The sequence below is a fragment of the Lithobates pipiens genome, unplaced genomic scaffold (genome assembly GCF_037356315.1).
Source record: "Lithobates pipiens isolate NorthernLeopardFrog02 unplaced genomic scaffold, aLitPip1_a1.2 Scaffold_27, whole genome shotgun sequence".
In the NCBI taxonomy this organism is placed as follows: domain Eukaryota; kingdom Metazoa; phylum Chordata; class Amphibia; order Anura; family Ranidae; genus Lithobates; species Lithobates pipiens.
The window spans coordinates 35,410,444-35,482,532 of record NW_027507788.1 but is presented as its reverse complement, the minus strand read 5'-3'; positions in this window follow the sequence as shown (position 1 = coordinate 35,482,532).

Here is a 72,089-nt window from a genome sequence, read left to right as displayed (position 1 = left end):
TGGTATCCCAAAAAAACGCGCATTGCTCACAAGGTCCTAGTAAAGGAGAAGGAAAAGGGAGGAGTGGGTCTACCAGATTTTAAAAAATACTATGAAGCCATAATATTATCCAGGATAGTAGATTGGATACACAACTCAGAGGGGAAGAACTGGGCAGAGTTGGAAATAAGTTTAAGCGGGACAGACTTAACAAAAATGATTTGGATACCATCCCAAGTAAGGAACCTAGGAATAGGCACTAGTATGATCACAAGGCACACACTGAGAACATGGGACAAAATAAACAAGTCACACAACTGGACATGTAATTCCCCTTTAATGTCACTATTAGACACAAAATATTTTATACCAGGAATGGAAGAGCGAATGTTTTATAGCAGATGGGCACAGAAAGTAGAAGTAACACTGGGTGAGGTGATGATTGGAGATAGGATCTTAACATATAGGGAAATCACTCAACAATGGGGAAATAGACCCTTAGACAAATGGAGATACAATCAACTAGCACATTTCACACAAGGGCTCCCACAACCCCTACGAGGAATGAATGATTTAAGGCCACTAGAAAAATTATTTAAGGACCCACAAAGCATAGTGAAAAGGATATCTAAAGTATACAAAGTATTAAGAGGTGAGGGAGAAGGGGAATTACCCACATACTTAGGGAAATGGGAAAGGGAACTGGGGACTCTGAGTAATGACGAACAAAGGAATAAAATATTAAAAATGACATACATACTAGCGAAAGATTCACGAACATATGAAATGGCATATAAGCTAATAGCGAGGTGGTATATGACTCCCAATAGAATGCAGAAATTAAGAAAAGGAGAGGACTTGATGTGTTGGAGGGAATGTAAAGAACAAGGCACGTTTAAACATATTTGGTGGGACTGCCCAAAAATAAGACCCTTTTGGGATAAGATAATTGAAAATATCTACTTGATAACTGGAATGAGGATTAGGAAATGTCCATGGTCTTGCCTGTTCCACGACACAGACATGGGTGTAAGACAGTATAAAGCAACACTCATTCCCTATCTCTTGAATGCAGCCAAAGCCGTAATCCCAATGCATTGGGGAGACCCCCAGGGGCCGACAATTTTAGAGTGGGTGAAAAGGGTGGAGCAGAGTAGACTGATTGAAGATTCGATCAATAAAACCCTGGAGCCAGAGAGTGCAATCCAAGTGAAATGGCAACAATGGCTGACATTTATAGAGAGCGGGATCTGTCTTGTCTGAGTAAATAGGAGTAGGGAGAAGAGGAGGAGAACGAAGGACACGGGCGGAGAATAGGGGGCACAACTCTGTCCGGTTTTTTTTTTTTGCCCGTGGGGGAGGGAGGGAGGGAGGAGATGTATTCTTTTAAATGTATTTTTTTAAGAAGAGAATGTTAAGGAGTCGGTAGTTCTATAATATACTATACGACTCCTCCTTTAAGATTTGTAAAATAATGAGTGATTAACTTGTGAAAAAATATGTTTGTGAAAAATAAAAATAAAGAATATATAAAAAAAACAAAAAAAACAAAGCAAACAGAATATTGGCATGCAGTAAAAAGGGGAAAAAGGAGAAATAAAATGATAATTCTCCCACTCTACAAGACTCTGGTCCGGCCGCACCTGGAGTACGCTGTCCAGTTCTGGGCACCAGTCCTCAGGAAGGATATGCATACAAAGAATGGCAACAAAGCTAATAAAGGGTCTGGGGAATATTAGTTATGAGGAAAGGTTACGAGCACTGAACTTATTCTCTCTGGAGAAGAGATGCTTGAGAGGGGATATGATTTCAATGTACAAATACCATACTGGTGACCCCACAATAGGGATAGAACCTTTCTGCGAAAGGGAATTTAAAAAGACACGTAGCCATTCACTAAAATTAGAAGAGAAGTGGTTTAACCTTAAACTGCGTATAGGGTTCTTTACTGTAAGAGGGCAAGGATGTGGAATTCTCTTCCACAAGCAGTGGTTTCAGCAGGGGAAAAAAACTGTTAGATAAGCTATTTAAAAAAACTATTAGATAAGCACCTCGACCACAACATACAGAGAAATACAATGTAATACTGACATATAATCACACACATAGGTTGGACTTGATGGACGATCTTTTTTCAACCTCACCTACTATGTAACTGTAGCAAGGTCCCAGGCCTCCTTCAGTCTAATGAGAACCTCCAGAGCCAGAGATAGCTGAACTCCTTCTGTATATAGTGGGTTGTGAGGCATAGTGGGTGCAATGTAGTTTCATTGGGAGCCAGACACTTCTTGAATGCAAAAAGAGATTTTATTTCTCTTAACAGAACTTTGGGAGAGAGGGTTGGGGCCAGGACACCGTAAGGTAGTTGCAAGATTAATTGGGAGACTCAGAGACTTCAACAGGAGGACAATCATGTAGGAAAGGGAATACAGGAAGTTGCCACATCTGCATGTGTAGGTAGGCTGTCTCCTATGGTAACAGTCTTTAACAGTTCCTAACACAAAGTTTAACAGTTCCTTTAGTTCTACTACAATCACTTCGATCTTCAAACTACAATCACTTCTTCAGCCCACTGAGCTCCCTGTCTCTTGATAGAATAGCTGATTCACTGCCACTGAATTCCATGAGCACTTCCAATCTTCACGGTAGTATCTTCCTCAAGTGTTACCCCTGCTTCTCTGCTGGGCCCCTAGCATGGTGCACAAGATACTTCTCAAGCTTCACCCCACTGGCCCTCTCGGCCCCTGGCTTGACATGCAAGGCTGCTCTGCAAGCACCACCTCCGCTGGCTGGGTCCCTGGCTTGATACCCACTGAGGTTTCCCGATTCTTCACCATCCCCGGTTGGTGAGAATGCTGCTCTGGTACTTGCTTTAGCTACTCACTGTGGTCCCTTATAATAGGGATGGTTGGTCCCTTAGTGGCGACAGCTTCCCCTCTACTTCCGACCATAACAGTTTCCCTGGCTTGTAGAACCATCAATTTTGGTTGGACTGCAATCCCAACCCTGTGCTGCTCTCTTACTTCTGGATAGGCCCTCAGGCAGCCTAGAAGCCAGGATAGGCCCAATCTCTGGCCTAGCAACCCGGGCAATACAACACACGTCCACCCAGACAGCCATCCAGGTGGCACAGAACCCTGATCCCCTTACTCCATCAAATATGTAGGTTCTCCCAGCAGAACAAGGGATTTAAGAAAACCTGTCCATTGTCTGAGATACCGCATTTACCCATAATCTGACCTTGCATTGCCCTTCTCCTATCTAATGCCACCAAGTGCCCAGCCACCTAGTGGCAAAAGAGAGAAGTGCAGCAATTACAGACTTATGCCCTGTACACAGTCGGACATTCCGACGACAAAATCTGTCCGATTTATTCAGACGGATTTTGGCCCAGGCTTGCCTTGCCTTCACGCGGTTGCACAAAGTTGCCAGAAAATCCAATCATTCAGAATGAGGTGACGTACAACACGTATGAAGGGACTATAAAGAGGGCAGTAGAGGGCTCTGCCCCCGCACCCCAAAGCACCTTGTGCCCATGTAGATGGGGGACAAGGGCCTCTTCCCCACAACCCTAGCCAGTGGTTGTCGGGGTCTATGGGTGGGGGGCTTATGAGAATCTGGAAGCCCCCTTTAACAGAGGCCCCCAGATACCGCCCCCTCCCCCCATGTGAATAAGTATTAGACATGTGCAGTGTGAAATAGTTCGTTTCGGAATTTCGTTTTTCGTCCGAAAAATAAATAGATTTAGTTACTCCGGAAATTCGTTTTTATTTATTTAGTTTTTCGTTCAAAAATTGCATTCGTCCGAAAATCCACACGAATTACAGTCGAATCTGTCTTTGAAGGCTTATGGTGTCTGTCGAATGTATAAAGAAGATTTGACGGCGCTGCTAAACTCTATATAGCCTATTTGACTCCGAACATGTACGATTGCAGTGTCGTACAGTTTCGATGCTCTGTCGAATATTATTATAAACGTGTGTGTTTTTCGTTGCTTTGTCGAATCTCCGTCATTCATGTTGAATGAATGGTCTTAGTCTCACAGTGTCAGGTGTCCGATAGTAAGTGACTGATAATAACGAATATGGCGGCAACCCATTGTAAGAGCAACATGGAGGCATTGGAGGACGTTCCTGGGCCATCTACAAGTGTTTCTGTATATATATTATATACTCGTTCAAACAGAAACTGGTGGACTGGTGATAGCGATCACTGATCAGACAGGTAACAAGATTCTATAATAATAAATCCCCCCACAACACGGGCAGCCTCTGAGGCTATCACAACAACACTAGCAGCAACATTAGTATCACTATAAGGTTCTCACACTAACACAATAGCAGCAGATTATTATGAAAAAGCTAAGTTGAACTGTAGCTTGCTTCACTATTGTTCTGCTGCTGTGCTTATGCTTAATAATAATTCGGGTTCTCTTGACAAGTGACAATTCAAACGAACCAGCTAAGATTGACTGTCTTCTAAAATGGTTCAGTGTGTGTGTCTCTCTCTGCTAGCAATCGTAAGTGAAAGTAAGTTGGCTGTACATGTGTACTTAGTTCTAGCTATTTTACTGCTCCTCCTCTTTGGTTACAATCAGCCAATAACATTCATCATCATCATTATTTTTATTTTACTTCCCCCACCCAATTCCAGAATCTTTTCTCTCTGTCAAATCTTTTCTCTCTATGTCGAATACTTTTTCTCTGTTGAATATTTTCTCTATATAATCTTGGACTAATAGAGGTAAGGTTAGGCACATTCGACCACAGGTTCTATAGACACAGATTGTTATTGTCAGAGTCACGTCAAATCTCCTATTCTATATCGAACTGTTGTCACAACGAAAACGAAAATAAAGCATTTATTTATGTCGGATCTTTTATTTTTCGGATTCTGCACTTTCGTTATTGTTTGTCAAAGCGAAAACGAAAATATCTGAAATTCGGACGAAAATGCATTTGGACGAAAACGAATGCACATGTCTAATAAGTATTTGATACATAGTACCCCTACCCATTCACCAAAAAAGTGTAAAAAGTGAGTAAACACACAACATGAGTTTTTGACAAGTCCTTTATTAAAAAATAAAAAAAATCTCCCGCAATGTAGATCCCATATCAATCACGATGCCCGCCGCACCGCTGGACCTGAAAAAAGGAAAAATAAATCCTCCGGTCTCTTCGAAGGCTCCCACCATCTGCGTGCTCCGCCGTCTGCTGTGCTCATTATGAGGGGCTCCCACCATCCCTGTGCTGTGCTGACTTCCTGTTTTTTTTTTAACTTCATCATAACGAATAATCCTAATTAACGAACATTCTTATTTTGTCCGATTCTGAATCTCCCATCGACTACCAGTACCAGTCTTCCACTCCCATATTAAAACAGGTAGTTTTCCCAACCCTCACTCAGCAGCAGAAGAAAACCTCTGATTGGTCAACAAAACACCAGTCACGTTTCCGGTGTAACGGAATTTGGATCTGAAATTCAGAAACCAAATTTTTCGTATTTCGTACAAAATTCAGAAAAAGCATAGCAATTAGTATTTCGGATCCTCCCGAATATGCAAATTTACAGAAACTAATCGCACATGTCTAGCATGGGGTTCCCCTTAAAATCCATACCAGACCCAAAAGGCCTGGTATGGATTGGGGGGACCCCACGCTGTTTTTTTAAAATGAATTTTTCATTGCGGTGTCCTAATAAAAAGTGCATCCCATCAGATAAGCTGATGAGTCAGATAAGCTGATGAGTCTTCCCAGCCCACTCGTTAACAACCAGCTATTCCTCACACGGAATTCTAATTGTTCCAAAAATTTGGAATTTGGTAGAAAACGAATATATACAAAACTAAATTAAACAAATTTGAAGCAAATTCGTTACTATTTCATTCGGAGATTCGGATACATCCGAATGACCAAAAATTTGTCCGAATTTGTATTTGTACTGAAACAAATTGCACATGTCTACACAATAGCTCAATGAGGGGGAGATCACTGTACTAACATCGCATAAATAGTACAGCGACTCCTCCTGAGCTCTTCAGGTTTTTTTTTTTTTCGTTTAGTCCTCTGGGTTGAACAATTTTTTTTTTCTAATAGTATGTACTGGGCTTAAGCTGTCATGAATGTGTTTCCTATTCATGAACAGCTTGCTTTTGATTGTGATCTAAGCTAATCACATGGTAGAGGTAGCCACATACTGTACCATGTGATAGCTGTGGGCCAATCACAGATCACAACAGTAAGCAAGCTGTTTGTGAATGGAAAGCCATTCATGAGAGGTCCTACAACAAAAAAGGTGTCCACCACCCCCACCTATAACTGGCCTTTGCCGTGAGTAGCATAGGAAGGCTACATATGATATAAACCCAACCCAAGGATAGATCCAAGGAAAAAAACAAGCCTTACTCACCGGCCAGCCCGCTGACAACCGAATCAACCTATCTGACAGTATGCGTTACAACAGGGGTTTAGTCTGCACACATTTGCAAATACATGCGTAAGCCACAGAGCCTCGTCAAGGCACCCTGGTATCTGTGGTCCCACTCTGGAGTCTCCCAAAAGTTAGAGATAGGACCACAGATACCAGGGTGCCTTGACAAGATCCTTGGATCTATCCTTGGGTTGTTTATCTTATAATTCATGAGAGGTCACTTACCATGTTATCATGTGATTGCTAACCAATCATAGCGATCACATGATCACAACAGTGTCAGCATCAACTGCAACCTCTCCAACGCCTAATGATACAGTATTAGGTCTGAGCTGCCCTCACATGCAACCATATTTTATAACTTTAGAAGGCTTCAACAACGTACCTAAAGGAGCCCCCCTCTCACCCCAAGACCATACCTCCCAACATTTTGAGATGGGAATGAGGGACACCTACTAACAAATGTATGTCAGCATAGGACACGCCCCCTGCCACACCCCCTTAAAGGAGAATAAACCAAAAAAAAGTTGAATAAATCCACAAGGACTTTTTTTTTACCACTACTATTCCTTTATAATGTACAAATGCAGCAATTTAGAAATCAGATGAAAGGTTTAGCACTGGGAAACACTTTTTGAAAGATAACAAGTGAATTTTATATACAACTATATAGACAACTATATAGACCAAAATGAGGGACAAATGAGGAGGAAAGAGGGACATTACTCTAAATCATGGATAATCCCCTGAAATCATGGAGAGTTGGGAGCTATGTCAAGACGCATATACATCTACATCACCAACCTCATCTGCAGATATCGCCCCAAATCGTCCCCTCCGCTCCTCCCAGGACCTCCTGCTCTCTAGCTCCCTTGTTACCTCCTCTCATGCTCGCCTTCAAGACTTCTCCAGAGCCTCTCCCATCCTCTGGAACTCCCTGCCCCAGTCTCTCCAATCAGACCCTACCCTATCCACCTTTAGGAGATCCCTGAAAACTCATTTATTCAGGGAAGCCGATCCCACACCCACCTAACAACTGTCCCAGAGCCACCCCCATCAAATCATTCTCTGCAGCTATTACCTTTTGTACTACCCCCTCCCTTTAGAATGTAAGCTCTATGTGCAGGGCCCTCCTGTACCTTTTGTATTGAACTGTAGTGTAATTATATTGCCCCCCCCCCCCATACATTGTAAAGTGCTGCGTAAACTGTTGGCACTATATAAGTCTTGTATAATAATAATAATAATAACAATAATAATATCCACCATATCATATGGGCTGTTACAGCTATAGTTTTCCCCCTGTCAAGCTTTTAATTTATAAACTTAAGCAAATCTTCAATGTCCATATTATACAATAGACACAGTTGATTATGATTGCTAACAGTGACTTTATTAAAAAAAAATTAATAAAATCACATTTGTCTACAGATGAAAAACAGAAAATAAAAATAAAAAATAATAATAAATCTCTAATAGTATATACAGCCAGGAGCTCCTTCTCATGATGCCTACAATGAATAGGTTTGTGTTGGGTCTTCAGTGATGCCTTGATAAAATTGCATTGACCCCCGGACAGGGAACCAGAAAGGAGCTGGTACTTCGTAAACAGCTGTGGAGTGCTGAGTTAAAAAAAAAAGAAAAGAAAAAGAAAAATGGAATATTATTTCAGAAGATCAAGAACAACACTGATGATACCTTTTAGGACAAATTTACGGAAATAATAGTTATTTCAGCTACCATTGAAATGGCCGTTTAACACGATAGCCACCAAATAATTGTTAGATGAATGGTGATTTTGTATATATGTTTTTTTCTAATAAACATTTTTTTAATTTATTTATATACACAGTAAAACTTTGGATTGCGAACATAATTCGTTCCGGAAACATGCATATATATTTTACATATTTATATATATATATATATATATATATATATTAGATGAAGATGTATAGTGGTTTTGTGGTTTTGTGTATGTATATATATATATATATATATATATATATATATATATATATATATATATATTTATTTTATTTATGTTAAAGACTAATAATATATTTTTTTTAAATATGTTAAAAATATTTAACATTATATTTAATGTTTTATTTTGTTATAACTTTTTTTTTTCTGTTCGGGACTAAATATATATATATATATATATATATATATATATATATATATATATATGTTTTTACTTAAGAAAATATATACTCACCGGTCACTTTATTAGGCACACTTTGCGAGTCCCAGGTTGGACCCCCTTTTGCTTTCAGGACTGCCTTCATTCTTCATGGCATAGATACAGCAAGGTGTTGGGAACATTTCTCATAGATTTTGTTCCATATTGACATAATAGCATCACGCAGTTGCTGCAGATCTGTCGGCTGAACATTCATGATGCCAATCTCCCATTCCACAGCATCCCAATTGGGATCTGTTGACTGTGGAGGCCATTGGAGTACAGGGACCTCATTGTCATGTTCTAGAATCCAGTGGTGAGATGATTTGAGCTTTGTGACATGGTGCATTATCCTGCTGGAAGGAGCCATCAGAAGTCGTCATAAAGAGATGGCCATGGTCAGCAACAAAACTCAGGTAGGCCGTGGCGTTTAAATGATGCTCTGTTGGTACTAAGGGGCCCAAAGTGTGCCTTGAACTTTGAACCGGTGATCCAAGGCAGGATGGATCCATGCTTTCATGTTGGTTACGTCAAAATCTGATCTGACCATCTGAATTTCGCAGCTGAAATCAAGACTCATCAGACCAGGTATCATTTATCCGATCTTCTATTGTGCAATTTTGGTGAGCATGTGCAAATTGTAGGCTCGGTTTCCTGTTCTTAGCTTACAGGAGTGGCACCTGGTGTGGTCTTCTGCTGCTGTAGCCCATTGCTTTAAGGTTCGATGTGTCATGCATTTAGATATGGTAATCTGCATACCTTGGTTATAACATGTGATTATTTGAGTTACTGTTGACTTTCTATCATCTGGAACCAATCAGTGGCATCCACCTGTAAGACCATTCTTGTTTTGGAGGTTGTCTCATTGTTTCCCATCTAGTGTACCTGTTGTTAATTTCATTAACACCAAAGCAGCTGAAACTGATTACCAACCCCCTCTGATACTTAACCTCCCTGGCGGTATGATTCAGTCTGGAATTAGGTGCTGAAAGCGGTACAATTATTTTGCACGGAAATCTGGCTTTTATTTTGTAGTCCTGTAATTCTTAGGAATAACGCTCTTAAATCTGTTCAAACCAGAGTCTAGCAGACATCCCGGGTATGATAAAGTTTATAATATAATAAAGAATAATAAAAATTATTCAATAATGTAATCAAATCCAAAAACACAAAAAAATTTACACTTTTTGGTTGCTATGGACAATCTCCAAATTCCAGGCAGTAAAAAACAGTATTTATAATATAAAAGTGCATGCAGGGCATTGCACAGACCACTAGGGACAAAGGGGGTGTGTATTTTTAATAAAGCACTGTAATCTGTAAGATTACAGTGCTGTGTGTGTTTTGTGTGTTTTTATTTTTTTGAATTTGCCGCCGTTCTCCGCTCCCGTGCGCCGTAACGCCGCAGGGAACGGAGCTCGGCGGCATTCGTGAATCGAGCGGAGGACGGCTCGATCACACAGCGCGGCGGACATCGCTGGATCCAGGGGACAAGGTGAGTAACTCTCCCTGTGTCCTCCCCTGCATCGAGCGAAGCCATCCCGAGTATGGCTCGGGGTTACCGCTCCTATCAGTATATTCCTACCCCGAGCCAGACTTGGGATTACCGCTAGGGGGGTTAACTGACCAGATCAACATCCCAGGAGTTTAACTGCTTCGGGACCGCCCACTACACATTTACTGTGGCAGGGCAGGCCCGGCTGCATATAGCAACGCACCTGTACATTGTCTCGTCTTCCAGTTCTGGCGAGCGCCACGTGCACTGCCGGCTCGCCACACCCACTGTGATTGAACACGACAGGAGCCAATCAGCGGACCCGACGATCGTTGGCAGGAGAGGCAGAACAGTGGTCTGCCTATGCAAACAAGGCAGACCGCCATTCTGCCAGAGAGGAAAACGGAGATCTTGTGTTTCTATTCAGCAGGAACACGGAGCTCTGTTTTCCTCCAGTTAAGCCATACCCCAAACAGTTAGAAAGCACCCCCTAGGAGCACACTTAACACGTTCATCGCCCCTAATGTTGACCCCTTCCCTGTCAGTGTCATTAGTACATCGAGAGTGCATTTGTTTTAGCAATGATCACTGTATTAGTGTCACTGGCCCCCAAAAAGTGTAACTTAGCGTCCAATTTGTCTGCCGCAATGTCACAGTCCCACTAAAAATCACTGATCGCCGCCATTACTAGTAAAAATAAATAAAATAGATTTTAAAAATGCCATAAATGTATCCCATAATTTGTAGACACGATAGCTTTTACGTAAAACCAAACAACATACGCTTATTGGGATTTTTGTTATCAAAAATATGTCACGGAATACCTATTGGCCTAAACTGATGAAGAAATGAATTTTTTAAAAACATTTTATTGTATATGTTTTATAGCAAAATGTAAAAAATACAAGCAGTTCTTTTTTTCAACTATTTTGTTTATAGTGCAAAAAATAAAAAAATAAAAACCACAGAAGTGATTCATTACCACTAAAAGAAAGCACTATTTGTATGGAAAAAAAACCATACATTGTTTGGGGTACAATGTCGCATGAATGCGCAATTGTCCGTTAAAGCAACGTAGTTTTGAGCAGTGTATATACTGTATATATATATATATATATATATATAAATATATATATATATATAAATATATATATATATATATATATATATATATACATATACATTTATATATATATATATATATATATATATATATATATATGTATATATGTGTATATATATATATATATATATATATACACACACACACACACATATATATATATAATTAAAAAAAAATATATATATATATATATTATTTTTTTACTTGGGCTAATATATACAGTATCTCACATTTTTGTAAATATTTTATTCTGTCTTTTCATGCGACAACACTGAAGAAATGACACTTTTCTACAATGTAAAGTAGTGAGTGTACAGCTTTTATGACAGTGTGAATTTGCTGTCCCCTCAAAATAACTCAACACACAGCCATTAATAAATGAGAACAGGTAAACAGTTGTTTTTTCAGTAGCACAGTGTCTAGATCCCATTTTGGGGTGCGGTTTATGAGATCTTGTGGTTTTATTACAAAGCCATTAATATCTAAACTGCTGGCAACAAAAGTGAGTACACCCCTAAGTGAAAATGTCCAAATTGGGACCAATTAGCCATTTTCCCTCCCCAGTGTCATGTGACTCATTAGTGTTACAGGGTCTCAGGTGTGAATGGGGAGCAGGTGTGTCAAATTTTGTGTTATCACTCTCACTTTCTCATACTGGTCACTGGAAGTTCAACATGGTACCTCATCGCAAAGAACTCTCTGAGGATTAAAAAAAAAAGAATTGTTGCTCTACCTAAAGATGATCTAGGTGATGGTGAACCTTGGCACTCTAGATGTTTTAGAACTACATTTCCCATGATGCTTAACTACACTGCAGAGTGCATGAGAATCATGGGGAATGTAGTTCCAAAACATCTGGGGAGCCAAGGTTCACCATCCCCTGGCCTAGGCTATAAGAAGATTGGCTAGACCTTGAAACTGAGCTGCAGCACGGTGGCCAAGACCATACAGTGGTTTAATAGGACAGGTTCCACTCAGAACAGGCCTTGCCATGGTCAACAAAAGAAGTTGAGTGCACGTGCTCAGCGTCATATCCAGAGGTTGTCTTTGGGAAATAGACGTATGAGTGCTGCCAGCATTGCTGCAGAGGTTAAAGGGGTGGGGGGGGGGTTCAGCCTGTCAGTGACCATACGCCGCACACTGCAACAAATTGGTCTGCATGGCTGTCGTCCCAGAAGAAAGCCTCTTCTAAAGATTATGCACAAGAAAGCCCGCAAACAGTTTGTTGAAGACAAGCAGACTAAGGCCATGGATTACTAGAACCATGTCCTGTGGTCTGATGAGACCAAGATAAACTTATTTGGTTCAGATGGTGTCAAGAGTGTGTGGCGGCAACCAGGTGAGCAGTAGAAAGACAAGTGTGTAAAGCATGGTGGTGGGAGTGTCGTGTTCTGGGGCTGCATGAGTGCTGCCAGCACTGGGGAGCTACAGATCATTGAGGGAACCATGAATGCCAACATGTACTGTGCCATACTGAAGCATACTGATCCTCTCCCTTTGGAGACTGGGCCACAGGGCAGAAGTTTAGACATTAATGGCTGTGTGTTGAGTTATTTTGAGGGGACAGCAAATTCACACTGTTATACAAGCTGTACACTCACTACTTTACATTGTAGCAAAGTGTAATTTCTTCAGTGTTGTCACATGAAAAGATAGAATAAAATATTTACAAAAATGTGAGGGGTGTACTCACTTTTTTTAGATACTGTATATATATATATATATATATATATATATATATATATATATATATATATATATATATATATATACATATATATATATATATATATATATATACTATATAATATTATATATAGTATTACATTACAAATTACAATACATAAAAAGTTTATCTAGTTCAAACAGAATAAATAAATGATAAACCTCCATATACTGCATATGAAACTCATAATAATATTCAGCATTTTCCTTTGTAGTCAAAAGGTGGGTCATTATAGCTCATTTTGATACCCGGCCATTGTCCTATAAGTAGAGTTCTTCAAGTAGACTTTACCACCTGGCCCATAAGTGGCTAAGAACAATGCAATCCTGGATAGTGGTGAATAGCTTCTTACTAGATACTGACAGGTTAACTTTAAAAACAAACTCTTTTGGTGATTTTTAGCATTTTTGCAAATATTGTACCTATGTAATGTACAATATCAACGATCACATTCTTTACCTGATTTACAGGTTCCACAGTGGAAGGCCACCAGATGTTTTCTTCTCTAGGACTACATAAGGCTGCCGGTGTACTTGCACCTTTACTACTACCACCATTCCCACTATCACTGTCCCCACCCTCCACACTGGGGGATGATGGGGGTGAAGCACTAGCATTGGAACTGTCCTCATTTGGAGGGGGGGTGGAGGATGTGTTAGCTCTGGAGGTATTTTGCTGGCCCATCATGATGCTGAGTTCTGGTTGAACAAAGGAAGTCCCGGACTCATAGATAGACACAGCATATGTGTCGTATTCTTCTCCCGCCCTATTAATAAATAAGAAGATGTTAACTCAAGCCTATACCATTTACTTATAAAAAATAAAAAACATATTTTAAAAATTATTGAGAGAAACCATGTACTGAGACCTGGAGAATAACAACCACAAGGAGGCCGGGGTCACCTACTTTAATCGAGTATTGCATCATCCATGCCCCGGGTACCCCTTAGCACCTGGCTATAGCCAGGCAGGTTGGTGAGGACGTGTGGCCTAGTTTGTCACCAATAATGGTATCATGGTATTGGGTCATCAATCACAATGGCAGTGGCTAGTTAACCACTTGACCTCCAGAAGATTTCCCCCCTCTTCATGACCAGACAATTTTTTTGCGCTATGACACTGCGTTATTTTAACCGACACTGTGCGACACTGTACCGAAATAAAATGTATGTCCTTTTTTCCCACACATTCTTTTGGTGGTATTTGTCCACCACTGCGGGTTTTTTTTCACTATAAATAAACAATTTCGAAAAAAAAAAAAAAAGCACTTTTTACTTTCTTCTATAAAACATATCCAATTAAAATAAAATCGAATTTCTTCATAAATTTAGACCAATATGTATTCTACTATATGTTTTTGGTTAAAAAAAAATTCCTAGAAGTGTGTATTAATTGATAGCGTCTACAAAACTTTTTTTTTTGTTATAATAGTAATGGTGGTGATGAGCTTATATTATAGCCTCTAGAAACTATGGGATATATAATTATGAAATCTGTATTTATTTATTTATTTTTATACTGGTAATGGCGACGATTAGCGAAGCAACTTATAGTGAAACTGCGATATTGCGGCAAACAATCGGACACTACCTGACACTACCTAAATCCATCCCTTCCCCCGTGAGAACAGTGATCTGCCTTGTTTACATAGGCAGATCCCCATTCTGTGTAGTTTACCCGATGATTGGTGGGTGCTCAGAATCTGCAGATCGGCTTCTGCTGTGAATTATCACAGCAGAAGTGGCCCAGGAGCTCCCCCTGCAGATGGAAGTGCAGGATCACATATATGTACTGTATGTGATCCAGTGCAGAGCTGCCACCCTGTAGCAGTAAAAGTGCTATAGGGTGGTCAGCAAGAGGTTAATGTTAAGTTTTTGTCATAGAGAGTTTTAGCTACTTACCAAACTGAGACATCATTTGGATTAATCCACAGGGTCATCTCTTGGGGCAAAGCCAAGTCTGTATAGTTGAGGCCACATTGAGTGCAGGCCTCAAGGATGCTCAGATCCCTATCCTGCCTGCTGATCCTGATACATCTAAAAGAAGAGTTAGAATTAGATATTATATCATAAGGGGAGTCTGTCATTTCCTCACTTGGCCTAAAAAGGTCTTTGCCCCCATAACTGATATTTAAATTTTTTGTATTTGCTGATGAGGAAAAACATCTCTTTAGGACACTATTGATGAGATCTCTCCTCTTGAGTTCCTGGGTCTGCCAAGTAGGGATGGTCCCATGGTTCGAGTCGAACGTAACATTGGGTGTTCGCCCGTTCACCGAATTCTGAACATTATGGGGCGTTCGCGGCAAATTTGCATAACGCCCCATAATGCACTACGAGATTGCAGTGCATTGATGTCTAATAATTGCCCAAAGCATGCATCTGACCTGCATACTTTGGCCAACCACAGTGCGCTCTTGCCTCTAGCCAATCATGGCCAATAATGGCTCAGGGGGCTAAGTCCATACCCCACACTATATGTAAGGCTGCTTACACAGCGGCTGTATGTAGTGTGTTGGAGTGGATGGAGCTAGAGCTAATTTGACCTAGATTAGGCAGTTAGTGGCTTGCAAGTATACAGTCTAATATATATATATATATATATATATATATATGTATATATATTCTCCATTCAGTGTAGACTATATATACAGTCAGTGCAGGCAGTGTATTAATATTCAGTGCAGACAGTGTATTAATATACTGTATATATATATTGTGGCAGCACGCAGGTAAAATCACCTGGTTGTATTCAGGATGGGAAATATGTGTGTCCTAGATTCAGGCTGTATGCAGACTTTTACAATTAGAGGGGAAGAGTTAATGAGCCCAGCTGTAGTAAGTAGTAGTAGTAGTAGTAGTAAATCATCTACAAAAAACCCCAGCATGCATAGGGAGATGCTCCATCCTGGAACCAGTTTTGTGTGTATAGACTGGGGAGTCTGAGATCTGTTCTGTGCGGTGAGTTAACGCCTGTGTGGCAAACCCCTACAATAGAGACAGGGACTGGGGCAGCACAAGGCTGCACCCAGTTGTTAGACAGGGAGTCTACGTGTGTAGTTAGAGGTCAAGCTGACCAGGATTTATTTTCCTGTTTTATTTTGTTTGGCTGTTTATGTATCACTGCATGTAGCAGAAATAAACCGGATCTTTTGTTTTTTGAACCTACACCGCTGTCTGCTGTGCCTGACTTTGTGTTGTGAACCCATCCAGGGGGTCACACACACCCGCTACCGAGCTAACCCCTCACAGTTGGTGGAGAATTTTGGCAAGTTTTTTTTCAATTTTTTTTAAAGGCCAGCAATGGAGGAGATACTGAGACAGCTGGCTCTAGCAAATGCAAACCAGCAGCAAGCAAATGCAAATCAGCAGCAAACAAATGCAGCTTTACAAAAGAGCCTTGCAGCTCAACAACAAGCCCAGCAGCAGGCAAATGCAAATCAGCAGCAGACAAATGCAACTTTGCAGCAGAGTTTGGAAGCTCAGCAACAAGCCCAGCAGCGATCTGAAGCCCGCTTCATAGACCTGTTGCAGAAGCAAGAGCAGAATTTTCAACAGCAAATAGAGACATTGATACAGCAACGTCCGCAGACCAATGAAGCAAGTGGGTACAATAATACCGCATCCTTTGGTGTGAGCCGTTTACTGACAAAAATGACTGGAGAGGATGATCCGGAGGTGTTTTTGACCACATTTGAAAGGACTGCTGAAAGGGAAAAGTGGCCTAAGGAGCAATGGGCTGGACTGGTGGCCCCTCTGTTAACTGGGGAATCGCAGAAAGCTTATTATGACCTAGAGCCTGACCAAGCAAAAGACTATGTGGTGCTAAAAGCAGAAATATTGGCACGGCTGGGTGTCACCCTGGCAGTCCGGGCTCAGCGTGTGCATAACTGGACTTTTCAGGTTGGAAAACCTCCCAGGTCTCAAATGTATGATCTCATTCACCTGAGCAGGAAGTGGCTGCAGCCAGAGATTTTGACCGCACCAAACATTGTGGAACGTGTGGTTATGGATCGTTTCCTGAGAGCTCTTCCTACTGCCATCCAAAAATGGGTAAGCCATGGAGACCCAGAAAATGCAGTTAAACTTGTGGATCTGGTTGAGAGGTACTTGGCTACAGAGAACTTGGCCACCTCTTCCAGGGACTCACGGACTTTCCCCCCTAAGACCAGATCATCCCCAGTGGCGGGTAAGAGGACTCCAAGGGGTGAGGGTGGAGAGAGTGAGAGGGTGGGAGTTCTACCTAAGGTCTGGCGGGAGCAGCCCAGGAAGCCCATGCTGCAAGAGGCAGCGAAAAAAATTATTTGCTACCGCTGCCGGCAAGAGGGACATATTGCAGCCAATTGCCCAGTTGTGGATGAGCCTATGCAATGTGACTTTATAAGGGAGAGACGTCAGTCGCTGTTTGCGACAGTTGCATGCACTGCCATTCGGGGACCTGAGAGACATTTATGTAAAATATGTATTAATGGTAGACATGTTAATGTGTTGCTAGATTCAGGTAGCCTGGTAACATTGATAAAAGCTGAATTAGTTACTACAGAGGTCTCTGGGAAGAACAGGGTGGCTGTTATTTGTGTGCATGGGGACACCCGAGAGTATCCTGTAACTTCAGTGTTTTTTGAGACCCCCAAAGGTAACCTCTCTCATCAGGTGGGGTTAGTGTCTCACTTACCACATGATGCTATTGTGGGAAGGGATTTTCCAAAATTCTGGGAACTCTGGGATTGTCCTGAGGCCCCCATTGGTGCCCCTATAAACCAGGAAGATGACCAGAATTCCTCTGGGAGTGGTGAGGACTCTCCTGAATTTCCCTTGTCGGTATTGGCGGGGGAAACTTGAGAAACTGGGGAGGAGCCAACATCCTCAGTTGAAAACATGCCGTCTGTGGAGTTTTCGGATCTTGAGGTTCACAGGGAAAATTTTGCCACAGAACAGTTAAAAGACCCCACCCTAATAAAGGCACGGGAAAATGTGGTGAAAATAGATGGTGAGTTAGTGAACCCAGATAAGACTTGCACTTACCCGTACTTCACTGTGGAAAGGGACCTGCTGTATCGAGTGGCTCAAAGGGCAGAAGAAACCATTGAGCAACTTGTGGTGCCCAAACCTTACAGGGAGTTGGTGTTAGAATTGGCTCATGGACACATTCTGGGAGGTCATCTGGGGACAGAGAAAACCAGAGAGAGGGTATTGCAGAGATTCTATTGGCCTGGGGTCATGAAGGAAATAGAAAAGTATTGTTCCTCCTGCCCTGTGTGTCAGAAGTCGGCACCTATGCCACATTTCCGTAACCCACTGGTACCTCTTCCTATCATTGAGGTCCCCTTTGAGAGGATCGCAATGGATTTGGTAGGTCCGATAATGAAGTCTGCTAGGGGGCATCAGTACATTTTGGTTATATTGGACTATGCCACCCGTTATCCGGAAGCAATTCCTCTCCGAAATACCTCGGCCAAAACCATAGCCAAAGAGCTATCCCTTGTTTTTAGCCGCGTGGGTATTTGTAAGGAACTGCTTACGGACCAAGGTACACCCTTTATGTCCCGGGTTATGAAAGAATTATGCAAGTTGTACAAAGTGAAGCAATTGCGTACATCTGTGTATCACCCCCAAACAGATGGGTTGGTTGAAAGATTCAACAAAACCCTAAAACAAATGTTAAAGAAGGTGGTGGATAGAGATGGAAAGAATTGGGATTGTCTAATACCCTATCTGATGTTTGCCATTAGGGAGGTACCCCAATCCTCTACGGGTTTCTCACCCTTCAAGTTGCTCTATGGGAGACACCCAAGAGGGCTGCTGGATATCGCCAAGGAAACTTGGGAAAATGAGAGTTCTCCTCACAGGAGTGTGATTGAGCACGTCGCCCTGATGCAAGATAGAATTGCACAGGTAATGCCAATTGTAAAGGAACATTTGACCCAAGCGCAGTTAGCACAGCAGAGAGTGTACAACCGTGGGGCCAAGACCCGTACTTTTTCCCCGGGGGATAGGGTCTTGGTGCTAGTCCCTACGGTTAAAAGCAAATTTCTGTCCAAATGGCAAGGTCCATATGAAGTAATTGAAAAAATTAGTGAGGTGAACTACAGGGTTAGACAGCCAGGAAGGCGAAAGCCGGAGCAGATCTATCACGTCAATCTGCTGAAAGCCTGGAGGGATAGGGAATCCCTAGTCGCAGAGACTTTGTCACAAGTACAGCCTGATTGCTTAGTTCCTGAGGTTGGAATAGCAGACACCTTATCGAAACCCCAACAACAGGAGGTTAAAGAGTTTGTACTTCGTAACAAAGAGATTTTCTCTGAGCTTCCGGGACAAACATCTGGCGTAGAGCATGACATTATCACCCCGCCAGGAGAAAGGGTAAAACTAAAACCTTATAGAATACCAGAGGCCCGACGGGAGGCAATACGTGGGGAGGTTCAAAGGATGTTGGAATTGGGTGTGATAGAGGAGTCCCAGAGTGACTGGTCCAGTCCTATCGTACTAGTGCCCAAACCTGATGGGAGCTGACGGTTTTGTAACGATTTTAGACAATTAAATAAAGTTACAAAATTTGACACCTACCCCATGCCACGTATAGATGAGTTGATTGACCGGCTGGGAACAGCCCGACATATGACAACTCTTGATCTCACCAAAGGGTATTGGCAAATTCCCCTGGCCGAGTCGGCCAAGGAGAAAACTGCGTTTGTAACCCCAGATGGGGCATTCCAATATAAGAGAATGCCGTTTGGGTTACAGAATGCACCGGCAACATTCCAGCGGAAAATGGATACGATTCTGAGGCCCCATCAGAAATATGCTGCAGCTTACCTGGATGATGTGATTATCCATAGCACAGACTGGGTCTCACATTTGCCAAAAGTACAAGCAGTCCTAGACTCTATCCGGGAAGCTGGGTTTACGGCCAATCCAAAGAAGTGTACCATTGGATAGGAGGAGGCCAAATATCTTGGGTACACTATTGGGAGGGGGGTGATAAAACCCCAAGTCAATAAAGTCGAGGCCATACAGAGTTGGCCACGTCCCAACAGCAAGAAACAGGTACGAGCCTTTCTGGGAATCGCTGGCTATTATCGACGATTCATTCCCCATTTTGCTTCTCAGGCTGTGCCCCTCACCAACCTGACAAAAGGGAAAGAGTCGGTTATGGTTAAATGGTCCCCAGAGGCTGAGGAAGCATTTCAGTCCTTAAAAACAGCCTTATGTAGCCAGCCAGTGTTGTACTCACCAGACTTCTCTAAGGACTTTGTTGTACAAACTGATGCGTCAGACGTTGGGTTAGGAGCAGTGTTATCCCAGGTCTGGAACGGGAAAGAGCACCCAGTCATTTACCTCAGCAGGAAGTTGAAGTCCCATGAGGTAAATTACGCCACGATTGAGAAGGAATGTTTAGCAGTGAAGTGGGCTCTAGATTCCCTTCGGTACTATCTGCTAGGTAGGCACTTTGACCTGGTGACTGATCACGCTCCTTTAAAGTGGATGGCTCAAAACAAGGAGACCAATAGAAGGGTAAATAGGTGGTTCCTGGCCCTACAGGAATTTAACTTTACAGTTAAGCATCGCCCTGGTGTTAAAATGGGGAATGTGGATGCTTTGTCTCGGATGCATGCGTGTCTGGCTACTTGTGTTACAACCCCAAGGTTGAAACAAGAGGGGGGGGGTATGTGGCAGCACGCAGGTAAAATCACCTGGTTGTATTCAGGATGGGAAATATGTGTGTCCTAGATTCAGGCTGTATGCAGACTTTTACAATTAGAGGGGAAGAGTTAATGAGCCCAGCTGTAGTAAGTGGGCTCATTAAGACCTCTACAAAAAACCCCAGCATGCATAGGGAGATGCTCCATCCTGGAACCAGTTTTGTGTGTATAGACTGGGGAGTCTGAGATCTGTTCTGTGCGGTGAGTTAACGCCTGTGTGGCAAACCCCTACAATAGAGACAGGGACTGGGGCAGCACAAGGCTGCACCCAGTTGTTAGACAGGGAGTCTACGTGTGTAGTTAGAGGTCAAGCTGACCAGGATTTATTTTCCTGTTTTATTTTGTTTGGCTGTTTATGTATCACTGCATGTAGCAGAAATAAACCGGATCTTTTGTTTTTTGAACCTACACCGCTGTCTGCTGTGCCTGACTTTGTGTTGTGAACCCATCCAGGGGGTCACACACACCCGCTACCGAGCTAACCCCTCACAATATATATATATATATATATATATATATATATATATATAAATATATATATTTTTTTTATTATTATTATTAATATCATTATTATTATTATCCAGGATTTACATAGTGCCAACATTTTATCTAAGAGGGAGGGGCTGGGAAAACAAAGGGTAGGGACTGTGAGGGATGAACTGATGAGGGGAGTAGAAGATTTTGTTGTTAGCTGGATGCAGGATAGGCCTCCCCGAAGAGATGAGTTTTCAGGGATCGCCTAAAAGTGGACAGTGTAGGAGATAACCAGACAGTTCAGGGAAGTGAGTTCCAGGGGATGGGAGAGACTCTGGAGAAGTCCTGGAGACGAGAATGGGAGGAGGAGACAAGGGAGCTAGTGAGCAGAAGGTTTAGGGAGGAGCGGAGAGGAGGGTTTGGGTGATATTTGGAGAGAAGATTGGTGATGTAGCACTGAACAGTTGGTGAGGTGGATGAATCTGGCAGCAGCATTCATGATAGACTGAAGAGGGGATTGCTTGCAGAGAGGTAGGCCAATGAGGAGGGAGTTACAATAGTCAAGGCGAGAGATAACAAGGGAGTGAATAAGTTGCTGAGTGGTCTCAACGGTTAGGTTGGGGCATATTTTGGAGATGTTTTGGAGATGAAGTCTGGACAATTTTGATAGTGATTGGATTTGGGCTGAAAGGACAGGTCAGAGTCTAGGATTACACCTAGTACCTTGAGGGACTGATGGTTGTATTATTGATGGAGAAGTCGGGGGGGGGGGGGGGGGGCACGGGCTGGAGGAAAAATTATGAGCTCGGTTTTAGAAAGATTGAGTTTGAGAAAGTGGTTGCCATCCATGTTGATATGTCAGTTAATAAGTTAGTAATGCAAGAAGAGACTGAAGGAGTGAAGTAAGGAGTAGAGAGATGCATTTGTGTGTCATCAGCATTAGAAGTACTGGAAGCCATGGGAGTTTATTAACAGGGAGGTATAAAGGGAGAAGAGAAGGGGTCAAAGGACAGAACCTTGAGGTACCCCTATAGAAAGAGAAAGTGGAGAGGAGGAAACAGAGTTTTAGGTCACAGTGAAAGTGGTTGTAAACCCTTACAAACCACTTTGACCTACAGGTAAGCCTAGATTAAGGCTTACCTGTAGGTCCAAGAAATATCTCCTAAACCTACACGGTTTAGAAGATATTTAGTAAAAGACAGTGACAGCTGTCTACGGCACATGCGCCGTAGACAGTGGCACACAGGCGCACTGCTAATGGCGATATGCCGTTAGTGGCGGCTCCCGTGCGTATGCGTAGGAGTGACGTCATCGCTGCTCCGGTGCTGTGAGTGGCCGGAGCAGCGACACCCGGAAGAAGATGGACGCTCCGGACTACAGGGGACAGCGGTGACATCGCTGGCTCCTGTGTCAGGTAAGTGACACATAATGGGCTACATAGTAGCCCATTATGCTTTACCTTTGTAGGGAGACAAAGAGGAAGTAAACCCATCAGGGTTTACTTCCTCTTGAAGGAGCGCTGTGATAGGTAGGAGGCGAGCTAGGAGTGAGATTTGTGTGACCGTGTGTATGCAAGACAAATTTGAGCCAACATCTGTCAGAAAAAAAAACATGGATTTTGTTGTCGGAATGTGCGATCGTGTGTACGCAGCAATAGTCTACAACCGTCTTAGCTCCTACCTCACTGACAGTAACCTTCTTGACCCTGTGCAGTCTGGCTTTCGCTTGCTACACTCCACTGAAACTGCCCTATTGAAAATCACTAATGACCTACTAACTGCTAAAACCAATGGCCACTACTCCATACTCGCACTACTCCATCCGCTCCTCCTCAAAAACTCCACTCTCTTGGCCTTCAAGACTTTGCTCTCTCCTGGCTCTCCTCCTACCTATCACAGCGCTCATTCAGTGTGACCTATAACTCTGTTTCCTCCTCTCCACTTTCTCTTTCTATAGGGGTACCTCAAGGTTCTGTCTTCAGACCCCTTCTCTTCTCCATTTACACCTCCTCCCTGTTAATAAACTCCCATGGCTTCCAGTAACACTTCTAATGCTGATGGCACACAAATTTACCGCAGTAGATGTGAGGGAACAGGATCCAGGGGACAGGTGGTAAGGCGGGCTTCTGAGAAGACTTTAGAGACCTTTGCGGTAGTAGCAAAGTCAAAAGAGGAGTGTGTTGGGAGCAGATTTGTAAAGAGTGTGTTAAGTGGTTTATGTGTCTGTACAGTGGAGATGTCCCCATGAATTGCATCAATCTTGTTTTTGAAGTGATTGGCAATCTCGTGAGCAGTGAGCGAGATACTGGGTGGAGATGGTGGTGGAGAAAATAGAGCGTTAAAGGTAGAGAAGGGATGGCGGGGATGTTGAAATCACCAAGGATAATAGTGGGTATTGCAGAGGAGAGGAAGTTGGGTAGCCAGGCAGATAAATCATTAAGAAAGTGTGACTCTGGTCTAGGAGGCCAATAGAGCCTTAGCCCTTGTACACATGGTCTGAAATTCCAACCACAAAATCCGTCTGATTTTTTCCAACGGATTTTGTCCGAAGCTGGTGTTGCATACCCATGGTCGGACAAAGTCGCTCGGAACGTGATGACGTTCATTCATTCATTCCGACGGGACTACATGCAGCCTAGTAGCCAGTAGCCTTGCTCTCGTACTTTGATCTGAGCATGCGTGGCACTTTGTCCGATCGGATTTCTCTACAAACAATCGGAAAAAGTCTGATCGGATTTTGTTGTCGAAAATCTGAGATCCTGCTCTCAAATTGTTTCCGTCTGAGTTTCCGACCATGTGTACAAGGGCTTAGAGAAATGGGAGAAAACAGACAAATACAATGTGTCTCAAAAGAAGAGAAGGATATATGGATATATATATATATATATATATATATATATATATATATTGTGCATTCAGTTTAAACTATGTACAGTATACAGTGCATTCGGTATACAGTATATAATATACTTCAATATATATATATATATATATATATATATATATATATATATATATATATATATATATTCTTCATTCAGCGTAGGCTACTATATATATATATATTTGACAGTGTACAGTATATAACACTTCAGTAGACACGTGCGTCTGAATCGAAAATTCTTACAAATTTCCGGAAATTTGTACATTTGTATGAATCCGAAATACGCATATTTATGCATACGAATTCGGTCTAAGATACAAAATTTCGTTTTTGAATTTTGGATCCAAATTCATAACGAAAATGTATAATTGTTACGAAAAGTTAAAGAATCTAAAATGTAATACCCCAGGAAGTCAGCACAGCACAGGGATGGTGGGAACCCCTCATAATGATAAATTCATCATAACGATAATTCATAATTGTTACAAAAAGTTAACAAACCTAAAAGTTAAAATCCCAGGAAGTCAGCACAGGGATGGTGGGAACCCCTCATAATGGGCACAGCGGGTGTACACTTAGACCCAGGAACTCAGCACAAGGATGGTGGGAACTCTATGGGAATTTCTATGCTTCTATTTTATACGAAATACGAAATTTTGTTAACGAATTTCGGAATTTCGGATCCAAATTAACAGAAAAGTGACTGGTGTTTTGTTCACCAATCAGAAGTCAGCACAGCACAGGGATGGTGGAAACCCCTCATAATGGACACAGCAGGTGTGTAGACCTTGGAACTCAGCACAGGGATGGTGGGAACCCCTCATAATGATAAATTCATCATAGCGAACATTCGTTATTTTTACAAAAAGTTTACGAATCTAATGAAAATTCGTATTACGTACGAATCCGAATTGAATTTTGGACACAAATTCCGAAATACAATTTTTTTTAATACGAAATGGAATGGAACAAACTAAAACACATTTTTTGATGGCGCCCATGTCTACACTTCAGGCGGTCTACACAGTATATAATACAGTGCAGCCGTGTACAGGAAATAATACAGTGCAGGTGGTGTACACAGTATATAATACAGTGTGTACAGTATCTAATACACTTCAGGCATAGTACACAGTATATAATACAGTGTGTACAGTTTCTAATACACTTCAGGCATAGTGCACAGTATATAATATAGTGCAGCCGGTGCACAGTACATAATACAGTGCAGGCGGTGCACACAGTATATAATACAGTGTGTACAGTTTCTAATACACTTCAGGCATAGTACACAGCATATATTACAGTGCAGCTGGTGTACAGTACATAATGCAGTGCAGGTGGTGTACACAGTGTGGAATAAAAAATCCCCATCATGTCCGGAAGGTCACCAAGGAGAGGGAGATGCTCACAGGCCGCTAGAAGAGGGCAAGCAGCCTTTGTGTCTACAGTGAAAAGTGGTGGTGGAGGACATGGTGCATCCTCTGCAGGTGGGTCACGCTTGTCTTTTTTTTCTGCTGCTGGCCATGTTATTGAGCCACAACAAGCAGAAGAGTTGGTGGAGTGGATAACTAAGTCGTCCTCATCCTCCTCATTCTCTGTCACCCAGGCTCATACTAGTTTGTCTTCCAACTCAGCTGCCAAAGCGGCCTATTCCACCAGCCTCTTGTCAACAGTTACTACTTCCGTAGCCCCACCATCATGCATGGAGGAGTCACCAGAATGAATCGACCATAGTGTCGGTTACATGCTGAAGGAGGATGCGGAGCAATTTGAAGGCACCGATGTTGGTTCCCAGGTTGAGGAAGGGAGTAACGTGAGCCTAGAGTGATGGGGTGGCACAGAAGGACGAGAAACTAGCAGTCATGTTCCCCCAGCTTCAGCATACTGCCAAGGGATGATGAGATCACTGACTGTACTTGGGTGCCTGAGAGAAGAGAGTAGGAAAGTGAGGAGGAGGAGGCACAACTCCAATGAGGCAGGATGTCTTCTAGAGGCCAGCTTAACCACTTGGGGACCGCCCAACGGGGATGTACGTGATTTTTTTGAAGAGGGATATCTCGGTAACGGCAGCAGCTGCTGCCACAACCGAGATGTCCATCTCTTCAGGCGGCGGTCCCCTGTACGATAACGGTGGTCTCCGCGGCGGATTCGCCGCGAGATCACCGCTATCGGCGGCGGGAGAGGTGCTCCCCCCCTCCCGCCGCCCTCCCGCCGCTTACCGGAGCCATCGGTAGCGGCGGAGGCAATCGGGTCCTTCCATCTGCTGGGCATAGAGACAAGTGAGGCTAAGATGGCCCCCACTCGTCTCTATACCATAGCAGGGCGGAAGCGACGTCAAAACGTCACTTCCGCCCATACCTCTTAAAGGTATATTTTTTTTTAAATGTCAGATTTTCTTTTCTTTTTTTTTTTTTTTTTTTGCATTTTAGCCCAAATATGAGATCTGAGGACTTTTTGACCCCAGATCTCATATTTAAGAGGACCTGTCATGCTTTTTTCTATTACAAGGGATGTTTACATTCCTTGTAATAGGAATAAAAGTGATCCATTTTATTTTTTTTTTAAAAACAGTGTAAAAATAAATAAAATCAATTAAAATAAATAATAAGAAAAAAAAAAATTTTTTTTAAAACACCCCGTCACGACGAGCTTGCGCACAGAAGCGGGCGCATACGTGAGTAGCGCCCGCATATGAAAACGGTGGTAAAACCACACATGTGAGGTATCGCCGCGATCGGTAGAGCGAGAGCAATAATTCTAGCCCTAGACCTCCTCTGTAACGCAAAAAATGCAACCTGTAGAATTTTTTTAATGTGGCTTATGGAGATTTTTGAGGCTAAAAGTTTGACGCCATTCCACGAGCGGGCGCAATTTTGAAGCGTGACATGTTGGGTATCAATTTACTTGGCATACCATTATCTTTCACAATATAAAAAAAATTGGGCTAATTTTACTGTTGTCTTATTTTTTTATTCAAAAAAGTGCATTTTTTCAAAAAAAAGTGCGCTTGTAAGACCGCTGCGCAAATACGGTGTAAAAAAAAGTATTTCAATGACCGCCATTTTATTCTCTAGGGTGTTAGAAAAAAAACAATATAAAATGTTTGGGAGTTCTAAGTAATTTTCTAGCAAAAAAAACTGTTTTAAACATGAAAACACCAAATCTGAAAAAGAGGCCTGGTCCTTAAGTGGTTAAGGGTAGCCACCCTATTGCATTACACTACAGAGCTTCACAGGTGCTGCTGACTCCCTGCTGATTTCCAAAATGTCAATGGTGTGGGCTTTTTTTGACACGTGCAATAGATCGCACCATTGCTGTTTGCAATCTATGTCTGAAGTGGATCAAACATGGCTAGAACAGCACCCACTTGGGCACCACATGCTTGACAAGACATATGATGACCTGCCATGCAGAAAATGAAAGACCCACATAATAAAAAAGGCCTATTTCTTCTTGCTTCTCATCTGTAATCTGAATCCCTACTATACCCCCAGTCTTCCCAAAAACCTGCACTGAGAGGAATGAAGGTATAGCAATAGGTGCCACAAGTGCTTGCAGCCAATCTGCTAACAGTACACCACCAGTTGATATCAGCAGGCAAATTTCGCTATCCCAGTTGCTGAACCGTAAAAAAATACTGTCCCAGCCATCCACATGCTCAATGTCAAAATGCTAGCTTGGTCAAATTGCTAACAGTGCAACTGCTGATTTTTCAGCTAGTAGACGCTGACCCCTTTCATGAAAGTGCTGTACCACAGTGGTAGGTTCCAAGACAATTTTTTTTCAGGTAAGGCCACTCCAGCTCTCTACCATCATGTGCAAGGCAATATTTTGGCCTCGTTGAACAAGGCGATCAGCAGCAAGGTTCATATTACTGCTAACTCATGGTCCAGGAGTCATGGTCAGGGACATTACCTTTCCTTCACGGCGCACTGGGTAACTCTACTGGCAGCTGGGAAGGATGCAGGTCGGGTTCAATGTTTGGAGCTTGTTCCACCCCCACACCTCCAAAAACCCAGTGGTGATTCTGCCCGAATGTCTCTGCTCCACCCCCTCCTCTTCTTTGTCCTCTGTGGCCTCTTCTGCAGAATTGTCCCCTGAACCAGCAGTGCTCCCTAAGCATTCAAGGGGCTACGCAAGCAGTCAGGCTAAAATATGCCATGCGGAGCTTTAATTGGTCTGCCTATAGGACAGGAGTCACTGGGCAGAGATTCTGTCAGCTTTGCAGGGGCAGGCTCAGAGGTGGTTGACGCCACAGCAGCTTGAGCCAAGCATAATAGCACCAACCTTCCTTCCTCCCTCTAACAGGGACACTTCACAGGGACACTTGACCCATGTTCCATGCTTGGCACATGTTTTGACCCAGGCTTACAGGAACTTCTGAGGCAGGCCAGAAAAGTCTGTGGCCATTTCCAGCAGTCATACAATGCCAGTGCTCAGCTGGCTGGCATTCAACAGGAATTCAACCTAAGGCCACAAGGAGGCCACAAGGATGGTGAGCAGCGACAATGCATGCATCAGTGACACTGACCCCCTAGTCTTCCTGCTGGAGCACACACTTCGTGGAATCATGGACAGGGCTCTTGAGGCAGAACAGGGAGAGGAACAGGAGGACTTCTTTTCCTCTCAAGGCCCTCTTTATGCATACAACATTCATGTGGGGCCACCAAACACACAAGAAGAAGAGGAGGAGGATTGTGTCAGCCTGGATGTGTAGGATAACATGCAGCAGTTTTCAAGGGATATTTTTCAGTCCCCAGAAACCCATGGAGTTGTACATGGCTGGAAGGAGGTAGTGCCTGACTATGTCATCCTCAGTGACCCAGAGGACTCAGAATTGAATGCCTTTGCAAACTTACGCTGCATGGGCTCCTTGATTCTGCAAAGCCTGCAAAAGGACCCAAGGATTCGTAGGATCAAAGAGAGGGATCATCACTAACCACCCTTCTTGATCCACCTTACAAGGGTAAAGTTGCAGAACTCATTCTGCCTTCGCAGAGGGAGCAGAGGATGAAACATCTTCAGGAGGCCTTGAGGAAAGGTTTGTGTAACGCCTTTCCAGACCCTGGGAGGTTACCATTTCCTGGTGCTGTACAATGCGTTTCTGAGGCTTTGTTCGGTCAGAGGTAGACCGGTGGAAAAGGTGGCCGGCTGACCGTTGCCTTTAAACAATTTTTCAGCCCCCAGCACCAAGGTTCAAGCAACTAACGCCAGCATCTGCATTATATGGTGCAGGAATATCTAGGGACCGGAGCAGACTTGGAGACCTTTCCAACAGAGCATTCACTGGGTAACTGGGTCTTGAGGATGGACCAGTGGCAAGAACTGGCTCAATATGCAATCGAGCTACTGACCTGTCTTGATTCCAGCATGCTTTCTGAACAGATATTCAGTGTTACTGGAGGGTTTGTAATGGATCAAAGAGTGTGTCCACAGACTGCGTTGATAGGCTCACATTAATAAAAATGATTCAGCCATGGATCAGCAGCTATCAAGCCCCTGATGCCGATGTAACTGATTGAATTTTCTATGGATGTGGAATCCCTTGAAGATTGCCTATACTGCCTATCCTATTTCTCCTGAATCTTGATCATGCTAGCTTCCAACAATATTTTTGGTTTAGGGCACCACCAACTCCCAATTTTCCTTCCCCTGTATAAGAGGGACATGTAATTTACATTTTTGAACTAATTTTTCATAGCAGGGCCCGTTCCTGTGCCCAACAAGAGTAATGCCCTGTACACACGGTCGTAAATTCCGACGGAAAAGGTCTGGTCGGATTATATTGTCTGAAAATCCGATCGTGTGTGGGACTTTAGTGCAGGATCTAAAATCTTCCGACAAAAAAGTCCGATCAAACTTTTTTCAATCATTTGTAGAGAATTCCGACGGACAAAGTGCCGCGCATGCTCAGATCAAATTACGAGACCAAAGCTATTGGCTACTGGCCTCTACGTAGTCCCGTCATACGTAACGTCATACGTAACGAACGTCACCACATTCCGAACGATCTTCCGAACTTTGTCGGACCGTGTGTATGCAACACCAGTTTTGGACAAAATCTGTCAGAAAAAATCTGACGGATTTTGTGGTCGGTATGTCCGATCGTGTGTACAGGGCATAACTGGGAGGGGTTAGAGTGTTATGGCACCATCAACACCTAAGACCCAACTTTTCTGCACCCGTTTGACTGGGGCATGTAATTACAATTTTTTAAATAATATTTAACAGCAGGGCCCATTCCTGTGCCCAACAAGAGTAACTGTGAGGGGTTACAGTGTTCTTGTACCACCAACACCGAAGGCCCAATTTTTCTGCACCTGTTTGACTGGGGCATGTAACTACAATTTTTGAAATGATATTTTACAGCAGAGCCCATTCCTGTGCCCAACAAGAGTAACTGTGAGGGGTTACAGTGCTCTGGTACCACCAACACCCAAGGCCCAATTTTTCTGCAAAGTATATAGTGCAGTCCGTATAGTATATATACTGCAGTTCAGAGTATATAGTGAAGCCGGTATAGTATATATACTGCAGTTCAGAGTATATAGTGAAGTCCATATAGTATATATAATACAGTGCAGGGTATATAGTGCAGTGTACAGTATATGATATAGTGTATTGAAGTGGTTAGGGGAGCCCTATGACAGAATTAAGAAAAAAATGTCATGAGTCATCCCTTTAGGTCTGGTATAGATTTTAAGGGGAACTCCACACAAAATTTAAAAAAAAATAGCCTGGGGGTCCCCCCTCCCAAAAACGATACCAGACCCTTATCCAAGCAAAACAAATTTTATTTGAATACCGGCGCTCAAAAATATCTACCTATTAATGTGTATTGGTGCACTGCAATCCCATGTGCTCCTTCACCTGAATGGGAGAAATATATGAAAATTGTGTTTGTGGATTGCGCCCCCTATTGCTTTTGTGTGGAACACATAACTTCTTATATCCGATTGTGCATGTAATACAATTATATCTCAATAAATTGTTAAACTAGTATTTTACCGATTACAGGTCATTCCAGTGCCTCAAAAAATATATTTATATGTGTGTGACCCAAAGGACCGAGGACAACTACAAATGCCCCAAAGAACACCAAACCAAAAATGATAAAGAAAAATATATAGAAAATAACGTGGAAAAACGTTTCAAACTTTAATATAAACATCTAAAAAACATATTGCACTCACATGATTTTCTGTCATCTAGGGCTTCCTGACGACGCAGAGGGTGCTGTGAAACGCGTAGAGGCTGTGGGAACGATCTGAGGTGCGATAGAGGTGTCGGAGACAGGTTGGTTTAGGAAAGGGAAAGGAGAACCACCTGCGGAACATCATTGGCTTGCCCGATTTGCACCGTTTACACATGGCTGGATAAGCTTAGTGTCGGCTAGATGACACAAAATCATGCAATATGTTTTTTAGATTGTTATATTAAAGTTTAAAACATTTTTACACTATGTTGGTTCCATATACTATTTTTATAAACATACATTAATCGAGGAATTGCTGACAGAAAAGTGAGTAAAGGAGTGGTTATGCATTGAATGAACCGAAGGTGCACTGTGACGTAAAGTCTGGTGAGTGGCCATTTAATAAGGCGGTGGTGGCACGAATAGTTTTGTCCGGTGGAAAACAAGGCACATAAACATTGAAGGACTTTTGTTCTGACTTGATAGCATACTGCAAGCTGAAGATAGGACTGCATCCATATGCATGCTAGTGGGGGGATCTGGTATACAAATAAGGACCATTGCATCTAAGGATTATTGTGGCATAAATTTTCTTTATCATTTTTGGTTTGGTGTTCTTTGGGGCATTTGGAGTTGTCCTCGGTCCTTATCCGAGCAAGCAGCCTGACAGGCCTAGATAGGGGGGACGAGTGAGTGTCCCCCCCTCCTGAACCATACCAGGCCACTTGCCCTCAAAATGGGAAGGGTGCTTTGGGGTCCTCGTCCTCCTTTCCACAACCCTGGCCCAGTGGTTGTGGGGGTCTGCGCCCAACGGTTTACCTTTTGACACTTTTTTTGTTGAATGGGTAGGGGATACCCATTCACATAGGAGGGGGGCAGGATCTTGAGGCCCCCTTGTTAAAGGGAGCTTCCGGATTCAGATAAGCCCCCTGGCAAGGGTTGTGGGGACGAGGCCCTTGTCCCCATCAACATAGGGACAAGGTGCTTTGGGGGGGTTCCAAAGCACCCTCCCCATGCTGAGGGCATGTGGCCTGGTATGGTTTAGAAGGGGGCGCTCGCTCCCCCCCCCCCCCCCCATCCTGGCCTGCAGGCTGCATTGCCCGGATAAGGGTCTGGTATGAATTTTGGGGGGGGGGGCCACATCATTTTTTTTATTTTGGCGTAGAGTTCCCTATAAATTATATACCAGACTCAAAAGGCCTGGTATGGATTTGGGGGGGGGGGGGGGGGGCTTATGGCAATAACTTGCATATAAGCCATTAAAATTAGCACTTTCGAACTTTCATGTTCTTTTCCATAGACCTTAATAGGGTTTGCATGGTTGCACAAATTTTTGGTCTGTTTGCATGCTCTGGTGCGAACCAAACTGGGTGTTTGGCTCATCCCTACTGCCAACCAAGTGTGGCCATTATGTCGGGTTTCCAGTTGTTAAAAATTTGCTTTATTTTGCATATTTTTAATTCCAGAGGCATAACTGAAACACCAAAGGTGGGTGAGAATAGAGAAATTTCCTAATAAGGAGTTGGAAAGTATGATAGAGAGATCTCAACTTTGGAATAGCCAAGACATATAAGTAATCCAAGGCCATCTCAATTTACCAACCAAGAAAGTTGAAGCATTTGACAATGGCCATCTAATTTAAAACATTCATATACAACTCTACTGCAGCTACCAAAAACCGTATCTCCCTAAACTGTTTATTTTTATATAGGTTGTTTTTTTGGGGAACTATGTTAATGACCATCTAATGTCTTCAAATAGTCAAAGGATACTTATCAGTTGAAACCGTACGATAATAAAGACTTACCTGTATGCCTGGCCCTTTTTAGGCTTGTCCACATACCAGCGTCCAGTGTATTTACGGCCCAAAATCTCTGCCAACCTTTCACCAAACACCTCAATCATCTTTGGATTCAGCTGGTGGTATCTGTTCACAAGAGCCTTGATGAATTGTACTGCGGCAACTACCTCTTCCCTCATCACCGGAGGGACACTAGCGAATGCCATCATGATATCTGGAAAGACAAAAGCACAAATGTTATATTTTACATTTAGTGGAAAAACATTCATTTTACTTTTCCACAAAGGGGCTGACCCTCTTCTTACACTGTAATAGCACTCAGTGCTGGGTCAAGGCCATCTAGTGCCCAGGGCGAACATGCCAAATCTCTCCCCCCCCCCCCCAAGATGTATGAGCACTATGCGTCAATGTAAAGTTCCCTCCCTACAAACCCCCCCCCCCCCCAAAAAGAGCACTAATCTGCATGCTCACCCCTAAACCCTAATTTCCCCTCCTCCCATTACAAATCCGCAACCTCCTGAAATTCCTCCTCCTAGCATAAAGTTTCCATCCCACCCCCAGCTCAAATCATCTCTCTCCCTATATGCCCCAGCCCCAATTCCCCCCTCCCAAAAAAAATGAATCCCGCCCCACATACACACACACTCCAAATCCCCCTTTCCAGCACAAATTCCCTCCCCCAATTTCTCATCCTAGCACATATCTCCCCCACAAATTTCCCCTCCTAACACAAATCCCCTTCTCTACCATATTACTTTTATAGCATAAGCCCCACAGATCCTACCTCCTAGCACAAATTCTCTCCCCGCCAACACAAGTCCCCCAAATCGCCACTCCTAGCACACCTCCCTAAATTTGCCCTCCAAGAACAATTCTTTCCCTCTACCGCTCCCCAAATTCCCCCTCCCAACACAAATCCCCCCTCAATCTCCTTGAGGTGCCTCCCCCCCCCACCTTATATGATACCATAGTGCCCAGGGCAGCCACCCCTCCTGCCTTGGCCCTGATAGCACTTGTTGTTCATCCATCATTTTCAAAGAGGACCTTGACATCTAGCAGGTTTTTGGCTGTCCACGGTGTGTCCGCAGATGGCTGTTAAGACCCATACAGGCACGGAATGTTCTGGCAGACATGTGTGGGTACTGCTGCTGCAGCATTTGCAGATCTGGCTTTGTGGAGTGCTTGCTCCTCTTGCGCTATGGTTGTCCTTCTGGATTCGGATGTCTGGCAGCCTTGGTAAATCAGCATTTTATTCTTGGACCCAGGCAACACAATGGCTTGGGCCAGCCCTGCATCCTTTGGACAGTCTCCAAAGTTTGAGAGCTGGACCTAAAATTTTCAGACAACAAAATCCAATAGTTTAAATTCCGATTGTGTGTAGACAATTCCGACAGACAAAGTGCCTCACATGCTCAGAATAAACTTAGAGACGAAAGCTATTGGCTACTGGCCTGTTTATAGTCCCGATGTACGTGCTTGACGTCACCTCATTCAGAACGATCGGAAATTCCAACAACTTTGTGCGACCGTGTGTATGCAAGACAAGTTTGGGCCAAAATCCGTCAGAAAAAATACGACGGATTTTGTCGTCAGAATGTCCGACCGTGTGTATGGGGCATTAGTGTCACTGGTCCCCAGTCAGTTAGTGTCCGATTTGTCCGCCGCAACTTCGCAGTCCTGATATAAGCCACTGATCTCTGCCATTACTAGTAACAAAAAAATAAAAAATCCCATAATTTGTAGACGCTATAACTTTTACGCAAACTAATCAATATACGCTTATTGGCATATTTTTAATCAAAAATATATAGCAGAATACATATTGGCCTAAATTGTTGAAAACATTTGATTTTTTTTTACATTTTTCTTGGGTATGTGTTACAGCAGAAAGTAAAAAATATATTTTTTTTTTTCAAAATTGTCGGTCTTTTTTTGTTTATAGTGCAAAAAATAAAAACCGCAGAGGTGATCAAATACCACCAAAAGAAAGCTCTATTTGTGGCAAAAAAAGGAAAAGAATATTATTTGAGTACAGTTTTGCATGACCGCGCAATTATCAGTTCACCTCTTCCTGCCCGCACTATAGCCGAAAGACAGCTAACACGCGGGCCTAAATTCCCAGGAGGGTGTCCATGTAAGTCCTCCCGGGCACGTGCTGCCTGCGGGGTGCTGGCAGCGTGCTCTGTGATCAGTGAGTCCATGAGACACGGCTGATCACTGATTGGAGTAAGGGGCCAATCCTGGCCCTTTAACATGTGATCAGCTGTCAGCCAATGATGGAAACAGAAGCCGTAAGCGGGACATCAGTCCAGCACACAGGCACCCACTGCTGCTAAGCAGTGCTCACCAGTGCCACCTACCAGTGCCCACCAGTGACTAGGGATGGCCGAACTGTTCGCCCGGCGGTCATTTTGCTGCAAATTTTGCGTTTTCACGATTTGCCCGATCGGCGGACTATTGCCGCTGTTCGCCTGGCGGACATATGTGTTTACAGTGTGAAAGAACTTTGACCCATGATGACACATCCATCATGGGGTACAGGACAGCAAATGGAGACATTTCAGCACATGGACAATTGGACATTCCCCCTAACTTATAAATAGACCTGATCTGGCGGCCATTTTACATTTTTTCTTGTGTCATTATAGGGAGAGGTTGCTGTGTGGGCAGGGAGAGACTGCAGTGACACAAATCGCTGGCTATTAGGTCCACAAAAGTCCTTTTAAGAACTGGTATGGTATAGGTGTAGTACAGTATATAGGGTTGAGTGCACTGCTGTGCAAGTGATTGTTGCAGCAGCCAGTCTTTTGTCAGTGCAGAGGGGGACAGGACACAGGGACAGTCAGTTTAATCACTAGCTGTTACTATTAGGTCCACAAAGGTCCTTTTAAGGACTGGTATGGTATAGGTGTAGTACAGTATATAGGGTTGTACACGTATAATATACTTTCTTCCAAATATAGAAAGAATATTATACTTGACTGCTGCCCTATTCTGCAGCAGTCCTTTATCAGTGTAGGGACTGAGGTACAGTCTGCACATCACTAGCTACTCGGTTCACAAAGGTCCTTGTAAGGACTGGTATAGCTGTACAATATATAGGGTGCTGGTGCACTACTGCTGACCGCTGCCCTATTCTGCAGCAGTCCTTTATCAGTGTAGGGACTGAGGTACAGTCTGCACATCACTAGCTACTCGGTTCACAAAGGTCCTTGTAAGGACTGGTATAGCTGTACAATATATAGGGTGCTGGTGCACTACTGCTGACCGCTGCCCTATTCTGCAGCAGTCCTTTATCAGTGTAGGGACTGAGGTACAGTCTGCACATCACTAGCTACTCGGTCCACAAATGTCCTTGTAAGGACTGGTATAGGTGTACTATTTGGTGTGCAGTATATAGGTGTGTAATACACATATAAAATACTTGCACATATAGAAAGCATAGTATAGTGCATTTCCACTGTGCAGCATTGTGACTGCTGAGCGGTTCTGCAGCGATACTACAGAGAGTGACAAACGCAATAAAAAAAAAGTATTATAACTGCTGTGCTAGACCAGTGGCCCCCAAAAACAACAGATTGAATCAGGGTGTTATATACCTTCTTCCACATACATACTGCACTTCTCTAGAGACTTTTGTCACAGGGTCATTTAAAAAATGACACGCAGAGGAAGAGGCAGGCCCTTCCGCAGGGGTGGTAGGGGTAGGGCAGGAGCAACAGACTTGAGCCAAAGTAGCAAATTGCAGAAGGTGCGTGCGATTACATCAAAGGACGCACCAGACTTGGTTGAGTGGCTCACTCAGCCTTACTCTTCTGCACCCTCCTCATCCTCTCGATCTGCACCCTCTTCTTCACTCTCTGCTATGTGCACCCCCAAAGACACTACCACCAACACCACCACCACCATATACCTTCCGCTTGAGTCACAGGAATTATTTTCTGATCCATATCAAGACATTTCTGATGCGCAGCCACTCTTGGCATTGGATGAGGAAGAGGAAGAGGAGGTAGCAACAACCGACAGTACCCAGATCAGCCCAAGGAGGAGGTTTGTCCCCGCTGTTGCTGCCTACTCCGAGATCTCTAATTATAGCGGTGGGGAAGGTGACGTCGATGATGACATGTCTAGTGATGTCACGTGGGTGCCCACAAGAGAGGAAGAGGAGGGCAGTTCAGAGGGAGATATGGACCAGCAGATAGGGAGGAGACGCAGGAAGAACTTAGATTGCACAGGAGGGACAAAGCAGAATGCGAATGTATCAGGCGCGAGGCATCAACCATGTACGGTCACATCTGGCGCTCCCAGGACGCCGGCACATGGCTCCGCAGTGTGGGCTTTTTTTTAACGTGTCCGCTAATGACAATAGTGTTGCCATCTGCAATCTTTGCAGTCAACCCATAAGTCGCGGTAAGCCCAACACTCACCTAGGGACGACCGCCTTAAGAAGGCACATGAGCTGCCATCACGAGCCCAGTGGGAGCAATGGAACACACAAAGCCACACTCCAGGCTCTCACCGTCCAGCCTCGTCTTCTACTTCTCCTTCTCCTCACAATTGTCCTCCACTCCACCTTCCATCACGCCATCCTCACGTTTTTCTGCAAAAAGGCAGGCTTCCGTGGGCCAAATGTTTGAGCGTAAAAAGATGATGACGCCGGATAACCCTCTTGCCCAACGGTTGAGGGCTGGCTTGTCAGAACTCATAGCCCACCAACTACTGCCATATAAACTGGTGGATTCGGAGGCCTTTTCGAAAATTTGTGGCCATTGGAACACCACAAGGTCCCAGGAAGGAAGTATTTCTCACAGAGGGGCATCCCAGAGCTATATGGCCATGTTCAGCGGCAAGTGAATGTATCTCTGGCACACAGTGTCACTGCCAAGATACATCACACGTGGTCTAGCAAACACGGGCAGGGAAGGTATATCACTTTTACTGCCCACTGGGTGAACTTTCTGATGGCTGTTAAGCATGTAACCTGTGGCACCCGTGTAGATTTGGTTTTACCGCCATGGATTGCATACAGGCCTGGCTCTACTTATCCTCCTCCTCCTACCCCATCCTCCTCCCTCTCCTCCTTGGCTGACTCCTCCTTTTTTGCTGCTAGCGTCTCTTCCGCTGGGCCGCCCAAGCTCCCCAGAACCTATTCGACTTGCCAGGTGAGACGTTGCCATGACGTGCTGTGTCTGGAAGCCAAGAGCCACGCTGGCCCGGCACTCCTTTCAGCTTTGCATTCACAGGCAGAGCAGTGGCTAACACCGCTCAATTTGACAGTTGGTAAAGGGGTGTGTGACAACGGTGTTAATCTGCTTAGCGCATTGAAACAGGGCAAAATTACACACGTGCCATGCATGGCACACGTATTAAACTTGGTCGCGCAGCGATTCGTGGTCAAATACCCTGGGGTCCAGGACATCTTGCGGCAGGCAAGGAAAATCTCGGCCCATTTCAGAAGATCTTACACGGCCATGGCTCACCTTGCTGACATTCATCGGCGACACAATCTGCCGGTCAGACGTCTTATTTGCGATTGCCCGACGCGATGGAACTCAACCTTCTATATGCTTGATAGGCTGCTCCAGCAGAAACATGCAGTTAACGTCTACCTGTATGAACTCTACGGCAGAACATGTTCTGGGGAGCTGTTTTTTTTTTCACCGCGCCAGTGGCTGCTCATGCGTGACACATGCAGACTTCTGTGGCCATTTGATGAGATCACCAAACTGGTCAGTCGCAGCCATGGCGCCATCAGTGACATGGTACTTTATGCCTTCTTTATGGAGCGTGCATTGCGTCGTGTCATTGATCAAGCCGTGGAGGAGAAGGAGCAGGAAGATGAGGAAGTCGCAATGCTGGATGAATTCCCAGGGGGGGCTACTCTATCTGAGACAAGTCAACAACAGGAGTCTGAAGAGGAGTCAGAGGAGGATGGTGCCGGGGAGGATGAGGAGGAGCAAGAAGAGCATGCTTTAAACCTTTCTGGGATCCCTGTTGTTGTGCGTGGATGGGGAGAGGAGAACGAGGAGGACGATATTATCCTGGATGATGAGCAGGAGCCTGGCCACCACACCGCTTCCAGTTTAGTGCAAATGGGGGCCTTCATGCTCCAGTGTTTTAACAGGGACCCCCGTATAAAAAGCATAAGGGTCAAGGACCAGTACTGGGTGGCAACGTACTTAGACCCCCGGTACAAACACAAAATGGCGGAAATGTTACCACCGTCACAGAGGGCTGTCAGAATGGAGCACTTCCAGGCCTTGCTTCGAGAAATGCTGCATTCTGCTTTTGTGTGCGCTGGCAGAGGAGCAATTCCCACTCCCAGAGAAAGAGTTGCGGGTACCAATCCAACAGCGCCTGCAAGAAGAGGGCAGTTTGAAGATTTGTTGGTGACTTCTGATATGAGGTAATTCTTTCAGCCGACCCATCGACAGGTGTCATCCGGATCTAGCATCAGGGAACGCCTAGACCGACAGGTGTCCGACTACATTGGGTTAACAGCCGATGTGGACGCTCTGAGGAGTGATGAACCTGGACTACTGGGTGGGCAGGCTTGACCACTGGTCAGAGCTTGCCCAATTTGCAATGGAACTGTTGGCTTTCCCCTCCTCCAGTGTCCTCTCCAAAAGGACGTTCAGCGCAGCAGGGGGGATCGTGACCGATAAGCACACTCACCTAGCTCACAACAGTGTTGACTAACTCACATTTCTGAAAATTAATGAGGCATGGATCTCGGAGGAGTTCAACACATGTGACCAGTAGGCCATATATATTTCTATAAACAGTTTATTTAATTGAGCACACAGACCTTTTTTTTCTACATTTGGCTCACTTCCTTGTACAAAAAAACTACTATATGCTTGTACCAGCCTGTTTGAAGAGGTTGAGCGGTGTCATATTTTTGGGGCCCAGCAGCGAGTTGCTGGTATCAGTGCTGCTGTCAGTGCTCTCTATCTCGGTGCTGGTGTCAGTGCTCTCTATCTCGGTGCTGGTGTCAGTGCTCTATATCACGGTGCTGGTGTCAGTGCACTCTATCTCAGTGCTGGTCTCAGTGCTGTCTATCACGGTGCTGGTTTCAGTGCTCTCTATCACGGTGCTGGTGTGGTGTCAGTGCACTCTATCATGGTGCTGGTGTCAGTGCTCTATATCACGGTGCTGGTGTCAGTGCTCTATATCACGGTGCTGGTGTCAGTGCACTCTATCACGGTGCTGGTCTCAGTGCTCTATATCACAGTGCTGGTGTCAGTGCTCTATATCACGGTGCTGGTGTTAGTGTTCTATATCACAGTGCTGGTGTCAGTGCACTCTATCACGGTGCTGGTGTCAGTGCTCCATATCACGGTGCTGGTGTCAGTGCTCCATATCACGGTGCTGGTGTCAGTGTTCTATATCACGGTGCTGGTGTCAGTGTTCTATATCACGGTGCTGGTGTCAGTGTTCTATTTCACGTTGCTGGTGTCAGTGCACTCTATCACGGTGCTGGTGTCAGTGCTCTATATCATGGTGCTGGTGTCAGTGCACTCTATCACGGTGCTTGTGTCAGTGCACTCTATCACGGTGCTGGTGTGAGTGCTCTATATCACGGTGCTGGTGTCAGTGCTCTATATCACGGTGCTGGTGTCAGTGCACTCTATCTCAGTTCTGGTCTCAGTGCTCTCTATCACGGTGCTGGTTTCAGTGCTCTCTATCACAGTGCTGGTGTGGTGTCAGTGCACTCTATCACGGTGCTGGTGTCAGTGCTCTATATCACAGTGCTGGTGTCAGTGCTCTATATCACGGTGCTGGTGTCAGTGCTCTATATCATGGTGCTGGTGTCAGTGCACTCTATCTCAGTGCTGGTCTCAGTGCTCTCTATCACGGTGCTGGTTTCAGTGCTCTCTATCACGGTGCTGGTGTCAGTGCTCTATATCATGGTGCTGGTGTCAGTGCACTCTATCACGGTTCTGGTGTGAGTGCTCTATATCACGGCGCTGGTGTCAGTGTTCTATATCACAGTGCTGGTGTCAGTGCTCTATATCACGGTGCTAGTGTCAGTGCACTCTATCACAGTGCTGGTGTCAGTGCTCTATTTCACGGTGCTGGTGTGAGTGCTCTATGTCACGGTGCTGGTGTCAGTGCTCTATATCATGTTGCTGGTGTCAGTGCACTCTATCACGGTGCTGGTGTCAGTGCTCTATATCACGGTGCTGGTGTCAGTGCACTCTATCACGGTGCTGTTGTCAGTGCTCTATATCATGGTGCTGGTGTCAGTGTTCTATATCAAAGTGCTGGTGTCAGTGCACTTTATCACGGTGCTGGTGTCAGTGCTCTATATCACGGTGCTGGTGTCAGTGTTCTATATCACAGTGCTGGTGTCAGTGCTCTATATCACGGTGATGGTGTCAGTGCACTCTATCACGGTGCTGGTGTCAGTGCTCTATATCACGGTGCTGGCGTCAGTGTTCTATATCATGGTGCTGGTGTCAGTGCACTCTATCAGGGTGATGGTGTCAGTGCTCTATATCACGGTGCTGGTGTCAGTGCACTCTATCACGGTGATGGTGTCAGTGCTCTATATCACGGTGCTGATGTCAGTGCTCTATATCACGGTGATGGTGTCAGTGTTCTATATCACAGTGCTGGTGTCAGTGCTCTATATCACGGTGCTGGTGTCAGTGCTCTATATCACGGTGCTGGTGTCAGTGCACTCTATCACGGTGCTGGTGTCAGTGCTCTATATCACAGTGCTCGTGTCAGTGCACTCTATCACGGTGCTGGTGTCAGAGCTCTATATCACGGTGCTGGTGTCAGTGCTCTATATCACGGTGCTGGTGTCAGTGCTCTATATCACAGTGCTGGTGTCAGTGCTCTATATCACGGTGCTGGTGTCAGTGCTCTATATCACGGTGCTGGTGTCAGTGCACTCTATCACGGTGCTGGTGTCAGTGCACTCTATCACAGTGCTGGTGTCAGTGCTCTATATCACGGTGCTGGTGTCAGTGCTCTAAATCACAGTGCTGGTGTCAGTGCACTCTATCACGGTGCTGGTGTCAGTGCTCTATATCACGGTGCTGGTGATCATCTCCTGCACCCTCATCATGGCCTACCCTGACCTTTCCTCTCCTCCATTGCCTTCATGCGCTCCTGAGTCCTGAATTGTCAAAATTTCACATATAAAAAAAGAATGCTTGTAGTTGTTGATCCCAGATTCACTTCATACATTTGTTATGTCAGTGGCCATGTGGTAGGACTATGTGTGCACAGCTGGTAATAATTTTGTGGCTGTAAATATGACCTGTAGGGTTTCAAAGTTCACCTGCCATTGAAGCCAATGGGGCCCGCTGCGAACTTCGCGGTTCGCGAACTTTCGACCGCGTTTGCGGTTCGCGAAATGTCCCCTCGGAAGTTCGTCCATCTCTGCCAGTGACACCTATCAATGCCCACCAGTGCCTATCAGTGTCCATTAGTGTATCATCCTCAGTGCCACCTATCAGTCCTGCCAATCAGAGTTACCAATGGTAGCTGGTGGTAATTCTCACTCTTCCCGGTCCAGTTGGTCAGTCGTGTCCGGAAAACACTTACCTCATCTATGGCGGGCAGGTGGCGGGAATCACATCACGGGCAGCGGGCATCATAGGTGGCTTTTCCTGTTCCCTTCCACGGGCATCACGGTGGCTTCCGTCTCCTTCCACATCCCCCCCTCCTCCTTGGCAGCCAATCAGAGCGCTTTTCCTTTTGGCCAATCGGGAAATGGGTCTCAGAGCCACTTCCTGATTGGCCGGGGGAAGAATCAGTGTGACAATAGCGAATATTAATTCGCTATTGTCACACAACTGGATGGGCTTGCTCTGCTCCCCGAACCCACCCTTTTTTTAAGCTTATTTTTGCTTCCTGTGCGCCCTTAATGGACGGGCCACCCCCCCCCCCCCCCAGTGTCACCTATCAGTGCCGATCAGTGCCACCTATCAGTTCCCCTCAGTGCTACCTATCAGTGCCTCCTGATCAGTGCCCACCAGTGCCGCCTCATCAGTGCACAGCAGTGAAGGAGAAAAATTACAACAGTTTATAACTATGAAAACAGTTTTGTTTTGTTTTTTCAAAAAATAAAAATCCCACTAGTGATTAAATACCTACCACCAAAAGAAAGCTCTATTTGTATGAAAAAAATAATAAAAATGTCATATGAGTACAGTGTAGCATGACCGCGCAATTGTCATTCAAAGAGTGACAGCGCTGAAAGCTGAAAATTGGCCTGGGCAGGAAGTGCCCAGTAGGTAAGTGGTTAAAGTAACACAGTGCCGTATGGCCTGGTCATGAAGGGGGGGTAAATCTTTTGGAGGTCAAGTGGTTAAGGGAGTTTTTTCTTAGACAGTGGTCACTGGAACATTTTCCCTTTTCTTCATTTATCAACATCTTTTTCAACAATAATCGCAGAGACTAATATGCCCTGTACACACGGTCGGACTTTCCGACAGAAAATGTGCGATCAGATCGTGTTGTCGAAAAATCTGATTATGTGTGGGCTCCATCGGACTTTTTCCGTCGGAAAATCCGACACACAAAGTTTGAGAGCTGGATCTAAAATTTTCTGACAACAAAATCTGATCGTTTAAATTCCGATCGTGTGTACACAATTCCGACAGACAGCGTGCTCAGGATAAATTACGAAACGAGACGAAAGCTATTGGCTATTATAGTCCCGTTGTACGTGTTGTATGTCACCGCGTTCTGAACGATCGGATTTTCCGACAACTTTGTGCCTTTCTGCGTATGCAAGACAAGTCTGGGCCAAAATCTGTCGGAAAAAAAATCAGACGGATTTTGCAGTCGGAATGTCCGACCGTTTGTAAGGGGCATTAGGGTAAGTCTCCCCAACAATAGCAATACTAAAACTAATAGCCTTTGTACACACGGTCGGATATTTAGATGGAAAATGTCCGATCGGACTGTGTTGTCGGATAATCTCTATCGGACTTTTTTGGTCGGAATGTCCGACCAACAAAGTTTGAGAGCTGGATATAAAATTTTCTGACAACATGATCCGATTGGACTTTGTCTGATCGTTTGTAGAGAATTCCAATCGGAAAAAGTGCCACGCATGCTCAGATCAAATTACGAGACCAAAGCTATTGGTTACTAGCCTCAACGTAGTCCCGTCGTAACGAACAAACGTCATGACGTTCCGAACGATTGCATTTTCTGACAATATTGTCCGACCGTGTGTATGCGACACCAGTTTCGGACAAAATCCATCTCAAAAAATCCGACGGATTTTGTTGTCGGAATGTCCGACTGTGTGTACATAGAGGCTTCAACCCTATTTAGGGTTTAATATACTGAGGACAATAAGGCTATTCACTCTGAGAGGGAATTTTCCCTTGGTTTTGTAAATATTTATTTGTTTTTTTTACAGGTACTTATATAGTGCCATCAATTTACAAATAAGGTGAAACTCTGCTAACTTCCATCATCCAATCATATGCATTCAAAAATATATAAATAAATGAATAAATATAAATATATATATATATATATATATATATATATATATATATATATATATATAATTTATTTTTGCACATGATTGGGTATCCTTTGTCAAGTTAATTATCCTAAGTTAAGGGGGAAACGATTTGCATAGTGAACAGCCTATTTGCCTTTAGTAAATCAAACCATTTAAGTCTTATCGCAGTTTGATGGTTAAAAACATTCATTAAAAAAAAAAAAAAAATTGACTAGAAACCATCACTGGCCAAATTAAAAATACTAGCAAAAAAATAAAAAATGTACAATGAACATACACCAAGAGAATTGAGGACCAGATGGATATACTATGTGCTATCCCTCTATACTGATAGCGTATAATACAATAATACAACATTTAATATACTAGACCTATTTTTTTAGCTGTAAATACATCATAAAGGAATGCCTATATTATCCTGCCCATACCTCAGTGTTCCTGGTGTAGATAAAGTAGATGAGATGTTCGGTCCTCTGCTCCTGGAGATACTGACCACACCGTATTCACAAATGTTGTGAAATTTTTTGGGGACAGAAAGGTTTGTTTAGAATCAACACTGGGTGGGGGTCATGTGATTGTTTTTTTCTGAATGATGTACTCAAAAATTGGCTGATTTACATGACAGAGCGCCATTGTCCAGACATTGACCACACCCGAAAGTAAAAAAATACATCCTCCTCCCGCCTCCCGCTGGGTTACATTACACTTTTAGCATAGTGCCAGTCTTATGAGAGTGGTCTGAGTGGAGGGGATGGCAGGGTACAAGAGGCAAAGCGGGCAAACTGCTGCCTAACGGTATGATAATAACTGGTCGGGTGAGGACGTTCGAATAGACCGGCGGCCACCGGCCACACTTAATACAAATGGTCTGGGCTGGCCACCAATACTAAGACGCCTTTCACACTGGGGCGCTTTGCAGGCGCTACAGTGCTAAAAATAGTGCCTGCAAAGCGCCCTGAAAGAGCCTCGAGGGCTTTCACACTGGAGCGGTGCGCTGGCAGGACGGTAAAAAAAAAGTCCTGCTAGCAGCATCTTTGGAGCGGTGAAGGAGCGGTGTGTATACCGCTCCTTCACCACTCCTGTCCATTGAAATGAATGGGGCAGCGCGGCTATACCGCCAGCAAAGCGCCGCTGTAGCAGCGCTTTGCGGTGGTTTTAACCCTTTCTCGGCCGCTAGCAGGGGGGTAAAACTGCCCCTGCTAGCGGACGAACACCACAGCTAAAACGACGATAAAGCCGTGCTAAAAATAGTGTTAAGGCCCCAGTGTGAACGGGGCATTAGTGTCAGTACTCCTATCTGATAAGATATTTGGGCTTGTGTTTGCTGCCACTGATTATTTCACTGGGGACTTCCTAGTCATTATACAAATAAGTGAAATAATCCTATGATTACAATCAGTGACAGCAAACACAAGTCTAAATATCTTACAAGATAGGAGTAATCTTACTAATGCAGTGACATAAGGCTGCACTTATGGGCACTGATAAGGCTTCACTGATGGGTACTTATCAGGCTGCACTGCTGGACACTGATGAGGTAGCACTGATAAGCTGCACTGATAAGGCAGCACTGATATGTTGCACTGATGGGCACTGATAAGGCGGCACTGATGACCACTGATGAGGCGGCAATTATGAGTGCTGATAAACTGTACTGATGGGCACTAATTATGCTGCACTGATGGGCACTGATGGGGCTGCATTGATGGCCATGAGGCGTCATTTATAAGCTGCTCTGATGATCACTAATAGGCTGCACTGATGGCCACTGATGAGGTGGAACTGAAAAACTGCGCTGATTGGGCTGCACTGATATGCTGCGCTGATGGACACTGATGAGGCTGCACTGATGGCCACAAGGCACCACTGATAAGCTGCACTGATATTTTGAACTGATGGATACTAATAGGCTGCACTGATGGCCATTGATGAGGTTGCATTGATGGGGCTGCATTAATGGACATGAGGCAGCATTGATAAGCTGCACTGATGGGCACTAATATGCTGTACTGATGGGCACTAATAGGATGCACTGATGAGGCTACCCCGATGGTCATGAGGCAGCACTTATGCGGCTGCAATGATATGTTGAACTCATGGGCACTAATAGGCTGCACTGATGGCCACTGATGGGGCTGCATTGATGACCATGAGGCAGCACTGATAAGCTGCGCTGATGGGGCTGCACTGATATACGGCACTGATGGTCACTGATATGCTGCATGATGAGCACTAATAGGCTGCACTGCTGGGCACTGACAAGTCTGCACTGATGGCCAATGATGAAGCTGCACTGATGGCCATGAGGCAGCACTGATATTCTGCACTGATGGGGCTGCACTTATATGCTGAACTGATGGGCATTAATAGGCTGCACTGATGGCCACTGATGAGGCTACACAGATGGGGCTGCATTGATGGCCATGAGGCAGCACTGATAAGCTGCACTGATGGTGCTGCATTCATGGGCACTGATATTCTGCACTGATAGGGTAGCCTCATCAGTGGCCATCAGTGCATTCTATTAGTGCCTATCAGTGCAGAATATCAGTGCCCATCAGTGCAGACCCATCAGTGCAGCTTATTAGTGCTGCCTCATGACCAAGAATATCAGTGCCCATCAGTGCACCATCTGTGCTGCCTCATAGCCATCAATGCAGCCCCATCAGCACAGCCTCATCAGTGGCCATCAGTGCAGCCTATTAGTGCCCATCAGTTCAGCATATCAGTGCAGGCCCATCAGTGCAGCTTGTCAGTTCTGCCTCGTGGACTTCAGTACAGCCTCATAAGTGTCCTTCAGCGCAGCTTATCAGTGCCGCCTCATCAGTGGCCATCAGTGCAGGCTATTAGTGCCCATCATTGCAGCTTTTATGTGCTGCCTCCTGGTCATCAATGCAGCCCCATCAGTGCCCATAAGTGCAGCCTAATTAGTGCCTATCATTACCAGTTTATCAGCACCCATCATTGTCACCTCATCAGTGGTCAACAGTGCTGCCTCATCTGTGGCCATCCATGTTACCTCATCAGTGCTGCCTTATTAGTGCAGCCCCATCAGTGCCACCTCATCATTGGCCATCAGTGCAGCCTCATCAGTAGCCATCAGTGCAGCCTATTAGTGCCCATCAGTGCAGCATATCAGTGCCCATCGGTGCAGCATATCAGTGCAGCTTATCAGTGCTGCCTCATGGCCATCAATGCAGCCCCATCAGTGGCCATCAGTGCAGCCTATTAGTGTCCATCAGTTCAGCATATCAGTGCAGCCCCATCAGTGCAGCTTATCAGTTCTGCCTCATGACTATCAGGGCAGCCTCATCAGTGGCCATCAGTGCATTCTATTAGTGCCTGATAGTCATGAGGCAGCACTGATAAGCTGCACTGATGGGGCTGCACTGATTTGCTGAACTGATGGGCACTAATAGGCTGCACTGATAGCCACTGATGGGGATGCATTGATGGCCATGAGGCAGTTACTGATAAGCTGCACTGATGGGGCTACACTGATATGCTGCACTGATTGGCACTGATATTCTGCACTAATGGCCACTGATGGCCAATGATGAGGTAGCACTGATGGGGCTGCATTATAAGGCAGCACTGATAGGCTACACCGATGGCCACTGATGAGGCCGCACACATTTCATTATTTTATTTGATGATTATTATCTCTTAAAATAAGAGATACAACATTTTAAATGGTATACAAAACAACAAAATATACAAGTAGGCACTTGGTATCCACTTTCAATGTACAGAGAGGAAGCAGTGGAACTCTAAGAGGAAAAGGTGGAGTCTAAAGAGGAAGGGGTGTGGTTTACAGATGACAGCACGAAACCTAAATACACCACTGACTCTGTCCAAAACTAAAAAAAAGTTTGGGCGTTTGTTATACTTAAAGAGAATATAATAATTACATATATTTGTGGATATACAGTATGCATAAATACAATACACTATACATACAATATATCCAGGAGATTGGTGGGCAGATCTAGATAAAGATCTATAGATAGATACAATACCTTTCTGTTGGTCTATCACATAAAATCCCAATAAAATACATTTACGTTTTTGGTAGTAACATGACAAAATGTGGAAAATTTCAAGGGGTATGAATACTTTTTTAAGGCACTGTAGATAGATAGGAATAACTTTTATTAGCTGAGTAATAGATACTTAGATACATATATATCAATTACATACATATATATCTTTGGTTATACAGATTCTAAGAAAAGTAAGTACACCCCTCACATTTTTGTAAATATTTTATTCTATCTTTTCGTGTGACAACACTGAAGAAATTACACTTTGCTACAATGTAGTGAACAGCTTGTATAAATTTGCTGTCCCCTCAAAATAACTCAACACACAGCCATTAATGTCTAAACCACTGGCAACAAAAGTGAGTACACCCCTAAGTGCAAATGTCCAAATTGGGGCCAAAGTGTCAATATTTTGTGTGGCCACCATTATTTTCCAGCACTGCCTTAACCCTCTTGGGCATGGAGGTTACCAGAGCTTTACAGGTTGCCCCTGGAGTCCTCTTCCACTCCTCCATGATGACATCACAGAGCTGGTGGATGTTAGAGACCTTGCACTCCTCCACCTTCCGTTTGAGGATGTCCCACAGATGCTCAATAGGGTTTAGGTCTGGAGACATGCTTGGCCAGTCCATCACCTTTACCCTCAGCTTCTTTAGCAAGGCAGTGGTCATCTTGGAGGTGTGTTTTGAGGTCGTTATCCTGTTGGAATACTGCCCTGTGGCCCAGTCTCTGAGGGGAGGGGATCATGCTCTGCTTCATCATGTCACAGTACATGTTGGCATTCATGGTTCCCTCAATGAACTGTAGCTCCCCAGTGCCGGCAGCAATCATGCAGCACCAGACCATTTTTGACTGTAGGCAAGACATACTTGTCTTTGTACTCAGCTGATGTTTGGCCCACGTGCGAGGCTTACATTACATAGTTATAATATATATCTATGGTTATATAAATAAATAGGATTATATGTACAAATCTTGTACACTACAACAAATTATCTCATTTTACTGGGCCTAAATTGTATCTACAATACTTCAGGAATATAGGTAGATAGAAAGATATAGATCAATGGATAGATAGCAATAACATTTATTGGACAGGTTATATTTAATATATATTCATTAGATGGTTATGTATCTCTGGGTAGATGGATGAATATACTATATTATCTTCAATACACTGGCACATTTTTATAAATGGATGGGCAGATAGGTAGCTAAATAGTAGCTAGTCTAGATCAGTGATGGCGAGCCTTGGCAGCCCAGATGTTTTGGAACTACATTTCCCATGATGCTCATGCATTCTGTGGTGTACTAGAGCACCATGGGAAATGTAGTCCCAAAACATCTGGGGTGCCAAGGTTCACCATCACCGGTCTAGATCTATCTATCTATCTATCAATGTGTATATATATATATATATATATATATATATATTTTATATATATATATATATATATATATATATATATATATATATATATATATATATATATATATATTATATCTATCTATCTATCCATGGTAAGCAACCTGTCTGTGAAATATGTAAGTTAAAGTATAACTAAAGGCAAAACTGGAGTTGGATTAGATCCCCTATCAGTTATTATTGCTGTCTGTGCTCCCATTAGGAAAATTCTGCCTCGCTTTTTGTCCTGTTTACCATTATCTTTGAAAATGAAAAGTAACAGAAAAATGCAAATTTTGGGTTGTCCCCCAGAAAAGTAATAGAGGAGGAATCTTCCAATGGGGACACTAGTTCTGGTGACCTGGGAGTCCCAAAGGAATTCCCTTAATTTGCAGGGATTTCCTCTCACTTCCTGTTTGGCTATGGGACAGGAAGTAAAAGGGAAATCTCCACAATGGGATAAAGATGGCAAAAATAAACCTTACAGGAGTTTTAATCCTCCCTTACCCTATCCAAGATGAAAAAAAAGTTGCCTATAGTTCTACTTTAAGTAAAAATTAAAGTGATTTAATAGAAATATGTGTAGTAATATGTATATCATTATATCTAACATGTATGTACACACAGGTATTTCCTAGCACAAATATAAATGTACTCTTATTAGGAGGAACTCTGCTTCCATAGACAAAAATGTTTGTTTTGTCACTAGTTCATTGCCTTGTTCAGTGATTCTCAACCAGGGATCCGTGGAAAATTAGGGTTCCTCCAGAGGTTGCTAGGGGATCCTTCAGCATTGGGCAATTTCTGCCTCTTAGATAAGTTCCCACCGACACCATTGGTCTTTTTAACTATCTGTAAGGAAGTAATTCTTCCCAAGGACCACAAGTGTAAGGACCATTCTTCCCACTGACCATCACAGTATTGTATCATGAGTTGTAGATTTCTAAAATTTAGCAGGGGTTCCCTGAGACCAGAGAACTCTTTCAAGGGTTCCTCTGCGTTGAAAAGTTTGAGAAAGGCTGGTCTTGTTGTTATATGTCTCAGTTTCTTCCATTAGCATTTGACAAGTTGCACCCACTCTCAGCACATCAACCTATGAATAGAAATACACAAAACTGAGAAAACACCCATCTCAGCCTATTCTACCTACAAGTGACTAAAAACAATCGCTGTTGTCATTTTAATACATATTACAATTGTACATTTATTTACATCTAGGTAGATATTTTCAAAACTGAATTTTTTAAAGCTACTAAAAATATTTTTTTTTACAATGGCCTATTTATTAACCACTTGCTTACTGGGCACTTAAACCCCCCTCAGTCCCAGACCAATTTTCAGCTTTCAGCGCTGATGCACTTTGAATGACAATTGCGCGGGCATACAACACTGTACCCAAATGAAATTGTTATAATTTTTTTCCCACAAATAGAGCTTTCTTTTGGTGGTATTTAGTTACAGCTCGGAGTTTTATTTTTTGCTAAACAAACAAAAAAAGATGCAAAAAAAAAAAAAAAATCATGTTTAATAGTTTGTTATAAAATTTTGCAAACGGTAATTTTTCTCCTTCATTGAAGTGCGCTGATGAGGCGGCACTGATAGGCTGCACTGGTGGGCACTGATGGGCTGCATTTGTGGGCACTGATAGGCTGCATTGGTGGGCACTGATAGGCTGCACTGGTGGGCACTTATAGGCATAGTTAAGGCGGCACTAATAGGCACAGATAAGGCGGCACTGATGGGCAAAGATGGGCACAGATAAGGTGGCATGGATGGGTGGCACAGATGGGTGGCACGGATGGGTGGCACGGATGGGCACTGATAGGTACCACTGATAGATGGGACTGATGGGCACTGATAGGTGGCACTGATAGGTGGCTCTGATAGGTGGCACTGCTGGGCACTGGTAGATGACACTGATGGGCACGGATATGTGGCACTGGGGTGCAGCACCTTTGTTGAGGCAGATTGTGGGCACTGCTGGGTGGCACTGTGGGCACTGCTGGGTGGCACTGTGGGCACTGCTGGGTGGCACTATGGGCACTGCTGGGTGGCACTGACGGGGGGCACTTACTTTTTTTAATGTGGCACTGGCAGGGGGCAGGTGGGCACTGGCAGGGGGCAGGTGGGCACTAGCAGGGCTGGCCATGATCGGGACTGATGTCCCGATCACGGCCGCCGGTGATCGGCTTTTTTTTTTCTCCTCACGCTGACAGCGCGAGGAGGAATAATAGCCGATTACCGGCTCCGTTATATCACATGATCAGCTGTCATTGGCTGACAGCTGATCACGTGATAAGGGGTCGGGATCGACCCCTTGCACGGATCGGTGATCAGGCGAGTCTCCTAGACTCGCCGATCACAGAGCGCGCCGCGCGCGCCCCTCAGGGGGCGCGCAGGCCGCTCGTGCACGGGACGGTGTCAATCGACGTAGTCCCGGAAAAGGAGATCCGCGCTGTAGCCGTCATTTGGCTATAGCGCGGATCTCAAGTGGTTAAACACCCAAACAAACTAAATAGGTTACGTAAAAATAAGATTTCCTAGCCTACAATCATTTACATAATGTAATTAATATATTGTATTAAAAATCATATAATATATACTATAATGTTTTGTCAAATTGAATATAATTTGCCAACTCTCCTTAATTACAAGTAGAAGTCCATCATTTTTTTAAATGTATATCTTCCACAAAATTTATTTTACCTACATTTAAGTTGCAACATAAATTACATTTAAATACGTGGGAATTAAACACAAAATTCTGTTGTCTTTCCATTAAATATTTTAAAATTTTACATGATGATCTTAGAAAGTCTGGGTCAGAAAAATCTAAATGCAATTAATACAAATATCCTAAAATTTTGTTAATTCAGGAAATTGTTATCAGAAAAAAAATGTATGTATATATATATATATATATATATATATATATATATATATATATATATATATATATATATAAATAAATATATAGACCCATAGATATATAGAGAGATATGTTACTAGTGGAATTTTTAGAACATATACAGTGCATCCCGAAAGTATTTAAAGCGTCTCACTTTTCCCACATTTTGTTATGTTACAGCCCTATTCCAAAATGGATGAAATTCATTCTTTTCCTCAAAATTCTACAAACAAATAGGTTAGTTTGAAATCTTTGCAAATTTATTAAAAATAAAAAACAAAAAAAATCCCATGTACATAAGTATTCACAGCCTTTGCAGACTTTGTTGAAGCACCTTTGGCACCAATTACAGCCCCAAGTCTTTTTGAGTATGATGCTACAAGCTTGGCACACCTATTTTTGGGCAGTTTCTCCCATTCTTCTTTGCAGGACCACTCAAGCTCCATCAGGTTGGATGGGGAGCGTCGGTGCACAGCCATTTTCAGATGTCTCCAGTGATGTTCAGCCAGGTTGAAGTCTGGGCTCTGGCTGAGCCACTTAAGGACATTCACAGAGTTGTCCTATAGCCACTCCTTTTTTATCTTGGCTGTGTGCTTAGGGTCGTTGTCCTGTTGGAAGATGAACCTTTGCACCAGTCCGTAGTCCAGAGTGTTCTGGAGCAGGTTTTCATTAAGGATGTCTCTGTACATTTCTGCATTCATATTTCCCTCGATCCTGACTAATTTCCCCGTTCCTGCCACTTAAAAACATCCCCACAGCATGATGCCACCACCATGCTTCACTGTAGGGATGTATTGGCAAGGTGATGATAGGGGCCTGCTTTCCTCCAGGTGTGATGCTTGCCATTCAGACCAAAGAGTTCAATCTTTGTTTCATCAGACCAGAGAATTTTGTTTCTCATGGTCTGAGAGTCCTTCAGGTGCCTTTTGGCAAACTCCAGGTGTACTGTCATGTGCCTTTTACTGGAGGAGTGACTTCCGTCTGGCTACTCTACAATACAGGCCTGATTGGTGGAGGGCTGCAGAGATGGTTGTTCTTCCGGGAGGTTCTCTTCTCTCCACAGAGAAATGCTGGAGCTCTGTCAGAGTGACCATCGGGTTCTTGGTCACCTCCCTGACTAAGACTCTTCTCCCTTGATCGCTCAGTTTGGCCGGGCGGCCCACTCTAGGAACAGACCTGGTGCTTTCAAACTCCTTCCATTTATGGATGATGGAGGCCACTGTGTTCATTGGGACCTTCAGTTCTGTATAAATGTTTCTGTACCCTTCCCTAGATCTGTGCTTCAATACAATCCTGTCTCGGAGGTCTACTGACAATTCCTTGGACTCCATTACTTGGTTTGTGTTCTGACGTGCACTGGTAACTGTGGGACCTTATATAGATAGGCGTGTGCCTTTCCAAATCATGTCCAATCAACTGACTTTACCACAGGTGGACTCCAATCAAGTCGTAGAAACATCCCAAGGAGGATCAGTGGAAACAGGATACACCTGAGTTCAATGTTGAGTATCATGGCAAAGGCTGTGAATACTTATGTTCATGGGATTTTTTTCATTTTTTATTTTTAATAAATTTGTAAATATTTCAAACAAACTTCTTTCACATTGTGATTATGGGGGATTGTTTGTATCATTTTGAGGAAAATCATGAATTTAATCAATGTTGGAATAAGACTGTAACATAACAAATGTGGAAAAAGTGAAGAGATGTGAATATTTCCCGGATGCACTGTATATATTTTACTAGTGGGATTTTTTAAAACTTATTTCCCCCACTAAAACAACTCAACAACTTGACCTGCATTTAGGTTGAAAAAATGTTTTATTTAAATTTATACACATTGAAATTCTTCAGAAATTTCAGTTGTCTTTCCATAAAAAATTTGCATGGTGAAGTCTGGTTTAGCAAAATCAAAACGTAATTATTCAATTTATTTAATAATACATGTTGATAACTAAAACATGAATATATATATATATATATATATATATATATATATATATATATATATATATATATATATATATATATATATATATATATATTTACATATTAAAATTAAAATAAAATAATTTAAAAATTTCAATAGCTACAAAGTAAAATTAAATATACTATTAACACTAGGGGTTTGCATATGTATGGATGTACTTTCTCCTCATTCTCTGAAAACCAAAAGTGAAGTTATACGTTTTAACACATACACTGTATATGTTTTCTTATTGAAAATAAAATTTATGCTGTAGTACTTAATGTTTAGAAGTAAATTCACAAAGATTAAGACTGGGTTTTCATATAGTAAAACACTCTTGGCGCCTGTCAGGCATTAGTTAAGGCTGGCCATACAAGGACCAAATTGCCCCACTAGAGAATATTGTGATTATTGGTACTTTCAGCCTGCCCATTAACGGTTCAAACCTTGGCCGGTTCCTGCTGAACCAGCTGAGATTCGAACTGGGTATAGTCGGCCTAACTCTATAACCTACTTAACAAAAGAAAACTATACTGCCTAAGCTGACAATTCTGCTTACTGCAGTTGCCACTCTAGGACCGGAAGTGTGTCAATGGCAGAATCACCGGGTAACACTGTGTTAAGTTCCCGGGTCTGTACACCTGCTGTGCCCATTATGAGGGGTCCCCACCATCACTGTGCTGAGTTCCCGGGTCTGTACACCTGCTACGCCCATTATGAGGGGTCCCCACCATCACTGTGCTGAGTTCCCGGGTCTGTACACCTGCTGTGCCCATTATGAGGGTTCCCCATCATCACTGTGCTGAGTTCCCAGGTCTGTACACCTGCTACGCATATTATGAGGGGTTTCCACCATCACTGTGCCAGGTTCCCAGGTCTGCACACCTGCTGCACCCATTATGAGGGGTCTCCACCATCACTGTGCCAGGTTCCCAGGTCTGTACACCTGCTGCACCCATTATGAGATGTTTTCACCATCACTATGCTGAGTTCCGGGGTCTGTATACCTGCTGGGCCCATTATGAGGTGTTTCCACCATCACTGTGCTGAGTTCTGGGGTCTGTACACCTGCTGTGTCCATTATGAGGGGTTTCCACCATCACTGTTCTAAGTTCCAAGGTCTGTACACCTGCTGGGCACATTATGAGGGGTTTCCACCATCACTGCGCTGAGTTCCCTGGTCTATACATCTGCTGCGCCCATTAGGAGGAGTTTCCATCATCACTGTGCTAAGTTCCCAGGTCTGTACACCTGCTGCACCCATTTTGAAGAGTTCACACTATCTTTGCACTTAGTTCCCATGTATGTACACCTGCTGTGCCCATTAGGAGGGGTCTCCACCATCACTATTCTGAGTTCCCATGTCAGTACATGGAGAAGAGAGGGAGATGTTATGTAGTCTTAACACACTCCCTGTCTAGGCTGACAATTCTGCTCAGTGCAGTTGCCACTCTAGGACCGGAAGTGTGTCAATGGCAGGATCACCGGGTATCGCTGTGTTAAGTTCCAGGATCTGTACACCTGCTGTGCCCATTATGAGGGGTTTCCACCATTACTGTGCTGAGTTTCCAGGTCTGTACACCTGCTGCACCCATTTTGAAGAGTTACCACCATCTCTGCACTGAGTTCCCGGGTCTGTACACCCACTGGTCCCATTATGAGGGGTCCCCACCATCTCTGTGCTGAGTTTCCAGGTCTGTACACCTGCTGCGCCCATTATGAGGAGTGCCCACCATCTCTGTGCTGAGTTCCCAGGTCTGTACACCTAGAAAAGAAAAAGGGTTGATGGACTTTAAAGGTTACCACTATAATCCCAAGTAGAAAAGAAAAGTGCTCACAAATATATAAAATTCATATTTTTTTTTTAACAAATATAAAAAAATCATTATAAAAACATTGCAGAATATGTGCATACTGTCAAGATATATAACTCTCCCATGTATCAGAAAACAGATTGTACAAAAACCTGTGCAACTCGGCCCACAAATTATTCACTTATCGAGTGAAACATGAATATAAAGTGGTCTTCCATATGTGGGGGGCCAAATGCGGAGTCACTGTACCAATGTCAATGGATTGCTATGTGTTTTGCCAATGGCTTCTTCAGGGGATTCTATTGGCACGCAATCAGAATAAGAGGCATATAGTGTTCAATCCACAGCTCAGGAAGGGAAGGATGGATGTGCAGCCAGCTTAGAAATAGGCGTAGTGTAATGCAGCCAAATGACAGGGGCCCACCCGGGTGCCAGGTCTATACCTGGTTATCGGGGCACTGTTATTTAACCCCCCTGGTGGTATTCCCGAGTCTGGCTTGTGGTGGAGATTTTATACCAAAAGCGGTAACCCCGAGCCAGACTTGAGGCCGCATCGCTGAATGCAGGGAGAGCTTACTTACCTTCTCCCCTGGATCCAGCTTCTCCCCCCCCCCGCTGTACGAGCGGCTCGTCCTCCGTTCGATCTATCACGGAGCCGATCTCCGTTCCCTGTGAACGTTGCGACGCATGGGGACGGAGAACGGCGCCAAATTCAAAAAGTGAAACACACACATTACATACAGTATAATGTAATCTTACAGATTACATTGCTGTATGTGATAATTTCACACCCCCTTTGTCCCTAGTGGTCTGCCCAGTGCCCTGCATGCAGTTTTATAATATAAAAACTGTTCTTTATGCCTGGAAACTGGAGATTAAAAAATAGAAACAAAAAAATATAAAAAAATCTGCGCTTAGTAAAAAACAATAAAGAAATCAGCAGCTGAACACCATAACCAAGATACTAGGCACAAAAAAATATATAAAAGAAAAAAGTGCAGCGCTTAACCAATAAGTATTACTGTGACCATTGAAAAAGTGCAAAGAAAGAATACCAAAAAAAATGTGGAAGCGAATACACAAAAATTATTAAAGATGAATCAAAAAATATTAATTCAAGTGTCCAAATATGAATTGATACAGAAAATATATAAAATGTCCAGTGTGTGTATAATAATAATTGAATCTTGATTGTTCAATCAAATTGTATTTGACCACGTGGACCGTCACCTCTAAATACCACTATTAGATGGAGGCTTACCAGATCCCTAGTGACCCCCCTATTAGGGGAGGTCAAACTGCGCAAATTCGATCTCAGGTCCCATAGACGTCCAGATACCCAGATGTCGGAGATTATCCCAATCTTTCGGATGTCTCGTAACCTTCGGATTCGCACGACTGCTCTCAGCAGGCCTCCAAACGAAGTGTCACCATAGAAAAACAAAAATGCACCAAATCATGTGATATGGTTTCAACAAAAATTTATTAGAGCCGAATGGTCAAGCGCACATAAAACGACTCCACCGAGTCATAGGAAAAATGTACAAGTGCCATTTAAAAACAAACAGAAATGCTAGCAAAATGAACAAAAATAAATGAAAAACTCCTCAACAAGAGTTTGTTTTGTGATCGCATACGCGCAATGGTGTGTGAACGTGGCTACCCGATGACCGTTTCGTCAAAGGTCTAACGTGATCAGGGGTACGAAAACTGGAAACTGGAGATTATCCATAGCAACCAAAAACTGTCCCTTTACATCAAAAATTATTTTAGACCAGCTAGAAAACAGCGATAATAAATTGGAATCACTTGCAGAATTGAGCGATAGCAATTTGTGGGGAGATCTGTCATCAAATACTGAAAAGTAATGACAGTGACAATTCTGCAACTGAGCAAATTTCTGTGTTTTTGATTTGATTACATTATTGAATAATTTTTATTATTGTTAAATTATTATTTGGTATAATTATTTATAGTTATTTATTATATTATAATTTATGATTTAATTTTTCAAACTTTATCATACCCGGGATGTCTGCTAGACTCTGGTTTAGACAGATTTAAGTGAGTTATTCCTAAGAATTACAGGACTACAATATAAAATGCCAAATTTTCATGCAAAATAATTGTACTGCTTTCAGCACCTAAAATCTGAAATAATCATACTGCCAGGGAGGTTAATTACCGCTGATCCTGGCCACGAGTGACCCTTTCAAGGGGAGAACACACCGTCCACACGACTGTAGACCTGCCGTGACCATTTTGAAGAGATCCCACCATCTCTGCACTGAGTTCCTAGGTCTGTACACCTGCTGTGCCCATTAAGAGGGACCCCCACCATCCATGTGTTTAGTGTCTGGGTCAGTACACCTGTTGTGCCCATTGCAAGGTGTCCCCACCATAACTGCCCTGAGTTCCCCAGATCTCTATGTCTGCCATGCTCATTGACGGGGTCCCATGGTGGCCTTTGTGGCATCTTGTAGTATCAGCTGAAGAAAAAATATGCTCATTGATCCTAACACAAAGTATGCCTATATCAGGACAGATAGCAGGAGAGCTGTCAGCATAGTCAGTACAATATTAGGGAGTGGAGCTCTGTATATTAGTTGTCAGTTATTTTAAGTTATGTTCTTTGCTTTAACATATGTAAAAGAGACATAAACTATTATAGGTGGGGTGCTGGACTTGGCAACACTAGTAGTACTAGTTTGGGAACTTTGGTGCCTGTCCCTCTCTCCAAAATTGGTGCCCATGGGATGGACCGGTTAGGTGCAATTTATAACTCCTTATGTGTATGAGAAGGTTTGGTGATGTATGGCTGTTTATACGTTTTTTTTCTTTTCCTCACTTGAATATGCTATGCGTTTGAGATTTAACGTGTTTGCAATTATGTAAGTTCTTCCTAATTATTATTATGGATCCCTTGTAGACCAGAAGAGTCCTGAAGAAGCAGATGATTCTGTGAAACCCGTAGACTTTTGCTCTCATTTTGTATAGTCTGTATATTCATATTTAAGACACTCATCTCTTCAGTCTCCCTTATGAACCTTTATCTAATGCATATTCAGGATGATATAATTTGAATGCCCTATTGGGCGGTATTTACTGAACTTTTGTAATAAAATATAATATTATTTTACTGAATTGTTTGTGTGTAAGTCTACTATCGGAGGTATATTCAAAGATGCCTTTTTTTGTACACAGCTTTTACCGAATACCTAAAAAAGCCCCCCGCCCACCCTCAAGACCAATATCCACCACAAGGGCTGTTATGGTTATAGCTAGGCCACTGTTCAGCTTTAAATTAATAACATCATCACATTTCCAATGTCCATGTTATACAATAACCACAAGTGATTCTGATACTACTAATGAAGTCTTTATTTTTAAAAAAATATATAAAAAAAAATCACATTGTTTACAGATGCAAAACAAAAAGTAATAATAAAAACAAAATAATAATAATAAAACTATAATAGTATATACAGTCAGAAGCTGTTTCTTATAATACTGCCTATGATCGATAGGATTGCAATGGACTCATATAGATGTTTTCCTTTATCTTTGTCGCTACACAGGGAGGAATCCAGAGAGGAGATGGCGTTATGAAGACACCTGTGAATTCCTGAAAAGAAAAAAATAGAATATTATTTTAGGAGATCGAGAATAAATACTGCTAATTCTTTTTATGACAAATTATTAAAATGACAATGATTTCAACTTCTATTGATTGAAATGGCTGTTTAACATGGTAGCTAATGAAAAATTGTTAAATAGGAATGGATGGTGGTTTCTTTTTGTTATGTTCTTTTTGTTTTGTTTTATACATATAGTAACTGCTTTTTTTTTATTATGGTCGGGACAAAAAAAAAAGTTATACAGTATATATATATATATATATATATATATATATATATATATATTGCATAACATTGTTTTTATTTTATTTTTATTATTTACCTAAGTAGAAAAAGATATGAATATATATATGTGTGTGTGTGTGTGTGTGTGTGTGTGTGTGTGTGTGTGTGTGTGTGTGTGTGTGTGTGTGTGTGTGTGTGTGTGTGTGTGTGTGTGTGTGTGTATCTTTTTCTACTTAGGTAAATATACATAAGCTAAAAAGACACAAGCCCATCTAGTTCAACCAGAATAAAAGATGAAATTGAAAATGGTAGCTAATGAAAAATTGTTAGATAGATAGGGATGCATGGTGGTTTCTTTTTGTTATGTTCTTTTTGTTTTGTTTTATACATACAGTAACTGCTTTTTGTTATTATGGTCGGGTCAAAAAAAATAAATAAAGACAAAATGTTATACAGTATATATATATATATATATATATATATATATATATATATATATATATATATATATATATATATAGTATAACATTGTTTTTATTTATTTTTTACTTATTTATCTAAGTAGAAAAAGATATATATTATATTTATATTTATGTATCTTTTTCTACTTAAGTAAATATACATAGGCTAAAAAGACACAAGCCCACCTAGCTCAACCAGAACAAAAAATAAAATTGAAAACCTCCATATATTATATATATTCTGTTACTCAATCCTTGTCTTATAAGCAGAGTAGTTCAAGTAGACTGCACAAGAACAGTGAACTATCAAATCCTGAACATTATTAACTTCTTACCAGATACTGACAGGTTCAATTCAATTAAACAAACTCTTGTGCTGATTGTATTTTTTTTTTTTTTACAAATATGTAATGTGCAATATCAATGATATTCCTACAATAATAACAATGTATGATGGAATGTTATTCCTTACCCGGATTACAGGTTTCATTATGGGAAGTATGTAGGTGTCCTCTTGGGTAGGACAAAATGAGATTGGTGGTGTATATGTGCAATCCTCAAAGCAATCTTCAAAGCTACTGTCAAACTCGTAATCACTGTCCTCCTCCATAATTCTGGGGGATGATGGGGGTGAAGAACTTTCACTGAAGAAGTCGTCTTCTAGGGAGGGAGGGGAGCATTCGTTAGCTGTGAAGGTGCTGTCATGTTCCAACATGATGATGTTTGCTCCTGGACCATTGCCAGGTGTGTCAACAGTGGCCAATGAATATCGTTGGTTTTCTTCTCTCATCCTATAAAAAAAAATAAGGATATTAACTCAAGCATATACAATTTACTTCAAAAAAATAAAAAAATAAATAAAAATATTGAAAGCATCAAGTCAGCAGTAAGTGATCACATATAGCCCAGACCCTCTCTTGCAGTACTATTTAACCAAAGTTACGAATTGTCCAAAATAACGAATGCCGCATCTAAACGAATGGAACGTAAGGAATACGAATGCATCTGAAGTTATGAATTATTGAAATAACAAAAACTGCATCTGTATGAATGGAACATAACGAATTCCAATACATCCGAAGTTATTAATTATCCAAATAACGAATGCCGATCATAACAAATTATCCAATAAACAAAAAAAAAAGAGTGAAACTAAAACTTAACCATTTTTTGGCAGTGCTGGTGGGGATGTGTGGCCTAGTTTGCCATCAATAATGGTGTCATGGTATGTGGTCACCAACCATAGTGGGAGGACTGGTTAATATTAAAGTGGAAGTAAACCTATCGATTTAAACAGTTAAAAAAATAGGCATGCCGGGAATGCTAACTGCACATTGGCTGTGCTCTTAGCCAAACTATCAAACCATCCAATGGCTGGTGTCATAACGAATCACATGTGCAGCACCATAGCAATTGAAGATTAAACAGAGGCAAAGATGGCAGCTTCCTTGGCTGAAAACGATAGGGGAGTTTACTTCCACTTTAAGGTTAGGTTTTTTGCAAGATATGATCATTGACTTACCACTGCAATATATATTGAGAAATGCTAAAATACTGTCATAAAAGATTTTCGCTACTCACCAATAGGAGATTTCATGCGGGTTAATCCACAGGGTCAACTCTCCGGGGAAAGACAAGCCTTTCCTGTTGAGTCTGCACTGTTTGCAGGCCTCTACGATGCTCGGATCCATATCTTCTCTGGCGATCCTGATACATCTAAAAGAGAATACATTCAGAATTAGATATTATAATTGTAGTTTTTCTTCGTCGTTTGGCCTAAAAAAGTCTGTGCACCAATAACTGATATTTTAGTTTTTGTATTTGCTGGAGAGTTAAACCATCTGGCAGTTCCTTATATGACTTGAGGACGCTATTGGTGGGATCTCTCATCTTGAGTTCCTGGATCTGCTGACCAGATGTGGCCATTATGACAGATTTTCAATTTCTAATTATTTTCTTTATTTTATAGATTTTTAATTCTAAGAGTGTAACTGAAACACCGATGGTGGGCTGAAACACACAAAACTCCTGATAAGAAGTTGGAATATATTGCAGTTAGAACTCGCCATTGGAATATTCAAGACATATAAGTAATCCAACTAATATAGCTGAAGCATTGGACAACGGCTATTTAATGACTTGATTTAGTCAAAAGATATTTAGTAATTGTGACTTTACATTAATAAAGACTTACCTGTATGCCTGTTGCTTTTTTGGCTCGTCTGGGAACCAGTGCCCGGTGTATTTTCGGCACAAGATCTCTGCCAACCTTTCCCCAAACTCATCAACGATCTTTGGATTCAGCCAGTTGAATCTGTTTGACATAGTCTTGAGAAATTCCACTCCGGCAATCAGCTCCTTCCTCATCTCCTCTGGGATGCCAGTGAATTCAATCATTGTATCTGTAAAGACGAAAACACAAATTTTACATTCGGGGACACACTTTCTTTTTACTTTTCCACAAAGGCATTGGCCCCATTCTTACACTGTAATTAAGACATGTTAAAATATGATACAATGATAATGGGCTACACACTTTCTGTATCGTTTTGGATATAGTAATACAGTGGAGAATAATGAAAACCCCTGTTATTTTGTCTTTGTCCAATTGGGGGGATTTTTCTTTACTTTTTTTCTTGAGTCACAACAGAAAGGAAGAGGAGATCTGTCCAAAGTAATTTTATTCTTAGGCAATTGTCACCAGAATAAGTATCTCCATGGAATCATATTCACTCTACTTCTGTTCCATTAAAAACTCCACATTTTAGAATTTTCGAATTTTTCACAATTTCGCTCTCTGTGACAATGATCACAAACACAAAATATGTAAAATTCCCCAATGGGCACATGGACACCAATAAAAAGAACTGATAAAGGCTCATACCCTACACTATCCAAAACAACTTTAGGCACTATTTAGTACACTTTGGGGTTTGGTATACTAAAGGCACAAAGGCTGCTAAACTTTGAAAGGGAATTGTCCCTTGACTTTGTGAATAAGGACTTCCATCATCCAATGATTTTTTTAGATCCATTGCATGTGATTGGGTATAATATATATATATATATATATATATATATATATATATATATATATATATATATATATATATATATATATATATATATATATATAGTTTAATATTTCACCACATTACCTAAGCAAAGAAAAAAAAACTTGAAAACTGAACAGCCAAATAGCCTTTAGGAAATCAATCCTTCTAAGTGTTATAGTAGCTTTATAGTTAAAAAAAATAAATACAAAAAAAAAAAAGTTGACTGGAAACCATCAGTATCAAAAATAAAAATGCTGAAAGTGCTAGAGATGATAAAGTATAAAATAAAATAAAAATAAATAATTTTCCATTGAACGTGCACCAAGAAACTGCAGGACCAGATGGATATGCTATTCATTAATAGTGCTAGAGTTATAATACCATAATATCGGGGTAGATTTACTGAAACTTGGGAGTGCAAATTCTCGTGAAGCTCTTCTTAGAAACCAGTCAGTTTCCATCATCAGCGCTTGAACAAGTTGAAGTTAGAAGCCAGTTGGCTACTATGCACAACTGGGCCAGATTTTGCACTCTCTAGTATTAGTAAATCAACCCCACAGTATTTAATTACAAATGTAAAACAATATAAAGGAATGTAACGCATGATATATTACATACAGTAGTATAATATATATAAATAAACCAATATTTATCCTGCCCGTACCTCAGTGATCCTGGTGTAGATAAAGTAGATGTGATGCTCGGTCCTCTGCTCCTGGAGATAATGATCACTCTGTACTCACAAATGTCTAATATCTGTGGGGGGGGGACGCTCCCTTTTTATATAGGACCTGCAACACAAGGGGGAGGAGTCAGGTGATTGCTTTTTAATTTCACTTTCTGAGAAAGTGATTGGCTGATTTACATGACAGAGCGCCATTGTTCAGACATTGACCACACCTGAAACTGACCGTCTGAGGGCATTTCCCGCCTAAAGTGCTCAACCTTATTATAATCCTATTTACTGTACACAATGAGCTATTTCCTTTTACTGTATCTGATTTTATCTACAAGATATAGAGATATAGATGGATACACAATATATATGAGATGTAGGTAGAAAGATCAATATATAGATAGATAATTAAACAGCTATAATGTTTATTGGATGGGTTATAGTTACCTAAGTATATATAGTAATTATATTGTTATACATCTTTGGATATACAGTATATATAAATAGTATTAAATATAATACAAACACGCATATGTGTGTTTCTTTTTTTTTTTTTTCTTTTTTTTACTTTGTTTTTGTGTTTAGTTGTTTGTTGGTTATGTACATTTCTTAAAATTGTTAATAAAATTAGAATTAAGAAAAATATAATACAAAGGATGTACACTACGAATAACTATCTAATTTTATTGCCTCTGATTTTTATATCCTGGAGATAGGTGGACAGATAGATAAAGATCCATAACCAGATAGATAGAAATAATGTTACATAGGTTGGACTTGATGGCCTACTATGTAACTACGTGTGTTTATTAGGTTAGCTATATTTACTCAGATAAATGTATATTAAGTACATAGATAGGTGTCTTTGGTTATATGTATAAATATGACTATATATTAAACACAGTTTGTACATTACTATTAACTAATTAATTGTACTATACCCGATTTTATGTACAATCTATATATATATATATATACAGAAAGATAGACAGATAAAGATAGATTATATTGATACATAGATTGATAGACAGATAAAAAGATAGATAGATAGATAGATAGATAGATAGATAGATAGAAGATAGATAGATCTGTCTCTCTATCTATGGCTCCATTTCTATCCATCTACCTATTGCTCAGATATATTGTAGATAAAGTCAGGCACAGTAAAATGAAATAGTTAATTTGTAATGTCCAATCTTTGTATTATATATAATCCTATTTATACCCATAGATATATAAATATACATGTTTCCATAGATTCATACATGTATCCATAGATTTATATCTATGTAATTAATTTTACATTCTTCTAAGTCTATCTATCTATCTATCTATCTATCTATCTATCTATCTATCTATCTATCTATCTATCTATCTATCTATCTATCTATCTATCTATCTATCCCCTTATAGCTCTATTTGTCTACCTATATCTAAGATATATTGTACAAAAAAACAGGCACGTTAAAATGTAATAGTTAATAGTAGTGTACAATCTGTGTATTATATGTAATCCTATTTATACATACAGTATATCATATATATGTTATATGTAATTCATATACCTAAATATACATAAATCCAAGTAACTGTAATCCATCCAATAAACTTTATTGCTATTCTATCTATCTATCTATCTATCTATCTATCTATCTATCTATCTATCTATCTACTGTATCTTAAGCCACCTGCCAGCGCAATTTGTAAACTATGTATAAAATATGTAAACTAAATATGCATAGTGATATGCTGTCTCTATATGCTATATCTACTGTCCATATACTTATGGGTATTATATTAAATATCTAACTAACATATACTATATGGTATCTGTGTAGCTATTTTTCATCCCAGTATTATTCCACCCAATCTGCAGCATCATATACAGTATATGGTTTTATATATATATATATATATATATACATTTTCAGTTTCTATATATATATATATATATATATATATATATATATATATATATATATATATATATAAATACAGATATATATATCTATAAATCTATAGATATATATAATATATTTATAAACCAATTTCTTTGAACCACAGTCTAATATCTGGCAATGTTAAAAGCTTTTCCTTTCTGGCAGAATTATAGATGTAGTTTGTAATAGGAAGAACTCAGCATCCATAGACAAGATTTTAATTACTTTTTCCCCCATTCCTACTGTTCCTCGCCCCCCAACAAATCTGAGCAACCCCCCCCCCCCCCACACACACACACACACACACACACAGTTTTAACATAATCCCATCCCCATATATTGTATTATCTTTGCACTTGGCAGTACAAGGCTGACCCTGTACAGGTGATGGGTGGAGGTCTTCCTACAGCCCCTCTCCCCAACCCCCCCACTGGCTGCCCTATACAGATGTCTGGAGCTCAATGTCTTTTTGGCACCTGTCCCAAACATCCCATTAGCATTTGAAAAGTTGAGTCAACTCTCAGGACATCAACCTATGAATAGAAATACACAAAACTAAGAAAACACCCATCTCAGCCTATTTCACCTGCAAATCACTAATAACAACCTGTGGTAACGGTTCCACACATATTATAATTGCATTCATACAATTATTCACATCTAGGTAAAGATGAGCAAAACTGAACTTTTAGCAGCTCTTAAAAAATAATTATTACAATATATATTTTTTTTTTTATTACAATGGCCTAGTTATAAAACAGCAAAAAAAAAAAGGAAAAGGTATCTTTAACAAAATACATGAAATATGTTTGTAAAAAATGGATTTTATGTAAGTAAGTTGTAGACTAAAATGATTTAATATCATATGATTAACAGAATTTATTAGAAATCATATAAAATATACTATAATATAATGTAATATATACATAATTATATAATATTCAAACTGTCTTCAATTACCATTGGCAGTCCCTGATTTTTTTTAGAACTTATCTCCTCCACTAAAATAACTTTACCTGGATTTAAGTTGCAACAAAAAATAAATGTATATATATATATATATATACATAGATAGATAGATAGATAGATAGATAGATAGATACAGTATATATCTATCTATCTATATATATAGCTAGATATATATCTAGATGCATATATATCTATATCTATATCTATATATATATATATATATATATATATATATATATATATATATATATATATATATAAATGATATCCCCTTTTTAGGTATCAAAATTCTAAATTTTATAATAATCTTAATAATTACATTTTGATTTGGGGAGTACAATAGCTAGGCACTGTTGCTTTTTTTTCTCTGATTTATTTATTTCTCATCAAAGATTCCCACTAGTAATATTCATATATCTGTATATATATTATTATATTGTATTCATTTTGTAGCTATCAACATTTTAAAATAACCTTAATAATTAAATTGTGATTTGGGGAGTACAATAGCTAGGCACTATCACTTTTTTTCATCAAAGTTTCCAACTAGTAATATATATATATATATATATATATATATATATATATATATATATATATATAAAATTACTAGTGGGAATCTTTGATATTGAAAAATTATTACTCTAAAATGACTCACATAAATAAGTTAAAAATTATTAGCTATTGTCCTTTCAAAATGCTGCACATTGTGAGCTGGGGGAAAAAAATAAGGCAGTAAAAATAACTGGTAAAATGATTTTAAAATGTCAATAGTAACAAAGTAAAAATAAAATAATATGCTAACTGCCCATGATTATTCATGGCAGTCTCTAATTTTCATAATTGATCCTGCAAGAAAATAACTCTTATTACTTTCAAACAGCGGAAAATATGTTTACTATACACTTTATGTTTATTAACATACAAGAAAAAAATATTATATTTTATAGCTTGTAGAGCTTTCTGGTGTGGTGCTAAATCAATTTCAAGTGAACAAAAGAAAGAGCGAACTGTGAAATCTTAGCACACAAAAAAAAATATTATCCCCATAAGGAACATTGCAAAATTGTTTCCGTTTATTGGTGAATATAGTTACAAAGTTACATATTTGGTTGAAAAAAATATAGAGACAAAAAAATATATAATACACTAAAAAAAAATAAACACACTAAAGCTATATAGCTAATGTTACCACCAACTTTATGTATTCAAATATTTTTTATTTTCTTGATTAATGCTTTTTTATGCAGATTTATGGGTATTGTTTTAGGAAAAGTGAAAGCTACATAAAGTAGCTAAGGACATACAAACACTTATCTTGGACAATCCAACTAATCAGGCTCCAAAGAATATGCAAGTGAATGCTAATCAGTAGACTACCCTACATGTCTACAATAACATTGACACTACAATAGGGATTTGCATATGTATGAATGTACTTTCTCCTCCAAGTTGCAGTCTCTAGAAACCAAAAGAGCGAAGTTTGTGTTTCATTGGTTTAAATATGTGTAAAAAAAACAAAAAAAACATACTGTATATTTTTCTTAATAAAATATTCTTTATATATATATATATATATATATATATATATATATATATATATATATATTATATATATTTATTTATTTATTTTTTTAAATAATCTTCAACTCCAGGCTCCAGCTAAAACTTTCCTATTTGTTTTGGACAGAGCAAAGGGGGGTTGGGATTAGTGACTCTCAGCTTTTAAAGAAGTATTTGTCCACATTGGGAAGTATTCATTTCACTTTCTATCCCAGTTGTTGGAAATCTCTACAATGGGGGTTTTAGTCGGTTAGGACATTGGTTAGCCTTGATCACTGGCTGCCTTCAAGGCCGATCCCTCACATTTAATCGCTGCACACTGCAGCTTGAATAAGCTCAGTACAGCCTTTTTTTATTTTTATTTTTTCACTAATCTAAAATGCAGCTTATTGTTTACAATGTGCCTGTACACACAAATACACACATATGAGCATAACTATTAATGAATTTTCCCTAGTAATGTATTGTGCATGTGAACGCACATATACGCCCGAGTAAGCGCATAAATATGTGAGAATACGCTTTTTTGCTTTTTATTATATATATGTACACTCATTACATGTGCACGCATTGCTTCCTACTTAATAGTAATACACAACAGTGCATGGTAGCCAATCAGCTTCTAATGTCAACTTGTTCAATTAAGCTTTGACAAAAAAAAAAAAAAAAGGTGCAGAGCTGCACCAGGTTTTGTACTCTCCAGTTTTAGTAAATCATCCCCAGTGACTGCACTTTGCTTCTCCTCTCTACTACCCTGATAATAAAGTAAATTCTCTATAGCATAATGCATGCAGGTTTTTCATTACTGTATGTTTTGCTAATTTATTTATTTTTTCACAAATTTTTTTCTTTTCTTTTTTTATTTATTAAAGGTTTTATTGCATGTTATAATATATGTTTATACTGTAGTATTTTGTATGTAAAAGACAATTCACAAAGATTAAGATTGGGTTCCTATATATGAAAACACTACTAACTCTTGGCGGGCATTAGCTATCTATACAGCCTAATAAAAGAAAAGTATACTTTTCTTGTATTACTTATTACTTCTTTAATGCTGCCCATTATAGAATATAAAACTGATAATCAATATAGCAAGGATATGAATACACCTAAAGGGAGCATATCATTTTCTCGTATATGCTCCCTTTTGGTCTATTAAATATACCACTGAGTGTATTTTTATTATATCTGTTCCACAGGCACAAAAAATCATCCTGACAGAAATCTTGTGCTCTCTGCCTCTGGTCTGTTATTCGTTAACATTGTTCCCTGCTATCTCCATAGGCTACAAAACACCCCCTCATCCCAATATGGAGAAGAGATGGAGATGCTATATAGTCCAAACCCACTTAGTGCTCTAGGGTGACAACGCTGCTCAGTACTCTAGGACAGGAAGTGTGTTCATGGCAGGATTACTAGGTATAAATAAAGGGGAAAAAAAGAAAACGAATACAGCTACCAATATAAATTTTTGCTCTAGGGTTTAGATAAACGTTAAATAGTCAGCTGTGCCCATTATGAGGGATTCTCACCAACTCCATGCTGAGTTCTTGGGTCTCTACAGCTGCTGTGCCCATTATGAGGGGTTCCCACCATCCCTGTGCTGAGTTCCTGGGTCTGTACAGCTGCTGTGCCCATTATGAGGGGTTCCTCCCACCCCCATGCTGAGTTCTAGGGTCTACACACCCACAACATCCATTGTGAGGGTTTTCCACCACCCCTGTGTTCCTGGGTCTGCACCCTGACTGTGTCTGTTATGAGGGGTTTCCACTATTTGTACACGAAAGTTCCAAGTCCATACATTCACATTATAAGGGGTTCCCACTATTCTTAAATAATGCTTGTACTAAGCTCCTGACATTGACAGTCCTACACCTACCAAGAATGTCCTGAGTTCCTGGTTCTACACACATGCTGCATCCAATACAATGGGTTCTCACCATCCCTGCATTTGTGGCTCTAGACATCTACTTTTCTTAAGATAATGAGTTCCAACAATCCCTGCGCTAAGTCCCTGGGTCTGCACACCTTATCTGCCTATTATGTGGGGTCTTAAACATCCCTGTGCTAAATATCTGGGTTTGTACACATACTTTGCCTATTATGAGGTGTTCTCAACATCCCTGCACCTGTACACCTGCTGTGCTCATTATGAGGGGTTCCACCATCCCTGTGCTGAGTTCCTGGAACTGAACAAATAATGTCCCTATTATGCGGGACCCCCACAATCTGTGCACTAAGATCCTGTGTCCACACTCTCACTGTGCCCATTATCAGGCGCTCCCATCATCTCTGCGTTGATTTCCCAGATCTGCACACCTTCTGTGCTCATTATGAGTGGTTCCCACTATCCTTTTATTGAGTTCTTGGATCCACACACCTTTTTGGCCTATTATAAGACACTCCTACCACCCCGCAGATCTGGGAAATCAATGCAGAGATGATGGGAGCGCCTGATAATGGGTACAGTGGGAGTGTGGATCTTAGTGCACAGATTGTGGGGGTCCCACAGATAAGGTGCGCAGACCCAGGGACTTAGCGCAGGGATTGTTGGAACCCATTATCTTCAGCAAAGTAGATGTCTAGACCCATTGTGCTGTGTTCCAAAGTCTGCACACCCACTGCACCCATTATTAGACGTTTCCACCATCCCTGAGTTCCTGGATCTACATTCTTTGCCCACTAACTATGCCTATTATGAGGGGTTTCCACCATCTCTGTTTTCCTGGCTCTGCACCCTGACTGTGCCCATTATGAGAGGTTCCCACTATCCCTACACTAAATTCCTGGATCCATACACCCACTGTGCCCATAATGAGGGGTTCCCGCCATCTCTGTGCTGAGATCCTGAGTCTGCACACATGCTGCCCCCATTAAAAGGGGTTCCCACCATCCTTACATTCCTGGGCCTAGATATC